Genomic DNA, 72,089 nt, shown 5'->3' on the forward strand with positions numbered 1-72,089 from the left:
CAGAGTCACATCACGTATCTTGCTAAACAAGTGGCAGAGGGAACAAGAGAAGGAATACTGTAAGAAGCAATGGTTTATGGAAGAATGCCGAAGGTATGAAGAAGAAGTATACCGAAGGGAACAAGAAGAATACATGACAGAACAGGAGCAGTCTCATTGGGGTTGTTCGTTCTTTAGACATTGTTGGAATGAAGGTTTGAGGTTGCCTGCAAGAAATAATTGTCCGGAGTGTAGTGCTCAGTACTCCGAGTATAGGCAATCTCGAGTCAACCGCCGTACCGTCTATGAAAGACTTGGAACGAAGGTTCCTGAAGATGATCGGCGCTTAAAAATAGGTGGCTTTGAGAATCAGCAAAGGAAAAGAGTTGCAGGTTCAGGTTGGATGCATGATAGAGTGCATGATGAAGAAGCTGACTTCTATAAATACGTATGGCAAAAAGGACAGTGGTGTCCTCCAGGCCTGAGGAAAAGTCAGAAAAGAAGAGTGCAACGGTTGAGGAATAGGGAGTTGGAACTGGAAGTTACCGAAACAAAGCAGATATGGCGTCCTAAAAAGAAGCCTGATGGATGTGGTCCTTCGGCTAATACTTGCATGGCTTTCTTCCTCCCATCAGAGTTTATAGCTCCCGAAAGCCAAGATGTCCAAGAGGAGGTGTACTCCGATTTTGATGAAAGTGAATGTCAGGATTTGATGGCTCAGCTTGTATTAACACAGCAGGCTGTTTTTGATAAACCAATCAAGAATCGTCACTTGAGGCCACTCTATTTAAAGGGATATGTCGATGGCAAGCCTTTAACTAAGATGTTTGTCGATGGAGGGGCTGCTATCAATATCATGCCTTATACTACCTTCAGGAAACTTGGGATGACTAATGAAGAATTATTGAAAACTGACATGGTGCTTAGGGACTTTGCTGGCAATCCTTCCGATACCCGAGGTGCTATCCATGTCGAGCTGACTATTGGGTCAAAAACTTTGATTACTACCTTTTTTGTCATTGATGGCAAGGGGGCATATAGTCTACTCTTGGGCAGAGATTGGATCCATGCTAATTGTTGCATTCCTTCAACTATGCATCAAATTCTCATTCAATGGATTGGAGATGATGTTGAAGTTGTACATGCTGATAATTCGGTAAGTGTTGCTGCCACAGAATCTACCTATTGGGAATATGAGGGCGTCGATTGTTTCTCTGGAAAAGTGTGGAAAGAAGGTCCTGTAAATGTTTTCAGCGAAGGCCAACAGCCGATCCAAGCAGTCGGCTCTCATAGCAATTTTTAATGGGAAATCCCGTCGATGGCAACAAAGGAAAGTTGGGGCGTGGTTTTATGTCGGCTGATAAGTTGGAAGAAATCAATGTTGGTGATGATTCTAAGCCAAGGCCGATGTATATTAGTGCAAAGTTAGACCCAGAATATAAGTCAAAGTTGATAGATTTGTTGAAAGAGTTTAAAGACTGTTTTGCTTGGGATTACACGGAAATGCCTGGATTGGATCGTTCCATTGTTGAGCATCGATTACCCATTAAACCTGGATTTCGTCCTTACAAACAACCTCCACGGAAGATATACAAAGAGGAGGTATTGGCCGATGTAAAGAAGGAAGTTGAAAGATTAATAGAAGCAAACTTTATTCGGCCATGCAAATATGCAGAATGGATTTCAAATATAGTACCGGTATACAAGAAAAATGGAAAAATGAGAGTTTGTATAGATTTCAGAAATCTTAATAAGGCAACTCCCATGGATGGGTACCCAATGCCAGTTGCCGATTTACTAGTAGATGCATCGGCAGGATATGAAGTCATTAGTTTTATGGATGGTAATGCTGGCTATAATCAAATTTTTATGGCAATAGAGGATATTTCTAAAACAGCTTTCAGATGTCCTGGTCATATTGGTTTGTTTGAATGGATAGTCATGACGTTTGGATTAAAGAATGCCGGTGCAACTTATCAAAGAGCTATGAATTATATTTTTCATGAGCTGATCGGCAAGATTGTAGAAATATACATCGATGATGTAGTAATCAAGTCTAAAGATCATGAAAGACATTTAGCCGATTTAAGAAAAACTCTGGAGTGCACAAGAAAGCATGGTTTGAAGATGAATCCAAACAAATGTGCCTTTGGAGTTTCGGCTGGTGAGTTTTTGGGATTTTTAGTTCATAAAGGGGGAATTGAAGTTGGAAAAAAGAGCATGGACGCAATAGACAAAGTTGTGCCGCCAACGAATCTCACAGAATTACAATCATTGTTAGGTAAAATCAACTTTGTAAGAAGATTCATATCCAATCTATCAGAGAGAGTTTTACCCTTTTCTCCGCTATTAAAGCTCAAGAAAGATCAAAAATTTGTATGGGGCGACATGCAACAAAAGGCTTTTGATGAGATCAAGCAATATATGAAGGCACCACCTGTGCTGGTACCTCCACAACTTAACAAGCCTTTTAAGTTGTATGTGGCGGCCGACAGCCTAACAATAGGATCGGCCCTTATGCAAGAGTTTGAAGGAAAAGAAAGAGTCATAGCTTATCTTAGCCGAAAACTGCTAGACCCGGAAACCAGGTATTCGGCTATAGAAAAACTTTGCTTGTGCGTGTATTATTCATGTATCAAATCTCGGCACTATCTGTTGAATGCCGAATGCGTGGTAGTTTCTGGTTTTGATGTGATCAAACATATGCTATCAATGCCAATTTTGAATGGAAGAATTGGCAAATGGATTTTAGCACTGTCAGAATTTAACTTGAGATACGAATCGGCTAAGGCGGTAAAGGGTCAAATTATTGCCGATTTTATTACCCAACATCGGGATCTTTCTGTTGAGGCGATAAGCATCGTGCCTTGGGCCTTGTTCTTCGATGGATCATCTTGTAACAAAGGTGGTGGTGCTGGTATTCTCTTGATTTCCCCACAAGGAAAGACTTTTGAGTATGCGGTTCCTATTGACTTTCATGTTACTAATAATCAGGCAGAGTATGAAGCGTTGCTTAGAGGGCTTCGGCTTCTTATAGAAGTAAAGGCCGATGCTGTTGAAATCTTTGGAGATTCTGAGTTGGTGATTAATCAACTGAATGGTCAGTATGAATGCAAGAACAATGTATTAAGAGAATATTATGAGGAGTGTAGAGAACTTTTGAAGAATTTTCTGGTAGTGACCTTGCATCATATCCCTAGAGAGTGCAATGAAGAAGCAAATAAGTTAGCTCAAGCTGCTTCTGGATATCGAGAGAGTCGGGAAATTTTTGCTATAGAAGAAGGTGTTTTAAGTACTGATCAAGTAGATAGTGATTGGAGATACGAAGTTACCAATTATCTGAAAGATCCATCTCAAAAGGTTTCCCGAAAACTCAGGTATAAAGCTCTCAAATTTGTGTTTCTTGATGATCAGTTATATTACAAGTCCATCGATGGAGTATTGCTCAAATGTTTAAGTCAAGAAGAGGCCAAGAAAGTGATGTATGAGGTTCATGAAGGATTGTGTGGTGCACATCAGTCGGCTTATCGGATGAAGTGGATAATTAGGAGAACTGGTTATTTTTGGCCAACTATGCTGGAAGATTGTTTTGAATATTACAAAGGGTGTCACAATTGTCAAAAATTCGGCAATATTCAAAAAGTTCCAGCGTCTGCTATGAATCCTATAATCAAGCCTTGGCCGTTCAGAGGATGGGGTATGGATTTAATTGGTCAGATCAATCCTCCTTCTAGTAAGGGACACAAATTTGTACTCTTGGCCACAGATTATTTCACCAAGTGGGTTGAAGCTATCCCTTTGAAGAAGGTAACGTCAGAGAATATGATCAGTTTTGTTAAGGAACATATAGTTCACAGATTCGGGATTCCTCAGACTATAACAACTGATCAAGGAACTCAGTTTACTTCTTCAGAATTCTGTGACTTTGCCAAAAGTATGGGGGTTAAGTTATATAATTCTTCTCCTTATTATGCACAAGCTAATGGTCAGGCAGAAGCATCAAATAAGATTATGATTAAAATTATCCAGAAGAAGATTGATGAAAAACCAAGGAAATGGCACTTGATTCTTAATGAAGCATTGTGGGCTTACCGAATGGCTTGTCATGGGTCCACTCAAACATCTCCCTATGAACTGGTTTATGGACATCATGCTGTGTTACCATGGGAACTACGGTCAGGATCAAGGCGAGTTATTTTACAGAAAGAATTGGCAGAAGAAGACTATAAAAATCTGATGATGGATGAATTGGAAGATTTACATTTGATTCGTCTTAAGGCATTAGAAAATATTGAGAAAAATAAATTACGCGTCGCCAAGTATTATAACAAAAGAGTTAGGCTGAAGCAATTCGCAGAAGGAGATTTGGTTTGGAAAACTGTATTGCCGGTTGGAACAAAGGATAGAGCGTTCGGCAAATGGTCTCCAAATTGGGAAGGTCCTTTCCGAATAGTAGAATGTGTACCTGGCAATGCATATATATTGAAGACTTTATTTGGGGAGGAGTTTACCAGAGCTATTAATGGAAGATTTCTTAAGAAATACTACCCCAGTGTTGAGGTTGGTTCGTGAATGTAGATCAGAAAAACCGACAGAAAGAAAATCGCCTTTGGCCTAAAAGATCGGATACAAGACTGAAAAATAGCCGATATTGTTCATATCGCCTTTAGCCTAAAAAATCAGATGCGAGATTGGAAATAGCCGATATCGTTTATATCGCCTTCAGCGCAAAATAGCCGATGCAGTTTGCATCGCCTCTAGCACAAGAATGTTTATCCGAAACTGGGTTGTTTTCGGCATTTTTCTGACAATCGCAAGTGGGATTTTACCGAAAAGAATCAAAGAAGTAAATGTCATTCCAAAGGATGAGATTATTTATAAAAGTTCATCCTAATACAAACTACTCCTCAAATAACTTATTGAGGACGGATTGGGGGTTTGTGATTTCGGCAAGGGCAGCAGCATGATCGTCGTAGGCCTCCAGACGCTCATCGATGTCGTCGACTTCGTCCGGGCGTCCTCCAACAAAGCCAACTGGCTGGGAGGAGTAGTCCTCGTTGGTTTGGGAGGTCATTGCCGCCAGCCCGAGAGAAGCGCCGAGGTGCACACCTTGGATGACGGCCTGATCAATGCGGCCGTCCACAGCACCAAGGCGTGCCTCGGATGTCTCCCCCTGAGCATTCACCTTATCGGCAATCTTGTTCGCCGCCGTCTTCAAGCGGTCATTCTCCGCTGAAAGAGCTGGGCATGAAAGAAGAAATGGGTCGGCAAGCAAAGGAAGTCAGGATGATAAAATTAAATGAAGATATCAAACCGGTGATGGCGTCGCAGAATTGTTTCCGCTGATCCTCCCATTCGGCTTGATCGATGCCGAACTTCTTGGAGACGTCGCCTAGCTCCTCCCGGGCTTCGTCCCTCTCCTGGCGAAACTTAAGCGCCTCCTCGTGGGAGTATGGATGGTGTGCATCTACTGGCTCTGCCGAACCCCAAGGGTTGGAATGGTAAGAGCTTGAGGAGCTGGAAGACCCGGAGGAGCCGGATGATGGAGTTCCCGGTTGAGCTGCCGACACCGGAGGGAGGAGATGGTATTGGCTGGAGCTGATGACTCTTATCCTGATGAATGGGGAAGGAGAAATCGGAATTAAGAGATGAACGAGGGAAATTACAAAGGGGGCAAAGAACCGAATCATACCCACGACGCCGGCAGCGCGATGCTCTGCTTCCTTCAGCCTCTCCGTCGGCAGGACGCTTGCCACGGTTGCCGCTGTTCGTCATTTGCTTTGACGGAGGTTAGGGTTTCTTTCTAGAATGAATCGAACGAAGGAAGTGGAAGAGACGGATGTGAGAACGCTGAGGCAAAGATAGTGATGAAGGCCAATGGAAGGGGCTATTTATAAGCCGAAGCGAAAGATCGTGGCGAATTCCACGGGGTTGTGGGACGAGAATCCCGAACGGCGGAGTAGGTTTGTTCCCTTTCGGATGGGCCGTTACTGGATTGGGCCAGGCCTGAGTTAAGTCGAACGTCGCTTGAATATCTCCATGATTTATTGGAGCCAACATTGTTCGGCTATACCCTCACAGTATTTGGATTGGATTCGTTCGGCTATCGGAAGAATGGAGACAATCGGTTACATTCTAATCGAGTAATTTAAGGGAAAATGGCCGATTGCTTTTTTCCGAACGAATGAAAATAAGTGAACATAAAGTTGTTTAATCAAGGGAAAAGGGTATCACACTTAAAGTTTATTACAAGCCTAATGTCTACTGGTTCAGAAGATGATTGATTGCTTCTATGGCCTCGGTCCTGATTCGGACTAACATTATCTAGCACTTTTTGATCTTCATCTTCAGAACTCTGGATGCTGGATAACTTGTTTTTGATCTGCTGGTCTTCTTTGATGGTCGAAGCTATCTTTAGTGAAGTTGCTTCTATGTTCTTCGGCAGATGGGTTATATGGGCCCTGTGAGACTGAATTTTGGCATTCAGTTCGGCTAGTTGAGCTTCTAGTCTGATTTTTTCATCCTCCATGGATCTCAGTTCAGGCTCCAAGGTTGCCAAAGAATTTCTCGTAGTCTGGATATGAGAGTGAAGATCTTTAATCTCCAGTTTTTTCAAAGATCTATCCTTCTGCAGAGCGGCCCTCGAAGATACGTTCTTGGTTGCCCTTCTCACCATAGCAAAGTGATCATCAAGATGGGCTGCAGATTCTAGGGGAGCTTTGAGAGCAGAAGGGATATCTTGATCAATGAGTTCAAGGAGGTCTTTTATCTGGTCTGCATCCTGAACCAGACTAATGGTATCCTTATTCAGTAGAATAATCACTTCTTTTAGCCGAGCCTGATTCTCCAGTGACAAAGTTTGATGAGAAGTGATCTCTTCACCTTTCTCAATAATGTAGTCCTCAATAGAGAAGGAGTAACTGGTGGTCAGTTTAGTGATGTTCTTCTGGACAAAGAGAAAGAAAGAAGGTGTTAGCCGATTGGGTAATTTTGCTAAAATATAGTATGAGACAAGGCATTACCTGTTGGGCTGATTGGTCATCAGGATGGGTTATACCCTGGCTTGCTGGAGGACTTGATTGAAGGTTCAGAGGAGACAGATCTGGAGATTGATCAGGAGAAGTTTCCCTTGCCAGTTCATCTAAGATCTCATCTATTCTCAGTAAAGTAAATGATAATGTGCATAAGGGATAGATGTTGTTAAAAAGAAAGGAAAAGAGAATTGGTTGAACAATGTTACCTATAGTCTCATCAGGTTTATGAGCCTTTAAATCTTCAGCCTCATGAGTCTCTGAAATTTCTCTATCATGAATTTCTTCATCTTCAGTAGAGACTTCAGGGGTTGGTTCAGCAGGTGCTGAGGTATTGCCCAGTGTGGGAATTTCAACTTGTGGCTGCAATGGAAGTAATGGATATAAAGGTAGTCAGGCTTACTGCTAAGTGAAATTGTTGACCTGATAAGAAAAATAAAAAATTCATACCTTAGGAGGTAATCTGGCTTTCTTGGTCCTTGGTTTCTTGGGTAAGAGGAAACTTTCAGGTATTTTCCTTTTGCTTTTTCCTCTTGAAGATGCAGTAGCTGAAGTAGTGGGAGTTTTCATGAATGCCTTTAAAGGTGCTGAATCCAAAGTTACAGGAGTTTTCATGAATTCCTTTAAGTCTGGAGCATCAAACCCCAGAGCAGGTTTGGGACCAGCCGGATAGTACTGAATTGCTTTGGCAGGGGGAGTAAACTCGAGATCCTATGCATGACCAGATGTTAAAATAAGAAGTGGATTCAAGAGCAAGAAATGATGAGCATAATAAAATTACCTCATTGTCAGAGGCAAAATCGGGTTGCAAGTTTTTGCATAAAGAATGAACTGATATATTGAAGATATGAGCATGCCATTCTTGCCACCAAGAGACAAAGAAGGGATGAGCAGCATCTATTAGCCCAAATGGAGATGGTTCATATATTGGTAATTCCCATCCTAATTCAAAGACCTTCTTGGCTTCCATTCCTTCTGTTATTATTTCCCTTAATTTTATGATTGTTGAGAAGAGGAATTTTGGAGGCAGTTGGCCGCATCCTAATTGTCTGGCCACCATGTTTGGATAATAGAATTCATAGGTGGACTGTACTAATCTCCCATGATGAAATTCAGCTGGCAAAGTGCAAGGTTTGATAAAAGAGTTGAAAATCTCTGTGGATTCTTGGCCTGAGCAACCAATTTCATAGCTAAACTTGCAGGGTAGAGTCAGATCTTCATTTTCTCTGTAAGGAAACCAGAGCACATTGCCGAATCCTTTGAAAAATAGCTTGAAGAGATGACCAATGTCTATATCAATGCTTATAGATGCTGCTGCTTCCCCATAAGTCTGGCAAGCCTTAACCTTTGCTGTGCTGCCTTCAGCATAGTTAACTGAGGGGAAACTTAGGTTGAGGAGGCTCACAGGGGTTATCTGATGCATATATAGTTGGAGCCACATTTGAATTAGCCACCAGGGACCATTCACACAAGAAATTTCTCCACTTTGGCGCATCTGAAGGGTGATCTGATGCATCATATGATAAGCCGACCCTAAAAGATATTTGCCTAATGGGATCTGGGTGCCTACAGCTAAGTCTTCAGCCATTACCATGTGATTCAGGGTTGGTTCATTGGATTTTCCACAGAAGATGAATCTGCATAACCACATATTCATGAAAGCTTTCAACTCTTTGTCAGAAACGGTGCCGGATGCATTCATATAGTTCTGGATATGTTTGACCCATCCACATCCAGAACTGACGGCTCTTTGATTACTCTTGCTCTTGTACTTATGAGGATATACTGGCAATGACACATTCAAACCAGTCATCATGAATACGTCAGCTAGAGTGATGGTCATAATACCATGACCAAAGATAAAGGCATTGGTAGCGTCAGACCAAAAATAAGAAGCTGCTATCAGAAGGGAATCATTCCTGGGTGTCTCAGCTAAAGATAACTCCAGACAATGACTGATGTCTTGACTTTCCCAGTGGCTGCTGCTCTTCTCCAACATTCTCCTGTACCAGTTGCGCCATCCGGTAATTGGGGGAAATGGCCAATTCTTGAATGTGTTTGGCCATCGGTTTGGTGAAGTAATCCCAGACTTGAAAAGAATTCTTTGGGTTTCCTTCTCAATGATTTCAGAAGGGTCAGGATTTCCCATTGGGCCGAGGAAATAGGAATCGGGGTTGGCAGCATGAGGGATCAAAATTTGGCTCTTGTACTCCTTTAGAAGATGATTGAGATCAAAGGGGAGTAAATCGAGAGAGAAGCGGAAGAATGAAATGAAAGTTGCCGAATATAAATAAAGTTTACCTCTGGGATTTCATCCTGGGTCGCCATTGAAGATTTGAAGGAGGTCCGAGGTTGCGCTGAAAGCTTTTCTTGGGCAGCGGCTGCGGTTTTGAACGGTGATGACCTAGGAGGATGAAAGAGCTTGTGGTCAATTTTAGAATAAAACAACTTTTATCCCGAAATTGAGGGGGCATGTGTTAACACTGGATTTTGGTCAATTCTGGAAGATGACAGGTAGGCCCACATGCGGGAAGAAGGGTGTTCGGCAAACAACGCAAGCGGTCGGCTAAATGCTTGTGCGGTCGGTTATTCTGGAAGGCGGTAACTCTATTCGGGAAAAACAGAAGATGGCAGGCAAGACCGATCGGAAAGATGAGAGTTGTATTAATAAAGGAATCTATAAGTTTAGGATAAGGAATCGTAAGTTTCCAAGTTTGTTTAGAAGTTCCTTTGTAAATCGTAGTCCTCTGGGACTCACATTTTGTCTAGGGTATAAATATTGACCCTCGACCATTGTAATAAGGGTTCACAACCAAATCAATACAACCGGCCCCGTGCCAACTTTCGAGTCCTTTTTGTCATGTCGTCGAGTTCTTCGAGAGGAGTCATCGATCCGTCGACCTCCGTAAGTTCCGACAACCTTGTTATCATGTTTAGTATCATGCGGTGGATTTAGACATGGTGCAAATAGTCTTGTTTGTTTTCAATGGTCGTGCGGCGGATCTTTGCTTGACAATCAAGAAGTCTTTGCTTATGCTTCGTTTATGAGTAGATACCGTGCGGCAGGCGTTTACTCATATGCTTAGTGAAAGCGAGATAGTTACCGGCTCTATATTAGATATGGCAAATCTAAATAGATTCATTAAGTTATCCAGTGTTGCATGTTTTAAACTTCTTATATATTTGTAACATACTTCTGCCCAATCTAGATTGATATTGTTCAGCCTTATTTCTCTTGTGGTTTTATTCGTGCTTCAACGATCATTGTTTATTTTTACATTACCCTTGCAAAATAGATAACATGCTCATAGTGGCTGAATTGTCTTAATCTAGATTGTCACATGTTGCGGGTTCATGCATGTTAATCACGTTTAAGCTTTAACGAAACTAGGTGTCGTGCGGCAGATGCAGGTTTTAGTTTAGTTTAATCGCTTTTATTTGTATGTTCCTTCTTCATGGATCCCAATTCGGCTGGATTGCCGAGCTTAGTTATGCATTAACTCATAATTAATTTCACTTGTTCAAACATGTCCTCCCATGCACATGCATTTGGCAATTAGGTCTTTACGTGCATTTACCCTACAATTAGCTGAATGTTTTATGAACTTGTTGGCAGACGGCTCTCTATAGCCGTATGTCGTTGTAAGTGGCTTCAGGGCCGTATATGTGGAACTATCCGGTATTACCTGACATGTTCCCGGTTTGATATTTAATTGTTTTATCCCTTGTTAGTTTTCAGGTCAAACTGACTGGCACGCTTCCGGATCACGAAACACCCGGGAACCCGATTGAAGCTACGCTTTTCGGCTTGCTGTGTGTGAGGCACAGTGCGTCACATTTTGTGTCAACACCCTCAGCGTGCACCCAACATTCTGAAACACATCCTCACTGACATGGAGAAGTCTATATGCCTATGAGGTGCCAATGCTAGCCTTATGACAACTAAACAAAGTACTCTTTGCTCTCTCACTAATATTACGGTTGGATCTTAGCAAATGCCTCTTATCTGATGACACAAAACCATGGCTGTGCTCCTCAACCATTGAAGCTATCTGATACTTCTTGCCACTACCAAGCTTGACAACAATATGTGCCTCAACCACATCTGGTTTCCATCACATTATGTATCTTTTTCTTTTTTCTAGATTAGTCGATAACATTTTTTATGTTCTCCTTTTTGCACCCTTTCCTTGAACAATAATACTGCTCAAATAATATTTCATCATTTTGCTTCTTATGCTGACCAACACAACCAGAGAAACCAGCATCATGTGCATATGATTTGTAAAATTTCTCCACATCTGTGAGTGTATCAAACATCATTCCAACCACAAGATTCAAATGGTCCATGGCGGCAACCTCAAAACTTCTTCCTGTAAGTTCGGCGACGGCTTTAGAGAGGGTGCCGTTCCCTATCCATGGTTGCTGCAGCTATTTAACACCATCGGTGTTACACCATAAATTATTTACTAAAATATGTCATGAGCATCATGTTTATGTGTTAATTCATGTGATAAAGTGTATAGATCAATTTTTGTATCTCGAAATGATCAACTAAAATGTGAAATAAAAGTTGATTCGATAGTCATGTTATATCACTTAGGGTTTAAAACCAATTTTTATTAAGCAAAAATGCTATAGAACATGTGTGTGATACTTAAATAAAGTTTGAAGTACAAACTTTATAGATGACAATGAAATACTTGCGGATGAAAAATGATATTACTAGCTAATACTTTCACTAGCTTAGAAATCACAAATGGAAAACAAATTTAGCTCAAAAACTTAGAAATTTTCAAGTCAAAAATAGTTAGACACTGCTATGTTTAGCAATTTATTGTGAGAGATTGGGTTAAAGAGTGGTATAGTGTTACAGCTTGATTTGGTAGTGTCATGTGCCATCTTGAGTATGGTGAAGACAGTTTAGGTTTAGGAGCAACCGTTTGGTCGTGTTGAGCGCTTTAAAATTCATGCGTGTCACGGTTTTGGGCTGGTTGGCCGTGTGGCCGCGATCACCGCGCTCGGGCGCTCGGCGTCGCCGTGTTGGTTGCGTGTGTGCGTGCGCGCGCTGCCGCACATGGCCGGCCATGGCTGCCTCTGGCCTAGCCAGGTCTTGGCTGCCGCTAGCCCCACCGCGTGAAGCTACTGCTGCTGCTATGGACAGCCCGCACACGTCGCGACAAAGCTGTTGACGGCGCCATCAACTCTTCGTTGCGTCCGCACTGCTGACCCACCTCACGTCATGACACTGCCGCTATTGACGCCACTGCGACGCTGTGCTACTGCCGCTTGCCTTGTCCTAGTTCTCACATGGGTTGCCCCACGCCGTCATCTCGCCTTAATGACATTGCGACCACGCCTGCCATGCCCCCACCTGCCTCCTTGTGCATGCATGTGGTTTGGCCGTAGTGTTGTGTAGCGGGTGCACAGCCGAACCCACTGCCGCGCCTGTCTCTCTCACTCTTCTTGTGCTTTCCGCCGCCATCGGGTTGCGTCACGGTAAAGCCAGAGAGCAAGCACCTCTCATCAATTCCTCGTGCTCGCATCTTCGCCTTCACGCTCCCTCTCTAGCCGACCCCACGCTATCTTAACTCGTGTCATGCCGAGCTCCAATTTTGGAGTTTTTCCTCCACCGTGCCATTAAGGCCAGACTCGGCCATGGACAAGGGCAGTCACCCACCACACATCTAGTGTAGGCGCTAGGACTGTAGGTGCAGGTCGGCCCGCTACCAGGGCCGCTACGGGCCTTAGTTGGCCGATGTGACCGTCCATTTGCCGCGCCCGCCGCGCCGGCGCGCGTAGGGATGGCTGAGGACCTTGCCGTTGTAAAGAGGAGAAAGATCCGAGGGTTTCGTTGCAAAGTCACTGTCGGTAGAAATAGTATCGTGGACTATGGGTTGTTTTGCTCATAGTCCAGGGGCGTTTTTGCAAGAATACTAGCACGCACGGGCTTCCTCTCTGTGGGCCGCCTCCACGCGTGGGCCACGCCGCGCCTGTGGGCCACCATGCACTCACGCATGCGCGCGTTGCGTCGCGTGGGCCGAAATCAGTTTAGTTTTTTCGAGGAGAATAGAAATAACTTTTCATTTGTATTTCTGAGCTGAATTTGGTAATTAATATAAAATCATGTTGGTATCCAAAAATTGTGAAACTAATTTTGTTAAGTTTCTAAAATTGTGCTCTATCTGTTAGTGTATTTAGTTCATATATATACTTGCTGATACTAGAAGCTATTAAATCATTTGAGAGTGCTTAATATTATTAGTTTAAATATTGTAGGAATTTTTGTGGCAATATGGTGATAGATGTAGCTTTGAAAATTTTATAATAGCTTCATGGTATTATTATGTGCTCACTGTGATTTTTGTAGCTTTAGAATAGACTAAACATAAGGGTGGTTAAATGCTCTTTGTTTCAAATATATATTAAATCATTAGTAGAAATAAAGATGTATCCTTCATTTGTAAAGCTAGGTGTTTGTTAGTTGAACTCAACACTTTACTTGATAAAGATGATAGTTAGCTTAGTGTCTTAGTCATTAGAGCTAGCTTAGTAGTTTACCATGTGTATTCTTAATTTAGGAGTTGTTGTTGCTAAAGTATTAAGTGTTGCATCATCATCGCCTGCATGTAGAAAACGAGTTGGTAGAGATCGTGACCATTAGAGATCATGAATTTGAGGAGGTGATTGAGGAGTATGAGGAGGAGATCCTTGTACAGGAGGAGGTCCCAGAGCCGCCATTGACTGACTGAGCTGACACCGTGCCTATCCAAGGCAAGCCTCGGTGCATAACCCTTATTTTAAATGATCACTGGATATATATATGTATATATATATGTGTGTGTGTGCGTGATGTGTATTTACGTTATAGGATTTATATTGAAACTGCATGCATAGATAACCTACCTATGAGTCCTACTAACATAGGTCGAGTAGCTGCTATGCTTAGGCTATCGGTAGTGTGAGTAACCTGCCGTTACTCACAATAGATGATTATTATTATCACTCTCATGATAAAATGGTGAAAAGAAATAGAGACCGAGGAGGGATATGGTACGGGTATTGGTGGGTGTAAGAGGTTGTGTCCCGCGGCCAACGGGGCATGACTTGGTTACACTGTTTTCTCTGTCCGTGTTGGTTAAAGACTGGCCGTCGCATTGGATTCTAGTCAGGTCACAAACTTATTATCCTGAGCACATACTTGTTTATGGGAGCAAGAAAGGCTCGTTGCTCTCTTATCTTGGGTTTTGGCTATTTCCGGACCGACTAATTTGAGACGGAGATGGTGGAGGTCTAAGCATCACACTGAGTCCGGAACTCAGGTGTGGGGGCATGGAGTCCAAGTTTAGATGGGGACCTAGACCCCTTGACAGGAGAGTGTTGGGTTGGTCCTGCTTGTGCCTGGGGTACAAGCAGGGCATGTGTTTCGGGGTACCCAGCTGGGCTACATTGATTCACGAATCGCTGTGTAATACGGTATGACTTGTCTACAATCTAGCACCACAGTAAGAACTGGAAGATAAAAGATGTGAAATGTGTCTGATTGCTCAACTCTTGCTTGAAAGTGGAACATGTGCTTACATAGAATGGTTAGCTAACCAACTAATCATGACTGCTAATAAAATACATACATAAGGATTCACTACTAGTAATACTTTTTGCAAAAGGAAACCCAGCAAACCATAAAGCTTATCATATCCTTGGAGTTGGGAAATTATTCTCACTAGCCGGATAAGTCTTACGAGTATATTATATACTCAGAGTTTATTTACCCCTGTTGCAAGTGTAGCTTGAGGAGTAGCTGTTGTATGGAGGATTCTTCTAGTGGACACAGATGGATCATTGCATCTTATCGTTAGATGTTTATTTTAATTCTGCTATTTAAATTCCGCACTCTAAAGTTGGTATTGTAATAATGTATTTCAGAGAACTCTTGTTGTATGAAATGGACTAAGTATTATAAACTTGTTCTCATTATTGGACCCTGGAGGAAAAACGTGGATTATTTGAGTTTTCCCTTGGGGTGTGTTCGACGGAACCGTCCGATGTAGCTAGCTTTTGGGGTGCTTAGTGTCTGGTGGAAGACGAGTGTCTCTAAAAGCGTGCTATTTTGGAGGGTTCTGCCACAAGCTATTGCTGCTGTCCACCATCCAAGCCCATTCGCTATCCATGACTTGACGTGTCGTTCCCTGTAAATGTCTTGCCCAAGTCGGTGTCCATGTCGTGGGTGGAGCCGCACACGGCCATGCCGCTGTCACCGTCGTTCCACATCGTCGCACCGTCCGGGTACGTTCTCCCGCAAGACAGCAAGGCAAACATAAGGTCACGAGATGGATTAGCAACGAAAAGGAAATCGGGCACACTGGTGGAACATTACAAAAAGGAAAAAGTCTACTTCACCCCCCACTACGAAACCGTCTGTTTTACCCCCCTGAACTTTTCAAAACCGTCTATTTTACCCCCTGGGCGGTTTTTAACAGCGGGTTGCTACAGTAACATCGGTCTGCTACAGTAACGGTGGCTTGCTGCAGTGCCGGTGGTTTTGAATTTTCTTTTTTTTTATTTTCGATGAATTTTTGAAAAATCATAATAAATCATAGAAAAATCATAAAATGAAAAATCTAATTTTATTGGACTCCACATGAGTAGATCTACACAATGAATATATAATACGGTATGCTTTAGTATAATTTTTTGTAGCTTTAGATTAATTGGAAAATCTAATTTTGTCTGTAATTAATTGGAATAATTCATAGCTACACCTTCTATGGTCCAATTGTGCTGAAATTTTTATGGTACACTAATTATTGTATGCTTGAACTATAGTAAAAATTTCGTATTCATTGGACTATGTATAACTTAGTTATAGATAAATTCTAATTAATTACAGACAAAATTGGATTTTCCAATTAATCTAAAGCTACAAAAAAAATTTATACTAAAGCATACCGTATTATATATTCACTGTATAGATCTACTCATGTGGAGTCCAATAAAATTAGATTTTTCATTTTGTGATTTTTCTATGATTTTTCAAAAATTCACCGAAAATAAATAAAAAAAGAAAATTCAAAACCACCGGCACGGTAGCAAACCCACCGTTACTGCAGCAGACCCGCTGTTACTGTAGCAAAACCGCTGTCAAAAACCACCCATGGGGTAAAATAGACGGTTTTGAAAAGTTCAGGGGGTAAAACAGACGGTTTCATAGTTGGGGGGTGAAGTAGACCAAGTATGAAAGGTGGGGGGTTAAGTAGACTTTTTCCATTACAAAAACCAGGTGAGTTCCTTATGTGCTGCTTTCCGGAACATATCAACGTTGGCAAAGGGGCGGTGGTGGGACACAGGCAGTGGGACACGGGCGGCGGGCGGTGGTGAGACACGGGTACCCGATGGCGATCGAGGAGGCAAAACTGGCAGTCAGCGGCGGAGACTCGTGATGGGATCGCACGTCGCGATGAAACAGAAGCAGGAATGGACACGAATCGTGTAACACCTCTGGTGTTACAAGCTCGCTTAGCACCTTAACTAAGGCCTAAAAGAAATTAATTGACCAAGCTCTCGTGTTTTAAAGTTTTAAAACTCACATAAAATGATAAAACAAATTATCCATGTTTTTGTATAGCTTGATGGTTCTCGGCGAGTACCTTGGTTTGGTGTAGTTCGTAGGTTGGTTTGACGATGCGATGTTATCTCAAAAATATCCTAAAGTCCCTTCGTAACGTATTGGAACTCGTCCTTGCTACTCGACCCGTCTACCTCGCCTGTTCTCGACGTCGTCGCATTGCCGGCCGCGTCGCTGTTGCAGTTGACCGCGTGCTGGCACACCTCTTTGGAGCTGTCCGTGCCAACCGACATGCTCTGTCGGCCACCTTGGGCCAGGCCAAATCCTCCCCATCCTTCTCTGCTCTGTCTATCTCCATCTCTGATCGATTTTCCAAGCCGTGGCCAGCTGGCGCTGTTGCCTCGTACGCTCGTGTCCTCTTGCTCTTCTCTCTCTCTCTCTCTCTCTCTCTCTTTCTTTTTCTTTGCCCCGTGTGTCCTAATCCGCTCATTCTTCAGCTCACCCTCACCACGGCGCTCCTACCATGGCTACGCCGTCGGTGCCCGTCTCTCCCCATGCGAGCGCATGCACCACCCTGCTCCTCCCTCCCTTTTCCCTAGCCCGCTGTCATTTCCTTTTTCCCACCTTGCGCGAGCGCGCGCAAGTTCTCTGTGCTGCACCTTCTTTCCGCTACTGTGCCCTAGTCCGCTTCGAACCATACCTGTCATCACTGCGCTCTCTCTCACGCCTAAAAGGTCCTAATGGCTAGAGGAGGGTGAATAGCCTAATAAAATTTCTACAACAACACTTAACAAAATGGTTAGACAATTATGAGGCAAAGCAAGTGTTGCGCTAGCCTACTCAAAATGCAAGCCACCTACCACAATTTTAGTTTAGATATTGTATATCCACATAAAAGCTATGACAATACCCTATGTTAGTGTGTCCTCAAAGGCTAACTAAAGAGCCACACCAACCAAGCAAGCAAGCTCTCACAACTGGCTACACTAAAGAGCTTGTCAACTAGTTTGCGGTAAAGTAAAGAGAGTGATCAAGAAAGTTATACCGTCGTGTTGATGAAGAAACCAATCAATCACAAGGATGAATAACAATGAAGACCAATCACCTCGGAATCAATGATGAACACAATAATTTTTTACCGAGGTTCACTTGCTTGCCAGCAAGCTACTCCTCGTTGTGGCGATTCACTCACTTGGAGGTTCACGTGCTAATTGGCTTCACACGCCAAACCCTCAATAGGGTGCCACACAACCAATATAAGATGAGGATCACATAAGCCACGAGCAATCCACTAGAGTACCTTTTGGTGCTCCATCTAGAAAAGGTCAAGAACCCCTCACAATCACCATGATCGGAGCCGGAGATAATCACCACCCTCCACTCAACGATCCTCGTTGCTCCAAGTCATCTAGGTGGCGGCAACCACCAAGAGTAACAAGCGAAATCTACAGCAAAACATAAACACCAAGTGCATCTAGATGCAACCACTCAAGCAATGCACTTGGATCACTCCCAATCTCACTATGATGATGAATCAATGATGGAGATGAGTGGGACGACTTTGGCTAGGCTCACAAGGTTGCTATGTCAATGAAAATGGCTAGAGATGTGAGCCATAGCTGGCCATGGGACTTAAATAGAAGCCCCTACGAAATAGAGTCATTATACTCCTTCACTAGGCATGACACGGGCTGACCGGACACTGCTCCTCAGCGTCCAGTTGCCCGATGGCGGCCACGTGTCTCTTGCGTTCAACTGTGAACGTTTGATCTCAACGGTTGAGAAGTTGATCGGACGCTCCGACAAAGCTGACCGGATGCTAGACCCTCAATGTCCGGTCATTTACAGTAAGGGTCCAAAACATGTTTTTTGCCGACCGGACACAGCCTAGCATCCGGTGCTTAACCCTAATTACTGTGCCGACCGACCACTCGACTGGACGCAGCCCTTCAGCGTTCGATCGCAAAGCGACCCAGCATCCGGTCAGTTGACCAACGCCATCATCATTGCGACCAACTCCATTTCACTTCTAACTTCTCCACCCTTGCTCAAATGTGCCAACCACCAAGTGTATCACCTTGTGCACATGTGTTAGCATATTTTCACAAATATTTTCAAGGGTGTTAGTTCTTCACTAGATCCTAAATGCATATGCAATGAGTTAGAGCATCTAGTGACATTTTGATAACCGCATTCTAATACAAGTTTTACTCCTCTTAATAGTATGGCTATCAATCCTAAATATGGTCACACTCTCTAAGTGTCTTGATCACCAAAATAAAATAGCTCCTACAAATTATACCTTTGCCTTGAGCTTTTTGTTTTTCTCTTTCTTCTTTTCAAGTTTAAGCCCTTGATCATCGCCATGCCATCACCATTGTCATGTTATGATCTTCATTAGCTTCTCCACTTGAAGTGTGCTACCTATCTCATAATCACTTGATAAACTAGATTAGCACTTAGGGTTTTATCAATTCACCAAAACCAAACTAGAGCTTTCAATCTTCCCCTTTTTGATAATTGATGACAACCCTTATACAAAGATATGAATTGAAATTCAATTGAATCCATGTTGCTTGACCAAGCATATTTACCATGTGTAAAAGGATATGGACAAGTTTCATGAACCCCAAATGATAGCAATTGCTCCCCCTACATATGTGCTAAGAGTTTGGATTGAAGCTTGCACATATGCTTAGATAGGAAATATAGGAGTCAATGTCTACCAAATAATGCTAAGGTATAAAAGATGGACCTTTGAAGCGTGATACCAATCGGAGTGCACCAATATACCATCCTTAGCACCATGGTTAGCTCAATATCACTTGGAAACATACTTTGAAAAGATACCACTTGTAAAGACTTACTTGGGAATGAAAGTTATCTAGTGATTCCATTTCATCATTTAATCTTACAACTAACATTCATCACACAAGCATGGATGTTTAAATTTAATACTTGTGCCATGCAAGCAAACATATGAAATGATGGATGTTTAAATTTAATACTTGTGCCATGCAAGCAAACATATCAAATGATGGATGTTTAAATTTAATACTTGTGCCATGTAAGCAAACATATGAAATACACATTCAAATGCACCATACAAGTTCATGAGCTTGCTCCCCCTACTTGTGTGCTCAAAATTTTAATTGATCCCTTTCCTTTGTCATATCTCTCCCCCTATGTCATATATCAAGATATCTTTATGTTTCACTCTCTTTATGATATTTCTTCCCCTTTTTCACTATCTTTGCTACTATCTTTGTTTCTGTCCTCCTTTGTCATCAATGACCACAAAGGTTCTAAATATAGATAGTATTACTTGTAGGGTCGAGATTATCAATGTCAATCAATGGGGTGAGGATTATTTTCCCAAATTTGGTCTAGTCTAGATCATTTACCAAAGATATTTAACTCGGTTTGATCCAAGGACAAGCTTCTTCACACCTCCAAATAAGGGTTATCTTGTAACATGTTGAGTTAAACACTTATAGCTCATTTTCTAGATTAAATACTAGGTTTATAAGCCCATAAACATGTCATATGCCATCACTAGATCAAGTCAAGTATAGAAGCAATAGTGATACCATATGGACATCAAAATCATTTGATTTTCATGAATGAGCCTAATAAAATAGAACCACTTGAAAGGTCCTAATAAGATTGAAAATGTGACTAGATGCACTAAACATGTCCTTAGCAAGGATGTATGCCATGCCAATCAACTTTTACCTTGGATTGCTCGAAGGAGAGGCATGTCATATGAGTGGAGGTGCATCAACACATATTTGAGAAATCCAATATGTTCAACTCATTCCTTAGCTTGCAAAACCTTTTCTCATCCAATGGTATGGTGAATATATCAGTAAGTTGATCTTCGGTGCCTACACTCTCAATGCAAATGTCCCCTTTTTGTTGGTGATCTCTTATGAAATGGTGGTGTACATCAATGTGCTTTGTTCTTGCATGTTGAACCAGATTGTTTGTCAACTTGATTGCACTCTTATTGTCACATAGCAATGGCACTTTCTTGAACTTGATTCTAAAGTCACTCAAAGTGGCCTTCATCCAAAGTACTTGTGCACAACAACTATCGGCGGATATGTATTCGGCTTCGGCGGTTGATAATGCAACACTATTTTGCTTCTTTGATGACCATGAAACAAGTGATCTTCCCAACAATTGACATGTGCCTGAGGTGCTCTTCCTTTCAACCTTGCATCCTGCATAATCCGAGTCGGAGTAACCAACTAGCTCAAACTTTGCTCCTTTGGGATACCACAAACCAACAATTGGTGTAAGCTTCAAGTACCTCAATATTCTCTTTGTAGCCTTCAAATGACTTTCCCTTGGTGAGGCTTGAAATCTTGCACACATGCATACACTAAACATGACATCTGGCCTTGATGCGGTCACATAGAGTAGGTTTCCAATCATAGGCCGATACAACTTTTGATCCACCATATTTCTACTTGCATCACTATCCAAGTTGTCATTGGTTCCCATTGGTGTGCTAATGACTTTGCTATCAATCATGACAAACTTCTTGATCATGTCATTGATGTACTTGCCTTGACTCACAAATGTACCATTCTTTAATTGCTTGATTTGAAGACTAAGGAAGTAACTCAATTATCCAATCATGGACATCTCAAACTCATTAGCCATCATCTTTCTAAATTCATCACAAAAATCTTGATTTGTTGATCCAAATATGATGTCATCTACATAGATTTGCAATACAAATAGATCTTTTCCAATCTTCTTGATGAAAAGAGTGGTGTCAACCTTACCCATTGTGAACCCTTTAGAGAGGAGGAAGTCCCTCAATCTCTCATACCATGCTCTAGGTGCTTGCTTCAAGCCATACAATGCCTTTTTCAACTTGTATACATGGTTGGGCTTCTTATCATCTTCAAAATCAGGAGGTTGCTCAACATATACTTCTTCATTGATGTAGCCATTTAGAAATGCACTCTTAACATCTATTTGATAGAGCTTGATGTTGTGGGCACAAGCATAGGCTAGCAAGATTCTAATTGCTTCCAATCTAGCAACCGGGGCATATGTTTCTCCAAAGTCAAGACCTTCAACTTGTATATAGCCTTGTGCTACTAATCTTGCTTTGTTCCTTACTACTATCCCATCTTGATCTTGCTTGTTTCTAAAGACCCATTTGGTTCCAATCACATTATGTCCCTTTGGTCTCTCTACTAATTCTCATACTTGATTTCTTATGAAGTTATTCAATTCTTCATGCATAGCGTTCACCCAATTAACTTCCTTCAAAGCTTCATCTATCTTCTTTGGTTCAATGGATGACACAAATGAGAAATGCTCACAAAATAATACCAATCTTGATCTTGTTTGTACACCTCTAGAAATATCACCAATTATAGTGTCCAAAGGATGACCTCTTGCAATATTTGTTGGTTGGAGGATTGGAACTTGATTGCTTGCACTTGCTTGATCATTTGGTTGAGATGATGTACTAGCCACTTGATCTTGTTCATTATCATGAGAGCCACTAGAACTAACTTGATTTATATCATATTGCATATTTGAGTTAGAGAGCACTTACACTTGATCATCTTCATCATCATTCACTTGCCTAGGCCTCAATTCACCAATATCCATGTTTTTCATAGCATTTGAAAATTGAATGCCTCTAACATCTTCTAAGTTCTCATTCTCTACTTGTGAACCCTTGGTTTCATCAAATTCAACATCATGAACTTCCTCAAGAGTATCACTATCTAAATTCCAAACTCTATATGCTTTGCTTACAGTGGAATAACCAAGTAGGAATCGTTCATCACATTTCTTGTCAAACTTGCCTAATCCTGTGCCTTTCTTTAAGATATAGCATTTGCAACCAAAAACCCAAAAATATACAATGTTGGGTTTTCTACCATTCAATAGCTCATATGGTGTCTTCTCTTTCAATCAGTGACAATAGAGGCGGTTGCTACAATAGCAAGCCGTGTTGATAGCTTTGGCCCAAAAGGATTGACTCACATTGTACTCACTAAGCATAGACCTTGTCATATCAATAAGTGTTCTATTCTTTCTCTCAACAAGGCCATTTGATTGAGGTGCGTACTTGGCCAAGAATTGATGTCTAATTCCAAATTCATCATATAACTCATCAATTCTAGTATTCTTGAACTCACTATCATTGTCACTTCTAACTCTCTTGATGGTTGTTTCAAACTCATTGTGAATGCCTTTGACAAATGATTTGAATGTTGCAAACACATCACTTTTGTCCACTAGAAAGAATACCCATGTGTATCTAGTGTAGTCATCCACTATCACAAATCCATATTTGTTTCCACCGATACTAGTGTATTGTGTTGGCCGAAATAAATCCATGTGTAATAACTCAAATGCTTTACTAGTGCTCATCATGCTTTTCTTAGGATGGGTGTTTCCAACTTGTTTGCTGGCTTGACAAGAGCTACAAAGCTTATCCTTTTCAAACACAACATCTTTCAAGCCTTTAACTAAGTCATGTTTAACCAATCTATTCAATTGTTTTATTCTAACATGACCAAGCCTTCTATGCCATAACCAACCTATGCTAGACTTAGTGAACAAGCATGTAGATAATTTAGCTTCACTAGCATTGAAATCAACCAAGTATAGATTCTCATATCTAAAACCTTTGAAGATCAAGTTAGAGCCATCTACACTTATGATCTCTACATCATCTACTCCAAATATGCATTTGAATCCAAGATCACACAATTGAGCCACGGATAGCAAATTGAAATTCAAGCTCTCAACTAGCAATACATTGGATATGCTCATGTCATTAGATATTGCAATCTTACCAAGCCATTTGACCTTGCCTTTGCCATTGTTACCAAATGTGATACTATCATAATCATCACTGCCATTGGTGTTGATTGAGTTAAACATTATTGCATCACCGATCATATGTTGAGTGCACCCACTATCAAGAACCCAATGCCTTCCTCCGGCTTTATAATTGACCTACAAAAGAAGATCAATTCTTTTTAGGTATCCAAACTTGCTTGGGTCCTTGAAGGTTAGTCACTAGGCTCCTTGGTATCCAAATGACTTTCTTCTTTGAGCCCATTCATGGTTTACCAATGAACTTAGCCTTCACACCATTTGTACCCTTAGTAAGCATATAGCATGAATCAAGCTTTATGAAGGATACATTAGCATTTTTGCTCTTATTTTTGCATTCTTGCTCTTTATGACCCACTTGCTTACAATTAGTGCAAAACCGACTATTGTTCTTCACAAAACTAGTCTTGTGAGGAGCAAAGACCGCCTTGCCTTTCTTGGGGGTATAGCCCAATCCCTCTTTATAGAGAGAAGCTCTTTGGCTATCTAAGCATATAAGCAAGCGGTCCTCACCACCATAAGCCTTAGCTAAGGTGTGAGTGAGCTTAGTGACCTCCTTCTTGAGGTTCTCATTCTCAACTACTAGTGAGGTATCACAAGTGAGACCATCACTACTAGATGAGGTAGAATTGGAAGTGCTACAAGAAGGGTTAGTAGGAGCAATAATGATAGGCATAGATAGTGATGTATCAATTATATCATAAGTTAAACCTACATTGCAAGTTTCAACATGCTTCTTTTTATTTTGCTCATCAAGCAAAGAGGAATGTGCCTTTTCAAGCTTTTTGTGAGCTTTGCCAAGCTTCTCATTGGCTTCCTCTAGCCTCTCATGAGATGCATTGAGCTCATCAAAGGCTTGCTTAAGGGCTATAAGTTCCTTACGCAAGTTTTTGCATTCCCTTCTTTTGATGTTGAAGTGTTCTTTAGCATCTTCTAGCATGTCAATTAATTCATCCTTAGTAGGTTCATCATCATCACTATCACTATCATTTTCATTTTTATGTTCATTATCATCAACAAGTTCTTCATCACTTTCATCATCACAAGATTGTACCTTAGCGGCCTTAGCCATGAAGCATGATGAAGATTCAAAGAGAGAAGGCTTCTCATTAATGGCAATGCTTGCAAGAGCCTTCTTCTTGGTGGTATTGTGATCATCACTATCATCATCATCATCACTTGAGGAAGCATCACTATCCCAAGTGACTACATAAGAACCACCCTTCTTCTTCTTGAAGGCCATCTTGTCCTTCTTCTCTTTCTTTTCCTTCTTGTCCTTCTTCTTGTTCTTCTTGTTGTCATCATCATTGCCACTATTGTATGGGCATTGAGTAACAAGATAATCTTTGCTTCCACACTTGATGCATCTTCTTGATTCTTCTTTGTTCTTGGATGAAGACTTCTTTATTCTAGCACGGTAGCCCTTCTTCACCATGAACTTGCCAAATCTCTTGACAAATAGAGCCATCTTCTCATCATCATCATCATCCCAAGATTCATCTTCTTCACTTGAAGTTTCTTGCTTTGCTTTGCCCTTGGATGATGTGGCTTTGAATGCCACGCTCTTCTTCTTCTCATCTTTCTTTTCCTTCTTTTCTTCCTTCTCATCATCATCTCTATATGTATCATCGATTATTATATCTCCCAACACTTGGTTTGGTGTCATGGTGTCCAAACCGCTTCTCACTAGAATGGTGACCAATGTACCAAATCTTGAAGGCAAGCATCTCAAGAATTTGTGGGAGAAGTCCTTATCCTTCACCTCTTCTTCAAGTGCTTTCAGATCACTGACAAGCACTTAAAGCCTATGGAAAATCTCCGGCACACTCTCATCATCCTTCATCTTTAAGCTTGCAAACTTTTCTTTAAGAATGTAAGCCTTTGCACCCTTGAGTGCCCTCAAATGATTCTTCCAACTTCTTCCATGCCTCATGAGCCATCTCAATATTTTTGACTTGCTCAAATGTTCTTTCATCAATTGCATCATGAATAGCACTTAGAGCAATGTCATTGTTTTGGAGAAGTACTTCTTTGGCCATGGTGGAATTCTCCAGATCTTCAATCTTAATTTTTGTTTCTACCACCTTCCAAACCTTCCTATTGATTGACTTAATATAAGTTCTCATCTTGGCCTTCCAATAGGGATAGTTGGAGCCATTAAATTAGGGTAACTTCTTGGTGTTGTTGATTTGAGCTATTTTAACACCGAAGGTTGTTAAGCCTCAAATAACAGTGACCTCAGCTCCGATACCACTTGAAAGGTCCTAATGGCTAGAGGGGGGTGAATAGCCTAATAAAATTTCTACAACAACACTTAACAAAATGGTTAGACAATTATGAGGCGAAGCAAGTGTTGCGCTAGCCTACTCAAAATGCAAGCCACCTACCATAATTCTAGTTTAGATAGTGTATATTCACACAAAAGCTATGACATTACCCTATGTTAGTATGCTCTCAAAGGCTAACTAAAGAGCCACACCAACCAAGCAAGCAAGCTCTCACAACTGGCTACACTAAAGAGCTTATCAACTAGTTTGTGGTAAAGTAAAGAGAGTGATCAAGAAGGTTATACTGTCGTGTTGATGAAGAAACCAATCAATCACAAGGATGAATAACAATGAAGACAAATCACCTTAGAATCAATGATGGACACAATGATTTTTTACCGAGGTTCACTTGCTTGCCGTCAAGCTACTCCTCGTTGTAGCGATTCACTCACTTAGAGGTTCACGTGCTAATTGGCTTCACACGCCAAACCCTCAATAGGGTGCCATACAACCAACACAAGATGAGGATCACACAAGCCACGAGCAATCCACTAGAGTACATTTTGATGCTTCACCGAAGAAAGGTCAAGAACCCCTCACAATCACCATGATCAGAGCCGAAGATAATCACCACCCTCCGCTCAACGATCGTCGCTACTCCAAGCCGTCTAGGTGGCGGCAACTACCAAGAGTAACAAGCGAAATCCACAGTGAAACACGAACACCAAGTGCCTCTAGATGCAATCACTTAAGCAATGCACTTGGATCACTCCCAATCTCACTATGATGATGAATCAATGATGGAGATGAGTGGGAGAACTTTGGCTAGGCTTACAAGGTTGCTATGTCAACGAAAATAGCTAAAGATGTGAGCCATAGCTGACCATGGGACTTAAATAGAAGCCCCCATGAAATAGAGCCGTTATACTCCTTCACTGGGCATGACACGGGCTGACCAGACGCTCTGGTCCAACTGACCGGACGCTGCTCCTCAGTGTCCGGTCGCCCGATGGCGGCCACGTGTCTCTTGCGTTCAACTATGAACGTTTGATCTCAACGGTCGAGAAGTTGACCGGACGCTCCGACAAAGCTGACCGGACGCTGGACCCTCAGCGTCCAGTCGTTTACAGTAAAGGTCCAAAACGTGTTTTTGCCGACCGGACACGTCCGGTCATGCTTGACCGGACACAGCCCAGCGTCCAGTGCTTAACCCTAATTACTGTGCCGACCGACCACTCGACCGGACGCAACCCTTCAGCGTCCGGTCGCAGAGCGACTCAGCATCCGGTCAGTTGACCGACGCCAGCATCATTGCGACCAACTCCATTTCACTTCTAACTTCTCCACCCTTGCTCAAATGTGCCAACCACCAAGTGTATCACCTTGTGCACATGTGTTAGCATATTTTCACAAACATTTTCAAGGGTGTTAGTTCTCCACTAGATCCTAAATGCATATGCAATGAGTTAGAGCATCTAGTGGCACTTTGATAACCGCATTCCGATATGAGTTTCACTGCTCTTAATAGTATGGCTATCAATCCTAAATGTGATCACACTCTCTAAGTGTCTTGATCACCAAAACAAAATAGCTCCTACAAATTATACCTTTGCCTTGAGCTTTTTGTTTTTCTCTTTCTTCTTTTCAAGTTTAAGCCCTTGATCATCGCCATGCCATCACCATTGTCATGTTATGATCTTCATTAGCTTCTCCACTTGAAGTGTGCTACCTATCTCATGATCACTTGATAAACTAGGTTAGCACTTAGGATTTCATCAATTCACCAAAACCAAACTAGAGCTTTCAGCGCCCTCCTTTTTCCTCCCCTCCTCGCGCGCGTAGGCGCACCGCGCCACCGGCGCCCCTCCTCTCTCCTCCGTGCCGCGTCCATGCTAGGGCTGTCTGCGCCGATGTCGGCCTCTCCCGTGCACCCATAGCCGCCCAAGCTCAGATGCTCTACCGGTCTACGTACTTCCCCAGGCCACCATCGCTGCGTGTCTCGGCCTACGTCGGTCCGCTGTCCCGCTACTCGTGCCTGTGGCCGCCCCCACCACTGTCCCGACCGTGCTGCCCCACCTCCTAGGAACCTCCTACGCATGCCACAGCTACTGCCTAGGCCAAGCCCGTTGCCACCTAGAGGTGCTTGGGGCCACGCCGTGTAGGTGCCTTGCCGCAGTGCTGCTCTTCCTTGCCTTCGTGACTTTCCCCCACAGCTCGCCGTCACTCGGTCGTCGCGCGTGTGCACAAGTGTAGCAGGTTCCCTTCGGCCGTGCTAGACAGTTGTCCATGTCGTTGCCCCTCCCGAGCTCGGTGCTACACCCCTCCACGCCACCTCGGTGCCAGCCGCACCACCGGTCCCGCCATGTCCTCCTCCTTCTTTTCTTCGCCCCCACGTGTGCGTGCACACCGTGCCATGCCGTCACCGCCCATGCCCTGCATCGCTGCCGCACCCTCCGTGCCCGCATGCCCGAGCCTCTAGGACCACCGCACGCACATTGCCGTAGCACCGCGCGTCGTCCTGCCGCACTCACCTGGCCGGCGTAACCGCTGCCGGTGTGCCTGGCCTCCTCGGTTCTCATGGGCAGGCTGCCTGGGGTCCACTCGGGCCTTGCCACGGCCTAGCGTGGTCGCACAGGCTCCTCGGGTAGCTCGCCGGTGGGTGGTTCATTGCCGTCGTGCCTTCCCCAGACCTAATGCACCATTGCCGCCGCCGCCGGTCGATGCCCTGTGTCGTGCTCTGCTTTGTGAAGATAGAAGAGGGTAAGAATCCAAGACAGAAATTTATATAGGGCCCTTACTGCAAATACGTGACTCGTTTGAATAGTGCTCGTGGATCTCGGTGTGATTAGGGAAAGTGCAAGGGGCCGTTTTGCAAAATTGCCATCGTCACTGCTGTCTGGGTCGCGCATGTGCGAGTTGGGCCATGTCGTGCTAGGCCGCTCGCGCCCATTCCCGCGATGGGCCACGTGCGCCCCCGTCTGGGCCGCTGCTCACGCCGGTCGTGCGCCTGCCTAGGCCACCGCTCGCTCGCCGCTGGGCCTGGCCGAATGGGCTATTGGGCCGGCTGATGGCCGTTGTCCTTTTTTATTTCTAAAACGATTAGCTAATTTAGCTCAGGAACAAATTTGTAAAAATCAATATAAAATTATGTAGCTGTCCAAAAAAATAGTGAAACCAGTTTTGTTGAGTTCCAAAAATCATGATCTATCTAATAGTGTATTTTGTTCACATAGTTTGATAATATTTTTGGGAGCTATATAATTAATTTAAGGTACTTACCATTATAAAAATATGAACTTGTAGGAATTGTTATGGTAAATTGGTAATATTGTTGGATCTAAAATCTTTACAGTAGGCTCCTAGCATTATTAGGTACTCACTGAACTTTTTGTAGCTCAATAATAGTTAGTTTGTCAGGTAGATAATGATGCTCTAATTTGAATAATGATTAAATCGATAGCGTTGAATAAAGCAACAACTTGGGTTTATGTAACGAAAATAATTATTGGGGAAATAGCGTCTTATCCGACAACGTGTATATGTAGCCAAGTATGGTCATCGTTAGAACTAGCTCGTTAGTTTGAGAGGCATAAATCGCATTTTACAAGTCATCGTTGCAATCGATTAATTATGTCTTTGCATTGCATCGCATTGCATATCATATACGTACGACGATGGATCAACAGGTCAATTGAAGGATGATTGGGAATCCGAAGATGGTGTAATGGTATTCTCTTCAGGAGAGGATGCAATGGGCTTTCTATTCAGATGGTGGATGATCTAAAGATGCAGATACTAACTTTTAATATATATCTTACCTAGGCAAGCCCCGATGCATAACCCTACTTTTCTGTAGTTTAAATTATATTTGTGCATTAAGTTTTAAGGAGTTGATTGAAACCCACTGGCATATATATATCTTTATCCTAGGAGTCTTACTAGTATGACAGGATCGTGTAGAATGCTATACTACAGGACTCCGGTAGAAGTCGAATGATTGCCTGTCACTCGCGAGAGATAGGAAATATATTACTGGATTATTATCACTTGAAAGATATAAATGGTGGAAAGGAAAAATGGTGACCAGGTAGGGATATGGTTTGGATATTGGTGGGTGTAAGAGGTTGTGTCACCGTAGACGCGGGGCATGGCTTGGTTACACTGCTTTTCCTGTCTGATCGGTTAAGGACCGATCGGTGTATAAGCCATCAAGGCAAGTCACAGACATATTATCCCGAGCACATACTTGGGTATGGGCGCTTGGAAGACTTGTTGCTCTCTTGTCGCGGATCTGGCTCTTTCCAGACCGACTGATTGGAGGCAAGGATGGTGGAGGTCCTTGCACCACATGGAGTTCGGGACTCAGGATGTGGGGGCTTGGAGTCCAAGTTTGGACGGGGACCTAGACACCCAGGATAGGAGAGTGATGGGTTGGTCCTGCTTGTGCCTTGGGTACAAGCGGGGCGTGTATTTTCGGGGTACCTAGCTGGGGGCATTGATTCACGAATCGTCAGGCAATCTGGTATGGCTTGTTTTATGCCTAGCATCGTAGTAAGAATTGAAAGATGAAAGATGAAAAGAAAATGGAAATTTGATTGCTTACCACCTGCTTGAAAGTAGTATATGTGCTTACTTGGTTAGTTAATGAACCATTGCGGCTATTAAGAAAAACCAAATATAAGGACGCACATTTAGTAATGCTTCCTGTAGATGCAATGAACCCACAAGCCAGATAGCCTTGTATATTCTTGGAGTCTTTTCTTTCCTCCTGTCGGGTAAGTCTTGCTGAGTATAATTGAGTACTCAAGGTTTTATTCCCCCTGTTGCAGGTGGCGGGTGAATGCTAGAGCTGACCCTTGTGTGTGGATACCTCCAGGTGGGCTCAGCGAGGATTCCTTACGCTGCGATCGTAGTTGTTACTATAACTCTCACCAAATACTTTTATAAATGAAAGTTCCATAATCTGTTGCCGTAGTTTATTTATTAATACTTCATCATGTCATGATTAGATATTTATTTCTGCTGTAATTCTGATCACATGTTTATATTCCGCTGTTCAATTAAATTATTTATAACTCTGATAGTATGATTTCATTCTGGTGTTATATTAATAAATATTATACTCTGATGTTGTATTAAAAGTGATGTAAAAAATGGTTGAGAATGATGTAAGCTTTATTCTCTCATTTGTGATCCTGATGGTGAAAATGTAGATTTTCGGGTTCTCCCCTAGGGTGTGCTCGACAGAACCGAGTGATTTAGTGATCTCCTTCGAGTACTTAGTGTCTAATGGAAGACAAGCACTCCTGGAAGGCATTAGATTAGGCGGTTTTGCCACAAATTGCTAGGGGTTTTTTGAAAAAAAGACTGACTGGTGAGGGGTTTAAGCGCAAAATAGTCCCACCGGTCGCCCCATCCATTGGATCAGCATCTAGTGGCTCTGATTCATAGTTTTCAAGCTTACACAGGTTGATTGGTTTGCACCTGATATGTTGCCTCTGTTTAGTCCCACCTAGGCAGCTTTGAGCGAGCTCAGCCGAAGCAAGGGTACAAAATGAGACCCACTGCCTCTTCGCATCTCATGCCTTTCTCGACCTTTTAGCTAAGATCAAGTGTAGTACCTGTTCTTATCAGTTTAATATATGATATGTGGATCATGTGTCTTCCTCGATATTAATAAATTTACTAGGTAGCGTGCCTGTGCGTTGCTACGGGACAACTAAATCTTTTGTACTAAAAACACACGGATCGTACGATAAGATAACAATACTATTAAATTAAATACCGACGTCAAAGTGACATTTAATTTAAAAAGCAAAGTTTGTGAAATTAACACAGTCACAGAGAGCGCGATGTCGTAGGCTCACAAACTCTACTGTATAGACTTTATCGTGATACGGCTAAGATAATATTTTATATCGGCAAAAAGAATTCTACGATATCTATTTCTTTCATACGTCAATAATTCCATGAATAAATTTTGTTGCATCTCCATATAAGCATGTACACACAGGTTTGAGTATATATGCAAATAGGTTCATGCCCGTGCGTTGCTATGGGACAACTAAACTTTTATACTAAAAACACACGAATCACACGATAAGATAACAATACTGTAAAAGTATATGACCGACGTTAAAGTAACATTTAATCCAAAAAGCTAAGTTCGTGAAATTTACATAGTCACAGAGAGCGTAGCGTCGCAGGCTCACAAACTCTACTGCGTAGATCTTTCCGTGATACGGCTAAGATTATTTTTTATACCGGCAGGAAGAGATATTTATATCCATTTCTTTCGTGCGCCAACAAATCCATGAATAAGTTCCATCATAACTTCATACCATCCTGTACACGGCGCTGGCAAGCGAATTAGCCACAACTTATGTAATTAGTTTTATAATTAGCTCATGTTTAGTCCTCCTAATTAATATCTAAAAATTTAATGTAACAGGGACTAAAGTTTAGTTCTGGGATCCAAACACCCCCTAACTCTTGACTTCTGCTGGCTGCTTACTTGCACCACCATGCCTATGTGCCTGCACGTATATACTATAATGTCAGAACATCTAAGATGGTCTTTATTGTCCACCCTTTGAAAATATCATAACTTTAAGGTTGTCATTTATGTATGCTATAGGATTAGGATCCTTTGCACTGATTCATGAGGGTGTCCATGAGAGTCGAATTTTTTATACCATTATGATGTCTAAGCTTATTAATCAGACAGAGACGAACTTGATTGTTAAAATATTTTCAACACTGCTTTTATATACTCCCTCTGTCTCAAAATAGAATTCATTCTCGCTTTCCGAGAAATCAACTTTTTTTTAACTTCGACAAATTATATATAAAAGAGTATTAATATTTATAATACATAATTAGTATCATTACATAGACCATTGAATATATTTTCATAATAAACTTATTTGGAGATATAAATGTTGCACGTATTTTTTACAAACCTAGTTAAAGTTGAGAAAGTTTAACCTGCACGCATCCTATAACGACTTATATTTTAGGGCAGAGGAAGTATATGCTAATGAAAATAGTCAACTGAAAGTCATGATGAACACAACAATACTTTCATTTTATATGCTAACAGGGGCACGAAGAAACGCAGGGGAATGGACCTATATACTAATGGTGGGAATATTCGTTTAGGAAATTGCAGAAGGTTCACCAGTCTCACCATGTATAACCTACACATCTTTTATTTGGCACCACTGATGTTCTCAAAGAGCAATCACTTTTTAATTTCAGGTTTGCATGCTGGAAACACTAAAATTAAGGACCAACCTTATTGAGTCATCTTGCTTAATCTTTGCCAATTGTCATGCTTGAGCTTTGCGAACAAATTATACCATTGGCAAAGACTAACACATAAAGAGGTAGAAGTTGCAAGAATAAAGTTAGGTGGCCTACTATGCACCCAACCTAAATTTAAAACCCTCCAAATTATGGACAATGCCATATGATCCGGTTTACGTGGAGATGAAAGATATCTGACCGAGCGAGAGAGGGGCACCGCATGATTATTTCCTTCCATGCGTGATTATTGTTTTCTTCCATGCATGTGGCCTCAGGTGATCGATTTATTTTCTTCAAAACAGGCGGGGATCGCAGGGATGACAGTTTCTTTTTTTATCGCGCGGTGCATGATTATTGTTTTCTTCCATGCATGTGGCCTCAGATGATCGATTTATTTCCTTCAAAGCAGACGGGGATCGTAGGTGGGGACAGACGGACGAACCAAAATAAATATCGCACAAAAAATATCCATATTTTGTTCTTTTTAGTTATAGGAGATTCTTTTTGTGGGGAGGGCTTACTATAGTGGCTTGCCACTTTAGTCCTCAAGTATCGTTTGGGCGTTGCATTATTGCCCGAGCTAGCACACCCTAACCAAATAGCAAATAAAATTTTGTTTTTTATAACACAAAAAAATAATAATTTTGTGCTTAGATAAATAAAAGGAAGCCTCAACCTACAAGGCTACATTAGGATCGGGCTTTCTGCCAACGACGGAGTTGCCCTAGGGGCGGGTTGGGGCGGCCGCCCCAGCTACCGGCGCCGTAGCATCAGACCCCCGGACCCCCTCTTCTGTGTTTTCTCCATCTTCGGCGTCCAGCGACCGGCTGTTGAGGACGCGACCATGCGAGGCAGAGCGGCGACGTACGACGCAAGGAGAGCGGTGATGAACGACGACGCAGAGCTCCGGCTCCTTGCTGGGCCTTTTTTGGCAGTGTAGTTAAGTAGTTTAGCCCAATAAGGGCCCAAATTTAGTCCCCAATTCCCCAATCCCAATCTCAGTCACATCCTTTGGCCCCAGACGCGGCAGCTCCCATTCGCCCGCCGCCAGGTGCCCAGGTGCGCCCGCTGCCCGCCGAGGTGCCGAGCAGGAGCAGGCTGCTGGCTGCGCCCGGCGATGGAGGAAGGAGGAGAGGAGGAGTAGGAGTTGGCGCATGTCCGGATGCTCGTCCATTCTTTGTTATTTGTAATTTGCAATATATGGATCAACTAATCAAGAACTAGTTTATTCTTCAAATTTGAGGTAACATCTTGTATTTCTCGTCTATTTTTCGTCATCATGTGTGATTGCAGCGTTTTTCTATGATTTGTGTGATTATAGTATGTGAGTGCGGTGCGTTGTGAATACGATGCCTTTTTAGTTTATTTTCTCATTGAAATTTACCCCACCTATCATTTTTTTTCTGGCTCCGTCATTCCTGCCTGCCCCTTAGCCGAATCACAATAGACGCCTTAGCCGAATCACAATAGAATATTTGTTGGGCCTGTGACATGGAAACCAGGCTAAGCATTTTTATGGGCTTTTGTACCTAAGCTTTGGCCCCGGTAACATCGCGTTCTTCTACGGACTAGATTAGTTGTATTTGGTGCCTACCGCACCTGCACGTAGGGATGAAAATGGTATGGATATTTTCTGATCGTATTCGAAACCAAATCCGTTTAGAGGGGTTGAGATCTGTCCGTATCCGAGTTAGGATGAAATTATACTACAAGAACGCCCCGCGCGTTGCTGTAGAAATCATTGATGAAATTATACTACTTATATTTACTAATATAATTGAATAAATATCATTAATCCATGTTAGTGAATGATTTTTAGCATTTTGATGTGGACAATTAAATATTTGTTAGTAAATGATGTGGTTTGCTAATGTTGAATAACTTGAATGAAGACATAATGGCATGTATTAGCTGGATGTGTTAATGGATGCTGATGTGGACACTCTGCATTGCGAGATAGTTTGAATGTGCTAGTGAGATGTTCTAGTGGATGCTGACATGGACACTTTGCATGGGAAGATAAATTGCTAGTGGGGTTTTTCTTTATAAAAGATATAAATATAGATATAGATATATATGTATGTATGCACTTGGAAAATTAGTCAACTTAGTCCTGTAGAGAAACTTCCGGCTGCATGCATGACTGAAGTTTCTGTGGTGGTGGTGTGATTTTATTTTATTTTATTAAAGAGAAGTTTCTATTGTGCTTGGTTGCATGTTTGAGCAATAGCTGTGTAGGAGTGGTATAATTTGTCACATTGTGACTATTATTCCTTCAGAGTCTCTGAATAAATCAATTTCTAGAGTTTTCTTAAGTCACACTTTTAAGTTTGACCAAATTGAGTGCAAATATTTACATACCAAATCAGCATCATTAGATACACTATAAAATATATTTTGTTAATATGCTCAACATTTGTATCTTTTTTTAGCTATAAATTTAGTCAAACATAAAAAATGACTCAGAGAGGGAATACAAAGAATAAATGTTTGATGAACGATCTGACACACGGAAGGTATGCTTCTCTTTGTTGGTTGTTTCGTGCTTGGTGGGAACCAAACCCTGGTGGGCTGGTGTCGTCGTTGTTCCTGCACGTGGCAATGGCATGGATGAGAGGGACCAATACCTCCTCCTGCCTCCGTCGCACCGCGACGTTGGCCTCCCACCGGCTGCGGAAGAGGCGCTTGGTGAGCATAGGGAAAAAGGCCATGATGAGGAAGTTGGTGAGGGACAGGAGCTGGTGCTGGAGCGATGTAGTTTTTTTCCCTCGAGGGCATGTGCCCCCTTTATATTCATTAGATGTGTACGGAGACGTGTGCACTGCAGGACAGAGACAATGTACTATTATCTCTCCTGCAGTGCACCCACCCATGCACATCCAACAACAATGGAGACGGGTCTCAAGGGCGATATTTAATTTTTTCGGTGTCATAACCTCTCGATTTCGTCAAGCGTGTCCTAGTCTAGCCGCTCGCCGACTGAAGCACATGTACACCAAAGCCGGATGAATGGTATAATTCGAGACCTAATGCCTCGTTTCAACTCATACCTTTCTCGACCTTTTGGCTAAGATGTATAGTATCTGTTCTTATCAGTTTAATATCTCGTCCACCTTGATATTAAATTTTTTTTTTTTTTTGTGGGAGAGGGCTCACCATAGTGGCTTGCCACTAGAGCCTTTGAGTGTGGCTCAGGCGTTGCATTATTGCTCGAGCTGGTGCACCCAACCAAATTGCAAATAAAATTTGGTTGATTTTTGTGCGGCTACATTTGGATCGGCTTTGTGCTTGAGCCCTAGTCAGATCACAGCAAAATATTAGTTGGGCCTGTGACATGAAAACCACGCTAAGCTGTTGTATGGGCTTTGTACCTGAAAAAATGTGTTGGGCCACGCTAAGCTGTTGTATGGGCTTTGTACCTGAAAAAAAATGTGTTGGGCCTATGACATGTCCTACATTTTGGATATTTAGATTAGAGGTCACGTACACTACTAAATTGTTGAAACCTCACTACTCACTAGTCTGCACATTTTGTAGAGCACTGGCTGATTTTTTTGCTGCTTATGTGCCAGCCTGCCAGGGCAATGTCCAACAATGGAACTCTTTCAGCTACTGTTAAAGATAGTATTCTCCTCTCTTTTTTTGTCTTTTGATTAGGATTAACGGGGAAGGCATATACCTTTCAGTTATGTGCCAGGGCAATGTCCACCTGAATTCATTGAAAGGGCTTCTTGAAAGCCAAAGCATAGTTATATGGGGCTTGATTGGTTGGCTACTAAATTTTGCTCAACCAAAATCATGCTAAGCCAAAACTTAGGCTTGCCAATATTAAGGCTTGTCAAAGTTAGAGAAAAAATATAAGGCTTGTCAAAGTTAGAGCAAAAAAACATAGGTGTGCATTTGGTTGACTGCCATAGCAATAATAGGTAGCGTCATATCAATAATAGGAAGCACTTTTTCTTCTTTATGCAGTTTAAGAATTTTCTAGAAACTTGCCAAAACTTTAGCCATAAACATTGGTGTGCCAATTCTTTGGCAATGAACCAATTGATGGCTAAAAATTTTGGCATGTCATGATTTTGGTTGGGCAATAATTGAAAACCAACCAATTATGCCCACGATCTTTGAGCAGTTTAGATTAAAAAAAAAGGCTAATACAAAGATGAGAGATATGCTGCATTGTGTTAACTGCATTGCACCTTGGCCTGGTAGCATCACGTTCTTCTAGTAGGGACTATATATTAGCTGTATTTGGTGTCCACGGCATCAGCACAAAGCACGGCATGCATTGACTTATATAGACTATAAAATGGTAGTATATCTATAGACCGGACTGCTATCTTCCTTTGTGTTACAGCTTTGACGGTGTTGTTGGATGGTTTTGCAGCCAGTCAAGCGTTTCTAGGGAACAATTAAGCACGAGCTCGTATGTAACGTAAGAGCAGAGCAGGCGTAGCGTGCAAGCATCGGAGCGCATCTCTAGAACGACAGCTCATGCATGCCCTTGCTTCATTTTTTGAGATTGGCTAGCTGCAGCAGAGTGGAGGTATATATCGATGGTGGAGGCAGGCTACTACACAAATTAGAAACCGATAAACAGAGTGTATTTGCAAGCCATCGCGTGTCAGTGTGTGTCTAGCCTTGCTCAGCACAGAACGGAGCTCTAGAGAAGATATAGATGCCCAAACGGGCCGCCTGACCCGAGCACGGTGAAAGCATGGGCCGATGAGACTGGGCCAGACACGACACGTTGGGCCATCGGGCCGTGGCAAAGAGGGCTCCGTGCCTTGCCGTCAGCCCAGGCGGCCCTGTCGGTCCAATAAGCACGACCTGTTGATTAGCTCAGGAAAACCGAGGTGTGTCTCCACTAGGGTTTGAAATTTCAGTGGCGGCCGAAATAAAATTTCAAAATTTCGTATTACACTAATACGTGTGCTATACAACTATAGACTTATATTTTCTATTGTTTATGTTGCATATTCTTCCATGTATAGTCATAAATCATGCTAATATTTTATTTCTATAGATCTAAAAAATTTAGAAAAAACATACTTTATGTTTAAATATAAAAAAAATTGGACCGAAATTCTTGGAATTCGGTGGTGACTGAAATATTTCTAAAACCAAAATTGAAAACCCTAGTCTTCGACGCCGCCGTTTCCATGGCCACGTGGGAGAGCTGCCGTGCCACGACAAGTGCAAGGGAGGGAGGGCCGCGTCGACGTCCACATCCATGGCGCCGCCGCGAGGGGGAGGAGCGAAGGCCTTGTCGGGGACAAGCCATGGCCACATTTGATTTGCAGTTCTATGAACTTATGAATCATATATTATCCTACAAGTATAACTCTTTGCATTTTTAGAATGATGATTACGAGTAAAATTAGAGAGAGAAAATATATGATACCTAGTGTAGACTGGTAGCGGAATACTCTGTTCCAAATGGAAAAAAAAAATAGAGTGGGTCCTAGAACTATGTTTACAAGTATAACGGGTATCCCTCTCCTCCCAACTAAGGGCTTGTTTGGACGTTCCATCCACCTCAATCCCCTCTCCTCCCAACTACTAGTAAGGTCTAATTGATTTTATTTATTATACCTTGCGTTAGTTGGATTGGATCCCAGATCAAGCAGCTACTACGCTGTCCGTTTCACCACCAAACCCACTATTAAAATTTAAACAAAAGATGATTGAATTGGAGCCCAAACCAATAGCCAATAAACAGCCACATGTAACACACTCTTAAGAAAGAAGAAAATTGGGTGGGCACATGTATGGAAACAAAATAAAAAGATCTATCTCTTGTTGAGCAGTGAGAAAGGAAGCAAGCAAGAAAGAAATTAGCAGCTAGGTGGGCAGTCCAGGTTGCAGTCCCAGATCGTCAAAGCCGGGAGCTGTTGCCTTGCCTACCCTCCATCACCAAACACCACCTCGAATCCATCCTCGATCCATCCAGTAAGCTCCAGCACACCATCAATCGCACTCCCTCCCCCTTCCCACCAGCCTCTTACTTCCTTTTCCTGCCCACATACAAATGCTTGGGCATTAGCGATCCCATCTTGCTCTTCCTCCGCGCGGTCTCGGTCTCGCTCCCCTTCCTCTTCCTCTGGGTGCGCCCCCTGCTCCAGTCCTCCGGTGCTGAGCTGTGCGGCCGCAGCCCGCAGCGCAGGGCCCGCCCGCCATGACGTCCACAGGCGTACTCGCGGTCGTCCAAGCTGCCGGGCGGCGGCCCCGAGCGGCGGCTGCCCCCGCGCCTCATGCGGAGCCTCACGTCCAAGATCGAGCCCAAGAAGCTGGGCGTCGGCCTCGTCGCCGGCTGCTGCCTCGCGCTCCTCACCTACGTCCTCCCTCGCCAAGCTCTTCGCAATCTACTCCCCCGTCTTCGGTGCGTGCGCGTTTCACTAGCTTCGATTCGATTCCTCTGTTCCCCCTCCCCTCCTCCTCACGAATCTAACCCGAGCTTCCTTCCTCCTCTCTTCTCAGCCAGCACGGCCAACACGTCCGCACTGATGCAGAACGCGCCGCCGACCTCGTCCAAGCCGTCCGTGCTGGAGACCGAGACCATCCCGCCGCAAGAGACGCTCGGCGGCGGCGACAGCGCGGATCCCGTCGATCCGCGCGAGGTGCCGGCGGGCTCCGAGGAGCCCGGCTTGCCGGAAGCTGCCGTCACGAGGAAGGACATGGCGGGGTCCGACGAGCCCGGCTTGCCCGCCAGGAAGGACGACGGCGACAATGCGGCGGCCGAGCCCACCAACAAACCAAGTATGCTATTCTCCCTACTGTTTTTTTTTCCTTCGATTGAAAAAAAGGAAATCTTTTTCTTTCTCGCACAACTTTAAATGGAAAGAAAAAAAGCAGAGCCAGCCAACGAACCAGAAATTTGATATAAGTTCTGTACTTGACCAAAACCTTGTTGGCGATACAAAATTTGGGCGTTGGAAATTAATACCAGGTTTTTGGTACGATACGAGTAGATGGAGACGTAGATCTAACGCGTTCTCTCCTTCAATGGTGTTCAATTACTAGCTGCTGCTGCTGCTGAGGATAAGAAAGAAGGGGACGATGGCAATGGCGGCCAAGGCAAGATGACGTGCGACGAGAACGGCGTGGACGAGGGGTTCCCGTACGCGCGGCCGACCGTGTGCGAGCTATCCGGCGACGTCCGCGTGAGCCCGAAGCAGAAGACGGTGTACCTGGTGAACCCGTCCGGCGCCGGCGGGTTCGACGAGAGCGGCGAGAAGCGGCTCCGCCCCTACGCCCGCAAGGACGACTTTTTAATGCCCGGCGTGACGGAGGTGACGGTGAAGTCGGTCCTCTCCGCCGCAGGTGGCGCCCAAGTGCACGAAGCACCACGCCGTGCCGGCGGTGGTGTTCTCGATCGCCGGGTACACGGACAACTTCTTCCACGACATGGTGGACGCGATGGTCCCGCTGTTCCTGACGACGGCGCATCTCAAGGGCGAGGTGCAGCTGCTCATCACCAACTACAAGCCGTGGTGGGTGCAGAAGTACACGCCGCTGCTGCGGAAGATGTCGCTCCACGACGTGATCAACTTCGACGCCGAGGACGCCGACGACGTGCACTGCTTCCCGGCGGGCGCGTTCGTGGGGCTGTACCGCGACCGGGACCTGATCCTGTCGCCGCACCCGACCCGGAACCCGCGCAACCTGACGATGGTGGACTTCAACCGGTTCATGCGCGGCGCAGCTGGCGCTGCCACGCGACCGGCCCGCGGTGCTCGGCGAGGCGCCCGGCATGCGTCCCCGGATGCTGATCATCTCGCGCGCGGGGACGCGGCGGCTGCTGAACCTGGACGAGGTGGCGGCGGCGGCGGACAAGCTGGGGTTCAACGTGACATCGGCGGAGGCCGGCGCGGACGTGCCGGCGTTCGCGGCTCAGGTGAACGCGGCGGACGTGCTGGTGGGCGTGCACGGGGCCGGGCTGGCGAACGTGGTGTTCCTGCCGACGGAGGCGGTGGTGGTGCAGATCGTGCCGTGGGGCAAGATGGACTGGATGGCCACCAACTTCTACGCGCGGCCGGCCGCCGGGATGGAGCTCCGGTACCTGGAGTACTACGTCGGGGAGGAGGAGACGAGCCTGAAGGACAAGTACCCGAGGGAGCACGCGGTGTTCAGGGACCCCATGTCGCTCCACACGCAGGGGTGGCAGGCGCTCGCTCAGACCATCATGAAGCAGGACGTCGCCGTCAACCTCACCAGGTTCCGGCCGGTCCTGCTGCAGGCGCTCGACAAGCTGCAGCAGTGACTGGCCCTGATTCCTGTTGCTATTGGGCTGTTCCTGTTCCTCTTCTTCCTAGGAATGATCGAATGAATGAATTCGCCATTGCCGACCGCCAGGATCAGCTAGGAGGCTTGGTGCTGCTGCTGCTGCTCCTACCAAGTACAGTACTATTGCTAGAAAAAAGAGAGGAAATCAGGGAGGCTTCAACTTTCAATCAAATTGGTAATTTGGTTGGTCTTCGGCCGGTTTGTCTTTTTTGGTTTGTAACTGTAGTAGTAACAAGAGAACAGCTTGGATAAGTGCACTGCATACACTACACACGAACAAGGATTATGTTCATTCTTTCTTCCTTCCTTCACTTGAGTTCACCTCACTTGGCATTATTTATTCTTCTACTGAACACTCATCTTTTCTTGACATACATGGAATGTGATCATGTTGTCAATAAGTCAACCGAAAAGCCTTACGACCAAATCTTGCTAGGCATTTTGCTCCCATTTCTGAATTGAGGATCTCCAGCATGGAGTAGAGTTGTTGGAGCATGTGCTACAGCTGTGCATTATTCCATCTGCCCGTGGCCTGTGCTGTGCAATGTGCATCCGAGCCGAGACTGCTTTGCGCCTTTGACTCCAAAGTCCAGTGTTCGGCTGTGCAATGCAAACCACATCAGAATGATAGGTTATTCAGCTTTTTTTTTTTTTTGACATCCATCACTATACACAGTAAGTACATGCATACGTACTCCTCCGACTGTTAGTCTGTTACAGTAACCATCCGTGTTTACCTTGTCCAACCGAAATCATGAGACAGATAGGCACTCACTGATTGAGAAATGAGAATGAATGGATGAATTCCTGGAGGAGAAGCAGGCAAGCAGCAGCAGCTTCCGGGATGTTGACGTGACGGGTCCCGGGTCCCGTGTCCGTCCGGTCAATTGCTCGTTGGTCCTCCGTGAACATGGATGGCTCCAAATGCAAGTGCAATTCAGATTTCAGGGACGTGTTGTCCAAAGCTGCCTGCCCCCACTGGCCGAGTGATGATAAACGGGAGAAGCCACAGCCCACAGGGGACAGGGCAGCTAACCGGACGGATGCGTGCGCAAGAAAGAAAGCTGCGTCGGAAAGCAAGGTGGGTGGCCGTGGCCCGTGGAGCTAGCAACTGTTACATTAAGACCTCTACTTTTGATTTAAATGTTTTTTTTACCTTTTAAGAGTATTTTTTTATCTACTCTCGTAGCCCTCAAATTCATTTCAACCGACACGGACAAAGGGACCCACTCGTCATTCTTTATTCTTCTCTCGCTCATCCTCACTCTCACCGACTGAGCGTAGGAGAGTACGAGACTTTCAGGAAGCCGAAAGGAAATAGGGCCGCCAGTCAGGGCGAAGGCAGATCGAGGGGAGGATGCCCACGCCGACAGAGTCGCATTTGGGTGGCGACGCGTTGGGCTTGGGCAACGACAGTTCCAGCTTAGTTCGGTTGAGCTGAATTTTCACTGTTTATATTGGAAACACTGTTCATACTAGAATATTTTGAGAGAAAAATACGGCTCCGGCTGAAAAAAAAAAAAAGGCAAACAAGCCAAAGTCAGGGGCGGGAGATAAACCGCTAAAAATAAAAGTTAGGAAACCTCCTCCATGGTCCCTAGAAATGAGGTCCTGGGAGGAGAACTCGACATTCTTTTACTTTTAGGGGCTGAGTTGAGGAGAAGCCTGGTGAATCTGTGTTTTTCAGGTAAGCCTTTATAATATGTTCGTTTTGTCGTATTTGACTTATAAGTCATAAATTATCAGCCAATGAATAGTATTTTTCTCTCGTACCAAACTAGCCAACAGTACTTTTAGCCATGGCTTATAAGCTAAATAAGTCCAAACAAGCTGTTTTTTTAAGGACATGTTAAGGGCTCTGTTCAGAATTGAATTGCTCTGACCGCACCGCACCTCACCTCACCTGTAAAACAAGTCTCTTGTCTCTGTTTTTCCCTTCTTCTTCTTGGGGGCTACGGGAGCATTCGCTAGTCTTCTTCTCGTGTGCTTTTGCACGTGCGCACACACACTACTACACAAACTTTACTGGAGGCGGGCGTTTTCGGTTTTCCGCGGCGGACAAAGCCGTCCACCGCGGCCTAGAGGCCACGGTAAATCGTGGCTTAACCGCGGCGGGCGGCCTTGCCCGCCGCGGTTAACCGATTTACCGCGGCGGGCGGTGCAACGTGCCAGCCGCGGTAAATATACTTTTACCACGGCGGGCACGTTAGGATGCCCGCTGCGGTTAATCATTTAAAAAAACAAAAAAAAACCAGGAGCCCGCCGGCGAGCCCGTTCTCGAGCCCACTGGCGACGGATCCGGGCTTCCCACGGCTGCAGATCCGTGCCGCTCGGGGAGGGAGAAGAGGAGGAGCCGGGCGGGCCCCAGCGTCTATGGAGAAGCCGGCTGGACACGCCGACGCCACTGCAGGGCCACCACCACCTCGCCAGTCGCTCGCAAGGGACCACGCCGACGCCTCCTCGCGAATCCCCGTGCCTCCTTGCGGATCCCGCCGCGCCGTGGTGGAGGGAGGCCGCCGCGCCGCCGCGTCCTCACCCGCGGTGGTGGAGGTCCCAGCGTCGTGGCCGTGGTGGGTCCTGGCGTCGTGGCCGTGGTGGAGATCCCGCCGTGGTGGAGGGAGGCCGTCGCGCCGACGCGTCCTCGCCCGCCGTGGTGGAGGTCCCGGCGTCGTGGCCGTGGTGGATCCCGGCGTCGTGGCCATGGTGGAGATCCCGCCGTGGTGGAGGGAGGCCACCGCGCCGAACCATCCTCGCCCGCCGGATCCGGCCACCGCGCACCGCCACCGACCGGATCCGCCTCGGGACGCCGTCACCGGCCGGATCCGGTCACCGCGCGCCGCCACCGGCCAGATCCGCCTCAGGACGGGCTCGTCGTTGCCGTCCCACGAGCCACCGCGCTCATCGCCGCGCGCCCCGTGCTAGAGGATCGGAAGAGAGAGAGGAAGGAGAGGGAGGGATCTATGGGAGAGAAGAGAGGGAGGGAGAGCGTCGTGCTGGTGGATATGCAGTGGAAGGAGATGGTGACGGGAGGAGAGAGGCTCGCGATAGGAGAGGAGTGACTGCGGCGCTATCGGTGGAGAGGAGTGAGTGAACTGAAACCCTAAACTCCTAAAGTGCTCATTTTATATGGAGACCAGTTATTGGGCCTCGCCCTGGGCCTGTTGGGCCTCGGCCATTTACCGTGGCGGGCGTCTTAACACGTCCGCCATGGAAAATACATATTTTCCGTGGCGGGCATCTTAAGACGTCCGCTACGGCAAATCGATTTACCGTGACGGGCAAACGTGCCCACCACGGTAAATAAAAAATGCCCGCCGCGGTAAATCGTGGTATTTACCGCAGCAGGCGAAAATAGATGATCGCCACGGAGTGTAAAAATGCAACGCTGCGCATAATCTTTTGTGCAGTAGTGACAATGACACAAGGCACGTACCGTGCGTGCGTGCATGATTTGCACGTCGGTCTCGTTGCAGACGCGCGCAGAGGCATTCCGTGCGACGCATGCCATGCCATACATATCCATCCATACCCCGCTGCTGTGCTGCCGCCAACCAAACCAACGACGCTTCTCACTCATGACTCATGTGACCCAGCAACAACCTCATGTTACCATAACATCACCCTCATCATCGCATCATGCATGGGCCTGGGATACGCACGGCATGGGCATGCATGGGTTCGGTCACCACTTACCAGTTACCACCAAGCACGAAGCAACAAAGGATGCAACTACCATATGCGCACCCGTTAGAGTATTTTATGTTTGATCAAGGTTTTAGTAAATAGTATTCACGTTTATGACTCTAAATCAATTTATTATGATAATACATTTCGTAATTAACCAATGGTATTTATTTGATATTATAAATATTTATATTTTTTTATCTATAATTGGTTAAACTTGGCATACTAAAACATGATACTGTTCGAGAGTTGTATTCTTTCAGAGACGGAGGGAGTAAAATTTATATCTCCAAATAAGTTTATTATAAGATGATCAATCTACTGACATTTATAAAGCATCATAAATATTAATATTTTTTATTACATATTTAGTTAAAGCAAAAGAAAATTAACTCCTCAAAAAACGATACATGTAGGTTTTTTTTTTAACCGAGGAGGCTAGGAAGTATGTAGTACATGTGGCCCCTTAGTGGCCAGCTTCCAACCCCATCAAAAAGCGGTTTTTCCCTTTTGCTTCCTTCGTCATCTGGTAGCTTATAATTCAACACTACACTACTTGTGTTGGTGTTTTAAGGAATAATAACAATATATATGATGGCGATGTCGCTCCATGTCCACATGTTCCTGCAGGTTTGTTCCTTTGCAATACACAAACGCATGGTCCCTCCCGTCATTTTCAGTCCTGTTCCTTCCAAGGAGAAAGATTGTGCATACATGCGGTCCACTCATGAATTATCTATCACAAAATAAAATAACTGACAGAGAAGGAAAATAACATTTTAGTGCAAGCGTTTGGAAGCAAGGTTCTTCTGATCCTCTCTATTATTGAATGAAGGAAAACAAGGGAGGGAGATGTGCAGTGCAGGTGACAGAGAAATGGAGCAAGGGATGGCCGACCTGACAAACATTCTTGCTCAAGCCAAGACGTCGTTCATTCATTCACAGATAGATATAGACATGCAGTGCATTTTAGCAATGCAACCACTGCAGGTGCAGGGCAGGCCGGTTGTGTAAAGCAACCTAACAACTTCTTTGCTTCCGATTCCAGCTTAGACTGTCCCCGACAGCTGTATCCAAACTCAAAATGAATAGTATGAGATCAAAAATCAGCCTCTAACAGAGTACATATACGAAAGACTCATTTTGGGTTGTCTGAGAGGCACAACCTAAATATGAGTATCTCTCTCCTAAAAACCTATTTGCAGAAAGGATTCTCTTTTAGGTCCCGTTGTTGGAGAGGATGTCGAATGAGTATTGAACCATTTGACTATAGCGCTACCCAAATATTGAATGGGCCTTGTATTTTGAATGTTGTTGTTGGAGATAGTCTTCCGTGCTGTCTCTCTGTGCAAAAGGCAAGTGATCAGCCTGCCTCACTTTTTTTTTATATACGCATGCACAGTAACTATTTGTTGGCTTATTTTTAGCGCTTATTAGTTACTTGACGGCTGCGGAAGCAAAATGAGCACTATAAAAGTTTAATACGTACTACTCTCTCCATTTCACATTGTTTAGTAATTCTGGCCTTTTAAGATATATAGTTTTAATCATATATATCTAGACATAACGGATATCTAGATATACAGTAAAATCTATGTACCTAACAACACCTGACCGACTTACAATTTAGAGCGGGGGAGCATATGAGCAACGCCATCGCATACTAATACATTAGTGACGTGGCCAGAGCAAAAACCATTTCTGGCTACTGATTTAATTAAAATAGTATTTCACACACTGTACCATGAATTAACTATATATGTTAATTTCTGGATGGGCCAGTAGCAACAAACTAAAGCTTGTTCGTTCCGGTTTCGCTGTCTGGGAAATCTGAACAGCTCTCAACTTCAACCCCATGAAAAATCAAAAGGCACGCTTGCTTGCTTGTGTTCAGGTTGGGTGCAACAAAAAGCGACAACGTCGGTTGCTGTTTCTTTGTCGCCAATCCATACATCACACATGTCAGCCAGTTTGGTAGACCTAAAAATGTTAATGCATATATTTGACCTTGCTACGGTAGCTCAACACTGCTACTAGTCGTTGAAAACAGAAGGGCCCGTTTGTTTCGGCTCCCGCGGCTCCGGCTTCGACTGACACCGACTGTTCATAGAGCCGGGTTTTCTCTCCTACACTATATTGTAGCAGTACTGTTCATTAAAGTCGTTTTTCTCTTCCTTACTTTTGTGTCACTGTTTATGGAGCGTTGTTCACGAAGCCGGCGGAGCTCGGTTTTTCGGCTCGTGCGGCTCCGGCTATGGTGCGTGAACAACTCAAACATGGAAACAAATGGTAGCTAGCAGGCTTGCTGATGACAGGACAGGCAGGCTCCTCTGGGATAAGTATTTATTTGAGGTTTTTATTATTTTTAAAAATCGTGTTCATCTCCTACCACATCTGAGATGGCGCGAGCATTCGTCCTTGGTGGCCACCGAATTTGGCCGCCATTTTGCATGGTACGTGCCTCCCTCCTCTGCTTTTGCTGGCACAATGTCGGTTTGGGGCCTTTGAAAGCATGCTTAATTCCTAATTTTCTTCGCAAATACATGAATACAACAAATATTTTTAAGAGGTAATAAAAACATTACTACCGCGTAGAGTTTGTTTTTTGTGATTTTGTGAGGGCAAGAACCACCTAAATCGGAGGTACCGATTTAAAATATTTTGATTTTAAAAGTTTAAGCTTTATTAAAATAGAAGTTGTTGTTTTTAATAATTATTAAACTACTTTGGAAAATGCTGTTGTATTAAAAAAACTTGGTTCATGATGTCACCAAAAACATATGACACCAACAGCCATTTTTCATTAAGCGTTAACATTTGCCACAGGATTATTACTGCCTCTCTCGGTAGTAGCCGCACCGTGCTACTTGGACAATACTACCAAGTAAATCGATAATGCAGAATATTTGAAGTATCTATTACATAGATGTAGTCAGTGAGAAACTCAGCAAAGCTTGTTTTTTCATTTTACGATTTTGCTTTGATTTTATATAGATTTTAGAACTTTCAGCCGATTAAAACGTAATAAAAGAAAAAGAGAAACGTAATAGGACAAACGCTTTGCACCTAGGTCCCTATACTTTCCCTCAATCAAATCACGCTTTGATGTACTGTAAAGAACTGTTCATAAGAGTCACGACATTTGCATTGGGAACCCTGAAAAAGCTTCTATTCTTCTTTACTTACCCATGAACGCTTAGAAAATCAACACAAACTTGGTAACCTGTTCGTCAATCTGTCGCGTCTTTTTTTTTTCTTCCTACTCTACCCAAACCCAGGTATGATATACTGCAGTGCTTTAGCTGCTTCAGATAATTAAGCCCAACAGATAGAGCATTCTAAAAGAACAAAGGAGAACACAATGAAGCCAGCACCGACGATCAATCACCATTCACCATGAGGAAACAAAACTCAAAATACAGATAATACCAGAATTCCACAATACCTAAACATGAACAGGTGGAATAGTTTGAGTAACCAGAATGCATCAATTACACAAATCTGAGTCATGAACTCATGATTACAAGCCAAATATTTGCTCTTGTTATTCCAGACATACAATACACCCACGGTCATAGCAAAGTGGCTAGGGCACGCGCTGGAATATATGTAGTATATAACAAGAAAATGTATTGCAAACAAGCCTCCTAACTCCTAGGTCCTAAGTGCAATCTTTACCATTTTGTACTATAACAAAGTCAGCTGGCAATCTCAGAACATGCAAGTTCATAGCTTCAAAACATCTTTCAGCAAACCATGTAGCCATGCAACAGAACAAAACAGATCCAGATACAGATGTAACTAATGGGACCAAAACTTAAACTCTCAAAATAATGGAAAGCACAGAGCGACTCCTTCATTAGTCTCATGCCAAAACTGAACGTTTAGGAACAGTCATTGGTACAACCACTAAAAAGCTTACGCAGTACAGTATGTTAAGAGTAATTAATGCATAATTTTGCAACTAATTCATGACAAGAAGTATGTTAATAGTAATTAATGCATAACTTTGCAACTAAATTCATGACAAGAGATACATCTTTGCCTATTATTGCGTACATTTCTTCTCACTAAGATGAACAAATCAAGGATTCTCCAAGCAGAAAGTAAATGCACCTGCTTCTAGTTTGATAGGATGAAAATCCCTACTTGACAAATAGCTCAAGAAGCATCTATGAAAAGAAAGAAATCACATCTTTCTTCTAGTCAAAAAGAAAAATAGATGGTTTCGAAAAGCTGACAAAGTTCACTAAGCACCCATGGCAACCCTTTTGCCCCTCTTGGACATTGACTGTGCATTCTCTGCCAAGATCCTAGACAAAATATCTGCTTGCTTTGAGTATCCCTCAGATTTTAAGCTCTCCATCAAAGCATCGCAACCTTTCTGGTCGACAACACCTCCTTTGTTCTTGATCTTGCAAAGCATGGAGTACGCAGGCAATGTCTTTTCTTCAGCATACAGGGCCTCCAGAACTCTGTCATAGGTCGAGAAGCTAACATCGAAGTCCCTGTCCAACGCAAAATCAGCCAGCTTCTGTGCTTCCATCACTCTATCATTGTCACAGAGGCCAATCAGCAACTTATCTAGATCAGGCATACAGCCATTTTCCACCATCAGATTGACACGGCCAATTGCCTCCTCCACATGGCCCCTCGTGAAGAGAGCTTCCAGTATCTTGTGTGCCACATCCATGTTCTCAGTAACCCCCTTCTCAATCATAATCTTCATGACCCTGCTTGCGGTCTGAACCCGACCATCATTGAACAGTGCCTCCATGACAGACTTGAACAGAGCTGGGCTTGGCAGATGACCATGTTGCATCATGCTGTCCAATGCCATCTTTGCATCAGCGGGCTCATTCTTCTTCAGGAAGCTATCAACTAGGAGCACATGTGACTCAGGGTCAGTTGGGACCTCACGCCGTGTCATAATGGCAAGAATCTCCTGTGCCGCCTCCGGCACGCCTTCTTTTGCATGTCCACGGATAAGACTGTTGAACGCAGCCTTGTCATCCACACCTTTCTTCATCAGCTGCCTGAAGAACGTCTCAGCCTTGGCGGTGCTGCCATTGCTGCACAGGTACTCGATCACTGGGTTATAAGCCGATGCTTCAAGCACAGGACTCTTTGGGCTCAGCAAGGTGCCCTTCTCCATAAGCTCATCTAGCACCTCAATAGCCATTTCGAACTTGCCACCTGCGCAAAGGCCTTCCATCAGCACTCCATACTGTTTTGGATCCACCAGCACATGCTTGAACTGCCCACTCTTCCGGTGCACCTCCAGCGCCCCATCCAAGTCCCCAGCCTTGCACAGTGTTGTCACAAGCCTCAGAAACACCGACTTGTCCTTAGGTGTGAGCCTCCGCTCCGCCATTTCATCCACTGCCTTCTGGGCCTCCGCCGCCCTGCTCTGGTCATCGCAAAGCCCTGGCATCAACGCAGCAAACGTCTTCTCACTCAGCCTCAAACCCTTCTCGCCCATCTCAGCAAACAACGCCACTGCCTCTTCCACCCTATCGCCTTCCACATACCCCTTGATCATGACATTGTACGAGACCGAGTTCCGCTCGATCCCCTCCCCAGTCATTTCATCAAACACCTTGCGCGCACTCTCCAGATCACCGGCGTGCACCCACGCATTCAGCAGGGCGTTGTAGGTGGTGACATCAGGCGTCACCCCATGGCCCTTCATCTCTCCAAACACCCTGACTGCGGTCTCCATCTTCTTGCACAGGCCGAACCCCCAGATGAGCGTGTTGTAGGTGGACACGTCCGGAGCGACCCCGTCCGCGATCATGGCGTTGTAGATCCGCCTGGCCATTGCCTCGCGTCCGCGGCAGAGTATGGCCTTGAGGACGGCGTTGTAGGAGAGCGCGGTGCGGGGGACGCCGACGTTGGGCATCATCCGGAACAGCCTGACGGCCTCCTGCGGGATGGCGGCCCTGCCGTAGGCGGCGATGAGCGCGGCGAGCGTGGGCTCGTCGGGCGCGACGGAGAAGGACGGCATGGTGTCGAGGACGAGGCACCGCGCGTGGTTGAGCATGCGGCGGGACGCGAGCGCCGGCACGAGGAGCGCGAACGTGCCGCCCTCCGGGCGGAACCCGCCCCGGCGGTACGCGAAGCGGAAGAACTGGAGGGCCAGGTCGGCGCGCCCCGCGGACGCCGCCCCGGAGATGACGCCGTGGACCAGCGGCGCGTCGAGCGTGGGCGAGAGCAGGCGGATCGAGTTCTCCAGCCGCGTCGTCCACGGCCGCCGCCGGATCATGTGCAGGATCGTCTCGTGGAGCGGCTCCTCGCGCCGGGGTGGGTTGGTGGGCGCCGACGGCGAGGGTGCCGCCGCCGCCTCCGCCTCCGCCTCCGCCGGGGCCTCGACGGCTCGGGGTGGGACCTCGTGGCTGGATGAGGAGGCGCATAGCGCGCGGGTGGGAGCTCCGGGGTTCCGGGAGAGGAGCGGGAGGTGGAGGGGGTAGGCGAGGTGGCGGCGCGCCATGGCTGATGCGGCGAGTGGTGGGAGGGAGAGGTTGGCGGCGGTGGAATCAGTGAGCGACGAGGGTTTAGTCGGAGTCGAGCCTGAGCGACGCTAGAGTGCACTCGGAGACGGATTGCCGTCCGCTGAGGATCGTACGTCCCTGCTTCGGCTCGCACTCGATGCTCTAAGGATCGTACGTCCCTGCTTCGGTTTGCACTCGATGCTCTAAGGGCGTGATTTTGTCGGTGGATTTTGTTTGAAATGTCAAGAAATCAGGTTTTATTTTGTTTGACATTCTCATATATGTACGATGCTATATCTGATTTATCTATTTCTAGTTTAGATCTGTATATGATGCTTCGTATTTGGTTTATACCTTATATTTTGTGTAGATCTTGTACATACTGATGTCTATTTTATTGTACACGTCGAGTAAGGTGCCTAGAGGTCAATGATGTTGATTGTGTAACAGTATATGCTGGAGGAGCACTCTTTGTTGTGGCAGCCGCGTCTTTCATAGTTTATTTTGTCTGATTTTTTGCTTGCTAAGCAGTACACATCCATATTCCATGCTCTCTTTCTAATGTTGCCCTCCATCATGTTGGTAGACATGGCATTTGAAGCTAGGCAAAAGGCTGCCGTTGATGTGGTTGTTGCAGTGGCTGCTTGTTTTTTCATATGGTTTAGGAGGAGAGTTGAAGATTCGCGCTCAGTCACCTATGGTTTCTTGGCTGAGAGGGATAAATAGAGGATGAACAACCTTAGATACATCTATGAATCTGATGATATGCACTGTGTCAACTTTCTTAGAATAAAGATGGTCCCTTTTTCCAACTTTGTGACATTTTCCATAATAGAGAGCTTGTCACTAATAGCATGCATGCATCTGCTGAAGAACAAGTAGCCATGTTCTTGCATGTTGTTGGTCACAATGAGAGGTTTAGGGTGGTTGACCTCACCTTCTGGAGGTCCGCAGAGACAATTAGTAGGTTCTTCCAGAAGGTGTTATATGTGGTAGGAGAACTGAGAAATGAATTGATTGTCCCTCCTGCTACCAATGTCTATCCTAGGATTCTTGGGAGCAGAAGGTGGTACCCCTATTTCAAGGTTAGTTCTATAACTTGTCATACATAGGTTCATGCATTATTAGTTTAATGTCAATGTTCACTTGCACTTATGTTTTGTTCAATTAGGACTGTATAGGAGCAATTGATAGTACTCATGTATTAGCTAGAGTGCCTGTGAAGATGTAAGCTATCTTTAGAGGCAGGAAGCACACCATCACACAAAATGTGTTGGTAGCCGTGGACTTTGACCTTAGATTCATCTATGTGCTTGCTAGTTCGGAGGGATCTGCACATGATGCTCTTATCTTGTCTGATGCTTTTGAAAGAGCTGATGGCCTTAGAGTGCCACCAGGTATCATCCAAACCAAAAAATATATCTGACACTTTGCTTAATCCTAAATAAAACTACTAAAACATATTCCTATGTGCTAATTTTTTAGGCAAATTCTATCTTGTCGATGCTGGCTATGCAGTGAGGCCTGGTTTCTTGTCACCATTTCGTACTATAAGGTATTATTTGAGGGAGTTTGGTTCAAACCGACCTCAAAATCAAAAAGAGCTTTTTAATCTAAGGCATTCGTCTCTTAGAGTAATAGTTGAGAGGGCTTTTGAGACTCTAAAGAATAGATTTAGGATATTGGACAATAAACCTTTCCACCCATACAAGACCTAAGTTAAGCTTGTTCTTGCTTGTGGTATTCTTCACAATTGGATCCTCAGGCGTGGGCAAGACGAGCATGTGCCTACTGAATCCACATGGACACCTAAAATCAATTACAATGCCTCACAACTAGATCATGTCTCTAACAATGGTACTTGAGCACAACAGAGGGAGGCATGGGCTGCACATATGTGGCAAAACAGGGGGAATTCTAGGGTGTAGTGGCATGGTGTGTGTACTGTTTAGTAGCATTGGAGAAACTTGTATTTTAACTGAGACCTATGGCACTTCGCAATGATGTAGTACCTATTCCTTTTCTGCCTATTTGATCTGTTGAACTTGTATTGCATATGATGCAATTTGTTTTCCTTACATACTGGTTGTTCAATGTTATGGTGGTTGTGCATAGGAAATGGACAATATGCCTGACTAGGTTGTTAATGAAGGAGATCGTGACGCCTAAGAGGGGGGTGAATTAGGTAACTTAAAATTCTAACTCTAAACTATGACATCTTTTTCTAACTTTAGCAAAACATATACAAAAGATAAACTATCTAAATGTACAACTATGGTTTTGCTAATGTGTTGCTATTTCTACCGTAAAAAAAGTAATGCAATCAATGTAAATGCGGAAGCTAAAGAGTAAGGTAGAGATATGTAAACTCCCATCGATGACTCTAGTATTTTTATCAAGGTATCGAGAAGCGCGTAAGCTTCCCCCTAGTCCTCTTTGGAGCCCCTCGCAAGGAATCCCTCGCATGGGCCAAGCTCCCAGTCGGATAACTCCGTGGATAGCCTCGGGCCTTTCCCACGCGCAAGTGGGTCTCCAACATGCCTTCTGGCAAGCCTCTCCCGGATGCTTCCCGCCGTCTTCACTATCAAGCTTCAGGCTGAAACGCCGCGGGCCTTGTTCCCTCCGGTACACGGTGGCGGCCACACCACAAACGCGGTTGGTGTGATCTCGCAAGACTACAAGCCCCCTAGATGTACAACAATGGTGCGCGCAAGCACCGAATGGTAAGAGGTATGTAAACCTCACTAAACACTAGGCCAAAACCTAGAGCAAGCGCATAAGCGGTGGTATAATCAATCTAAGCACTTCGTAAAGTACCTACGCTAATCACCAAATAAAATACTAAGCACTATGCAAGTGGAGATCACTAAAATGGTGTATTAACACCCTTGGTATGTTTTCTCAGCTCCACACCTGTCATTTGATCGATTGGGGTTGTATTTATAAGCCCTACTGAAAAAGTAGCCATTGGGGACAAAATCCCGCTTTTCTGCTACTGACCAGACGCTGGAACCATCTAGATCGGACGCGTTCGGTCGTCCCGTCCATTGGAGCCACGAACAACTGATCGGACGCTGCTAGCGTCTGGTCACTTGCCACCGGACGCGTCCGGTCGCAAGTTCGTCGCTCTAGAACCTCTCTGTACTCGATCGGACGCCATTGTCCTACGTCTGGTCAGTTTGCCGCCACCATCTGGTCACTTGTTGAGTGTGTTGCCGAACTGATGACCCGTGCTATTGGTGCGTCCGGTCGATTCACTTGTTCAGCATCCGGTCGCTGCTGCTGACGTCTGCTGTTGCTGAGCCACTGATTGGAGCGTCCGGTTATTTTCTTCCAGCGTCTGGTCTAGCGTCCGGTCTTTTCTATGAGCTCGTTTCTTCGCGATCTTACGTACGGCTTAGTTCCTATCTTCATGCTTGGACTTTGGTTGATATCTTGGGTCTTCTCTTGTGCTCCTATGATCTTGTTTGAGGTGTTGATCATCGAATCATCACGTCGCCTTTGTCCAAATCATGTCTTGCATCCTATTGAAGTACAAAACAATCACTTACAAATTCATTAATCTAATTTGGTTGTGTTGGTCATCAAACACCAAAATTCAAAGTACATGGGCTTAGGGTCCATTTTCCTTATAATCTCTCCCTTTTTTGTGATTGATGACAACACGACCAAAGCAAGCAAATAATATAATGTTGAATTTTTTAAAAACTACTTACTTGTTAGGATACAATGCAAGGGGCAGGATTATATGATGCTAAAAGATACTACTTGTAAGATTATATAAAAACTCATCTTGCTCTTACAAATGTCCCCATGTGGTATTATGGATTTAAGCCTTGCTTCCTATAAATTCTCCCCATTACATAGGCTAATCCATAATCCACTATCCTCCCTTTCTTAGACTATTACTATAAATTAATGTTTACTTTTGGTTCTCTAAATTCTCCCCCTTTAGAATCAAACACCAAAAAGAAAGACATTAGTGGCACAAGGGAGGGTCAAACTTTGTGATCCTTTGTGTGTAGAGTGGAATAGGTCACAAAATTTGACTCTCACATTATATAGATTAAGCTCCCCCTAAATATATACATACATATGATAGAAAGCAATGCATATGCATATTTGGCAAATTATTGCTTAAGGGAATTTAGTCTATATAATGCATGGAGAAAGCTTATAAATATCAAAATAAAATTAACATGAGAATATCGGTTTAGAAATACCACATGTGAAAATCAATTTGATTTCTACCACTTGCAATGGGTGGTGGATGTTTGAAGTATGATGCTTAACTCTAGGGACTCTATTTTCCTTGCAATGAGACTACTACACACATGATAAGCTTGAAAAGGTGTTAGTCTCAAAGCATCCAACTTGTAGATTAACCTCTCCCTAAATTTATGCACACAAGTGTGGGATACTTGTAGAAGTCATGCACATTGATTTGAGAATCAATAATACTACTTGAAAGATGACTTCTCATGAATGTGAGAATCATTTTTGAAGATAATTTTTGGGAGAAATTATCTACAATTTGGTCTTTGACACATATTAGATGTACAATCAAAAGACAAGCTATGTGTCATGCTGCTAAACAATTTTAAACCATATTGGTTTGCTCTAAGGGTTAAGAATGAAACCGAGCAAATCTACCATAAGATATGCCTAGTGTATGCATGACAAAAGATATAAGCATGCAAATACAAACATAGGCATAAAAAGTGACTAGATGCTATAAGATGCCAATTTATAAGAAATAACACTTGAAGAAAGTACCAATTGAAAGTAATAACATCTAGTTACCTAATATGAGAAGGGAAATTTGGGTCCATAGTATTCACTAACCCACTTGGTAATGATTTTGTCCATCATGATACACCCCATGAAATGCACTCATACTTTGCCAAGTCTCCAAATTTCTCGAAGTCCATTGGACTTCTCACTTTCCTTTCGGGATCCAAACCTTCTTGGTGCTCTTCATGTTAGAAATAATTTCCTTTGGCACCCAAAAGTGTTTGACACCATTGTTGGCTTGCTTGTTCACCTTGATGGCCACCACCTTGCCATTTTTCTTCTTCTTCAAAAGATAAGGTGTGGAGGCCTTCTTGTCCACCTTATTGGTGTAGGTGTTGGAGAGCTTGTTTGTTTGTTTCTTCTCTTTCTTCTTTGCTCCTCCCCCATTCTTCACCTTGCACTCATAGGATTTGTGACCTTCCTTGTGGCACACGTAGCAAACCACGGTTTGTCCTTCATCAAGCTTCTTCACTCCCTTGATGGTGTTATCTTGATAAAGTTAGGCTTGCTTCGCCTTGCCTTTCACTTGAGTCAAGTCTTTGGTGAGGCGAGCTACTTATTGCTTAAGTTGCTCATTCTCCTTTGCAACCTCTTATGTGCATGTATCTACAACAACTTTCTCAACACAAACTTGGTTGCACAAAGATAAGTCTAAACATAAATTATTACAAGAAGTAGAGGCATCCTTTTTAGACATGTTAAAGATAGAGCTTTTCTTTTTAGATGCCTTGGTGGGTGTTGTACTAACGGCTTTGAGCTTAGCAACTTTATTAGTTAGCTCATCACAATGTTTGCACATGGTTTCCATTTTAGCAAGCAAACTTTTATAAGCATCTTGTGAGCTAGCTAACTTTTCTTTTAATTTTTCATTTTTCTTTATAAGTTTCTCATCATTGATTGTGCATGCATTTGTTGTTGCACTAGCCTTAAGTTGCTCAATTTTAGTAGATAGTTCAACATTGAGATTAGCAAAGTTCTTATATTGTTCAAGCAAAGTTTTGTATGCTTCTTATGAACTATCTAGCTTCCCTTTTTAATTTTTTATGCTTCTTTTATTGATTAGTGCAAACTTTAGCATAATTAAAATTTTGTTGCACAATCTCATCATAAGAAGGCATTTCATCATCACTATCACTCTCACTAGAAGATGAGCTTTTGTTACCTCGTATCATAAGGCACATACAAGAAGAGCTTGATGATGAGTGTTTGTGGCCTCGCCTCTTGTGATGGTGTTCTTCTTCACTTGAAGAATCATTCTATGACTTTATTGATATAAGGACTTGGTTCTTGCATGTCTTCTTCTTTATCTTGGGTGTGGGCTTGTTTAGAAAAACTTTCACAAAACGCCCCAACTCGCCGCATCCATATCATCCTCTCTTTCTTTGCTCATTTCTTTGATTGGTGAAAATGAGATCTTGAATTTGGATGAACACACCCTTGACATTGAGCCTTTAGATCATCTTCTCTACCTTGTTGATAAGTTTGATTGATACTTCATCAAGGTCGGAGGTCGAGGAGGAAGATTGATCATCATCACTTGAATCTTCATCATCATCATCTTCTTCTTCATCTTCACTTGAGAAGTTTGAGCTTGAGCTTGTCTCAACTTGCTTGCCCTTCATCTTCTTTTTCTCGCTACATGCGAGAGCTTTGCCTTTGCTTGATGAAGAGGCTTCTTCTTGACCTATATTGCGTGATATTTCAAATGCCACTATCTTGCCAATGACTATTCCTAGGGTCATGGTGCTCAAGTCCTCCATGTTGTGAAGGATGGTGATGATGCTTGCATAGTTCTTTTGTGGTGACATGGAGATGATCTTCCTCACGATGTCCGCATCATCTAGCTTTATTAATCCTATTGAATGGAGCTCATTGATAATTAGATTCAAACGAGAATACATATCACGAACAAGCTTATTATCAATTATTGTAAAGGAATCATAAGTTTGTTTAGCTAGACAATGTTTTTGCTCACGGACATTAGATGTGCCGTCATAGAGCTCTTGAAATTTTAATCAAATTTCATGTGCCATATTTAAAATGAATACTTGGTTAAACACATCCATGCTAAATGATTAAAACAAGCAATTCTTAGCTCTAGCATTAAAATGCATTTCTTTTTTATCACTCTTTGTGGGTATTTTGGGATTCTTAATGGGTTTCATCCTGTTACGAGTGACTCTCCAAACTCTCAAATCAACCGCCTCAAGATAGCAAGCCATTCTAGCTTTATAATAGGGAAAGTTAGTGCCATCAAAGTACGGTGGCCAAGAGGTATCCATTCCAACCACTCTAAATAGCATCGGCTCAACGGCGGTTAAGCCAAAGGTACAATTTGAGTCAACCTTGCTCTAATATCAATTGAAGGGGATCATGACGCCTAAGAGGGGGGGGTGAATTAGGCAACTTAAAATTGTAACTCTAAACTATGACATCTTTTTCTAACCTTAGCAAAACCTAGGCAAAAGACAAACTATCTAAATATGCAACTACGGTTTTGCTAATGTGTTGCTATCTCTTCCGCAAAAGGAGTAATACAATCAATGTAAATGCGAAAGCTAAAGAGCAAGGTAGAGATATGCAAACTCCCATCGATGACTCTGGTATTTTTACCAAGGTATCGAGAAGCATGCAAGCTTCCCCCTAGTCCTCGTTGGATCCCCTCGCAAGCTCCTGGTCGGGTAACTCCGTGGATAGCCTTGGGCCTTCCCCACGCGCAAGTGGGTTTCTGATGTGCCTTCCGGCAAGCCTCTCCTGGATGCTTCCTGTCGTCTTCACTATCAAGCTTCCGACCAAAACACGGCGGGCCTTGTTCCCTCCGGTACACGGTGGTGGCCACACCACAAACGCCGAAACGCGGTTGGTGTGATCTCGCAAGACTACAAGCCCCTCCAATATACAACAATGGTGAGTGTAAGCACTGAGTGGTAAGAGGTATGCAAACCTCACTAAACACTAGGCCTAAACCTAGAGCAAGCGCATAAGCGGCGGTCTAATCAACCTAAGCACTTCGCAAAGCACCTACGCTAATCATCTAATAAAACACTAAGCACTATGCAAGTGGAGATCACTAAAATGATGTATCAACACCCTTGGTATGTTTCCTCATCTCCACACATGCCATTTGGCTGGTTAGGGTTGTATTTATAAGCCCCACTGAGAAAGTAACCGTTAGGGATGAAATCCCGCTTTTCTGCTACTGACCGGACGCTGGAGTCATCCTGATCGGACGTGTTCGGTCGTCTCGACCATTAGAGCCACAAACAACTGATCAGATCCTGCCAGCATCCGATCACTTGCCACCAGACGCGTCCGGTCGCAAGTTCGCCGCTCTAGAACCTCTCTGTACTTGATCGAACGCTGATGTCCTACGTTCGGTCGGTTTGCCGTCAGCATCTGGTCACTTGCTGAGTGTGTTGCCGGACTATTGAATAGTGCCATCAGTGCGTCCAATAGATTCACTTGTTTAGCATCTGGTTGCTACTACTGACGCCTGCTATTGTTGAGCCACTGATTAGAGTGTCCTGTCACTTTCTTCTAGTGTCTGGTCTCTTCTGTGAGCTCGTTTCTTCGTGATCTTGCGTGCAGCTTAGTTTCTATCTTTATGCTTGAACTTTGCTTGATATCTTGGGTCTTCTCTTGTGCTCTTAAGGTCTTCCTTGAGGTGTTGATCATCGGATCATCACGTCACCTTTGTCCAAGTCATGTCTTGCATCCTATTGAACTATAAAACAATCACTTACAAATTTATTAGTCCAATTTGGTTGTGTTGGTCATCAAACACCAAAATTCAAAGTAAATGGGCCTAGGGTACATTTTTCTTACAGTTAACATTGGTGGTGAGAACAATGTGGTGGAACAGGGTGGGGTAGTTGCTGCTGATGATGGCAACCAAGCAGCCCCTCAGCCCAATGGCCCTATGCACTGGTGTCCTATCTAGTCTGGGTTCATGCTTAGGAGGTTCCATGATTTGGTGGGGTAGGGGGTCAAAACTGAGAAAGGGTTCAAGGAGGTACATGTTAGGTAGGTTGCACTTATGGTCTCTGAGTTTGCTAGGGTCAATGTAACCACCCAGTAGATTTACAATCACCTGAGAAAGTGGAGGCAAATGTGGGTTTAGGTTGTTAGGCTCAAGGTTTTAAGTGGTGCTCTGTGGGATGAGGACCACCATATGATAGTACTTGATGATGAATACCTGCTTGGCCACACTAAGGTTAGAAACTATTTGGATAACACCCCAGCTATCCCTTTTCTTTTCTTTTGCTCCTCTGTCTAATAGTTACATCTGTTTCACTAACTAGGACCATCCTACTGATGCTAAGTTCTTGAACACATCAATAGAGAACTATGTTCAGATAGAGGCCATCTTTGGTGGTAACCAGGCCATAGGCAGGTATGCAATGGGCTCAAATGAGCCTCTAGGTACTCCAACAGACATTGGCCAAGACGATATTGATACCGTTGAGGATATCACTGACTTAGGTGTAACACCTCGGGTGTTTAAATATTAAAATCTGACATGTCATCATATGCATTGCAAAGCATTTGGCATTTGGTGAAAACCTTGATATGCATTTACTAAAATAAGTTTACATTTGTGTAGTGAGTGTTGAATTGTATTGTTTGACTCCAGTTGAAAGTTTGTTTGGGTTTTGAATTTTTCGAGAAAACCCCGCTTTTCAACATTTAAATCCTACCCTGAAAATCCATTTCAAAATCTAAGCATATTTTGGGGTTGGGCCCAAAAGCAAAAGTGTAGAGCTTGACAAGTTGAGCAAAGTTTATTTTTGGAGTTTTTCAAGTTGTTTAGAAAATTTTTGAGTAATTTAAAAAGACGTCATTCATTAATTTTCCCCATTTAAATTCAAAAGTTCATTTCAAAATCTAGACCGAATTAGGAGATGGTTATAGAAGCAAAGTTGTAGAACTTTTGATTTTGAATAACTTTTGTTTTTGGAGATTTTTGAGTTGTTATGAAAATTTGAGAGTAATTTGTGAATTTTGACGAATGGCAAACTTGTAATTACTGTGAACAGTGTCCACCGCCGAGACTACACCACCGGCGACCTTCTTCGGTGTTCCAGGCGTGTCGTGGCCATCCTTGGCGTCGTGCTGGCGTGGAAACAGCTCTGTCGTGGCTTCCTTGAGCTTCTGAGTCGCGTTATAAGAACTGAGACGCCGTTGTCGTCGTTTTTCTTCCTTCTCTGTTTTTCCAGTCACCACCGCCGCAGCTCTGTCGAGCTCTCGCCGTCGACCTAGCACTGTTGCCATCTCGACAAAGCATGCTCTAGCTCTGCCATATCCTTGCGTAGCCAGCCAACCCACCAATTCAGCTAGTCTAAGTCGGGAACTCGAGTTGCGTCGTCTTCTTCCTCGCGGCCGGCAACTCCTCCGCCGAGCACGATTCATCGCGGCCAGAGCTCCACGGTGCATCTCCGTCCCTGGTTTTGGCTGATTCTATTTCGTCTCGATGATGTAGTACTTAATCCATAGCTGGTTGCTCATTTTAACCACTACAGTCGCCGGTACACCATCACCGACGACGTTTTGCTCCGTCGTGATCACCGTGATCGTTGTCACGCCTCTCCGTTGCTTCTCCGACCTCGCTCCTTGCTTCAACGTGTTCGGGGTGAGCCACTGATGCTTCCTAGATCCCTTGTTTGAGCTCTACCAGTCGCACACCACCGGCGTAGCACTGTCGTGCCACCGCGTCCGCCATGATCGGTGAAGTGCTCGGTTCGGTCCGTAATTGGTCGCGTTAGTGCCATAGATCGGTGCACTGCGACGTAGTGAACATGTTAGTACCCTTGCCGTCGTCGTTGGACTCACCGTTGATGAGAAATCGCCGGTCAGCGCCATCACTGTCGTGGTCAACGCGTGAGGTTAGGGATGACAGGTGGGACCCGTTGTTAGTGACTCAGCGTTCAAATGGATTTTTCTATTTTCATATTTGAATGAATAGTGTCTGTTTTTGTTATTTTTGTGTAGATTTAATTAGAGCTCCTAAAATTATGAACATTTTTGTATGACTTCTCTGTGATGTAAAGTATTTAAGAAAAATATGAAATAATGTTTTCAGTACTTTTTGAATGTGATAAAAATTACTCAATTTATTAATAAGTGGATTTCCATGATTTTTCTAGGCTTATTTACTTGTCTAAAAATTATGAAATTTGTTTTGCCACTTAGTTATCATGTAATGAACATGTAATAAAATTTTGAGTTCAATTAGAATAAGTTGATTTATTTCATAATTTCGAATTAAATAATTAATTCATAAAAGCAAATAGTAACCTTTGATGATTTAGGTTTTGTTTGAAATTTTGGATTGAGTGATGACCTTGGGTCATTAGTTGATAATGATCCTTGGCAATTGATGTATGTGTTACGAAAAAGAATTAATCTGTTTGACTTGCAACTGTACCGCGAAGGAAAGTTGTATTCAAATTATTAATTTTGCATCCATCATCAAGCATCATGTTTCGTATACCGCATCATATTAAACATGGCATTGTTATTACGTGTAGTGAACGAAGGTGAAAACATCGTAGTTAATCAAGTTGTTAAGGAGGTTAACCCGTCTGTTGAGGTCGGATCGAATACTTGTGAACCGTCGCAGGAACTGGACTTTTCCGTCAACGAAGGCAAGCCCCAGATGCATACAACCCTATCTTGTGTTTTATAAATTAATTTTGCTTTTGCTTTCCATTACTGCATTAAGTGATTAAGAGTTAAGTAAGAGCCTAATTGGTGCATTACCAACCTTGTTATTCTATATTTACCATATTACCAGTTTAAAATTTCGTATATGCTAAGTTTTGCTTAGCTATGCGTAGAACGATGAAAGTCGGGTGATTACCTACCACCTACAAGTTTTTAATGGAACATTGGTTAAATATGTTAGCATGTTATATGGGAATGTGGAGTAATAAATCTAGATCGAACGGACTCGGTGAGTGTGAGCCAACAGACATGCAGGTCTTGTGAGCGGGTTCTTTCCGCCTGTGTCGATTAAGGCACGTCCGTTGTTGAATTGCATGAGGTGAGAATTTGTAGTACTAACCACATACTCCGGTAAGCCTGAACTTGGCAATTCTATTACGAGAATGGCTACTCGTGCACTGGGAGTGGAGAGATGGCGGGAATAGCGTGTACCCACGTGGCCATGGGTTGGAATGGTGGAGTACTGTATTCTCGGGTGGTGTGGACCCATTCTTGTTTTAGAGGATCCGAGGGTAGGTTGGTATATGTAGGTCGGGGACCTACATATGTCGTGTGGTCTAGAATCCCCAGCTGGGTTTATAATCGGTTTGAATCATCGTTGCTCCTTGGTTATGGAGACTCAACTCACTATTCATCATCGTAGTATTAATACCTAGAACTTGAATAAGGCTTGTGAACGTGTTGGATATGAAGTTTCATGATCTCAGTGCAGATCGTGTCAGCTTTGTATATAATTCTTAAGAAGTTTTCTTTATAAAGAATGTTGTTAAAAGAGCTTTTATGCAAAAGAACTTTGATCATTGTTAAAGCTATACCTTGAATCCCTGAGCCTGCATTCTTAAATTATCAGTTAATATTTCGGTTAAGACTTGTTGAGTACTTTTGTACTCAGGGTTCGTTGACCCTTGCTGCAGGTGAGCCTCATGAGCAGATCTGTTTTGGATCGTGCTGCATGACTATCGTTCGTTCTGATAATGAGAAGTAAATGTGTGATCCTTGGGCAGGATGTTTATTTTGTGTGTTATGTATATGTTAATTATGCCACTCCACTACTACTATGGTTTGTAATAATTATCAAACTTAGTTTGTAAGGTTTAAAATAACTGGTTTGTAAACTATGTTATCGTAAGACTTCCGCTGTTTTTACTCTGGTGTCGATAATTGAATAAATGTTGTAATACTGTAATAACTCTGTAACGTGATCCTGCTCGGAAATCGTGGATGATTCGGGGTTCCCCGAGGACACCCGACAGACTTCTTAAGTTACCTGGAACATATGTATTGTTGTCAAAGGTCGTTGGACAGTGACAAGTACATGTGGGTCCTATAATTTAGGAGGTTCTGCCACAGAATGGTATCAGAGCGATCGTTACAAGGTTTTTGTTGTATTGTTTTACAAAAAACTTCAAAATGATTCGGGATGACTAAATCTAACTTGATAATTTGGTCCAAATTGCTTCTGACTTATCTTATTTCTTTCTCACAATTCCGTATTTGATTAAAAAGGTTTTGTGTAGTGGAGTAGTAATATTACTATGCCCTATATAAAAATAAATGTTATTTATGTGCATTATAAACTTTGATGTTTTTGTTCGTAAGAACGATTCATGCATCATGAATAATTCTCTTGTTACTTCCTTCACCTCTTAGTCTGGAGTTGAGTAGTGAGTCTAGTTTAAGGAATGTAATCCATCTTAGCTACTTTTTGGATTTTGATCAAATGGTCTCACTTGGATTAAATTGGCTTCCTACAGTATGGCTCATGCCAAGATGACACCCCGTAAGTCCACTGGACCCAAAGGAGTTCCTCGTCACCAACTTGCCCCTAGAAATGATGGTGCTAGCAGTAGCAGTGCTAGACCTGATCCCCAGGCAGAGATACTGAGGATTTCTATAGAGTTAGCGCAATCTACTAGAGATAGGGCTTTGGATGTTATACAAATAGGAGAATTACAGGGTCAATTGAGGCATCTTACCACCGCGCATAGGAACTGTGAACGTATGTTGGTTCGTACGGTGGAGGGAAGAAATGAAGCTTGGCAGAGGGAAAATGTAGCTAGAGCTAGAACTCATGAGCTAGAATTTTATGTAGAAGATTTAGAAGAACATAATACTTATCTACATGAGGAAGTTCATAGGCTTAGCAATCTACTAAATCCAAATCATGAGCCTCAAGCTAATGCCATGGACCCCAGTGTCATCCTTGCCGATGATGATGAATCGGGAGAGGAAGAGGAAGAAGATCCTAAAGAATTAGTAATGATCAATGAGAGTGATGATGAAGGCGGTAATATTTCCAGAATGGATACCGAGCCTGAAGTTTGAAGAAATTGAGGAAAAGAGTAGAGTTGTATAATAGTAGCTCTAGTTTAGTTATGTAGTTTTGTTTTTGTACTCGTAGGTTTGTTTGTACATTAGTAAACTCTATATAATGTGTCTAGAGTAAGCTTTGGTACAATTCAATAAAGACATGTGAATAAAGTTTGGTTTGTTATGAGCAGATGCGTCGTACGTGGGGTTCGTATGTTCCTAGAACTTCACAAGATGAGGATGGTATTCCAGATCCGCCACTAGTTCCAACAAATTTAGCTGATGCTATAACCGCACTTGTCAATGTGACGGCTGAAAATTCTCATCTACTTCATGAGATGGCTCAGAGTAATCAGAATCAGATGTACGAAAACCATGGACGCCACCATAACAGACAGGAGGCCACATATGTTGATTTCACAGACACAAGACCCCCAGTGTTCACCAAGGCAGATGAACCATTGGAGGCTAATGACTGGCTTCGAACCATGGAGCAGAAATTTGACCTTATTCCATGCACAGAGTATCAGAAACCTACGTTTGTCGCCTAGCAACTTAGAGGAGCAGCAAGTGCTTGGTGGGCAAACTTAGTGGCTATGCAACCAGTTGGCATTCCAATAACTTGGGCTGAGTTTCGTACAGCCTTAGAGCCCATTATATCCCTAAAGGAGTGATGGCTATGAAGCTAGATGAATTCCTTGCTTTGAAGCAAGGAGATCAAACCGTGATGCAGTATGTGGGAAGATTTAATCATTTGTCCCAATATGCATCCGAACATGTCAATACTGATGCTAAGAAGAAGAGGTGGTTTATGAGAGGCCTGAATACCAAGTTGCAGACTATGATGACCACTTGCACCAATGTTACTTACCATGAGGCCGTAAATATTGCAATTGCTTCAGAGTCAAAGTATCGGCAGCATAAGGAGCTCAAAAAGAAAAAGAGTATGCCGTCTGGATCTTTTAGGGGAAATCAGAAGAGGCAGAGGGAGATTTATCATCCAGTACATCATAATCGTCCTCCTTATCGTCTGCCGTAGTTCTAAGTTGGGCAACAGTCAAATATCCGTCCTGCTATAACCTATCCGAATTCATAGTCAACCAATGCTCCTGGTGGCAATGCTCCAACATCCCAGGGTCACAACTACCCATGCTACAATTATGGAAGGACTGGTCATTTCTCCAGGGAATGTCCATATCCTAGGTAGGCTAATCAAAATTATCAGAAGGCCCTAGCCAATCAACAACAGGGTCAGGCACCAAACAAGAACCACAATCAGAATGCTCAGAAGGGCAAAGATGAGAGGAAGACAGGACGGGTGTTCTATATTCAAGCTAGAGAAATTTTGGAAGGGGAGCCAGTGATGATGGGTATGTTTCCTATTGCCAATCATCCTACAGTTATTCTTTTTGATTCTGGCGCATCGCATTCATTCATCAATAGAACCTTTGTCGTGAAGCATGAAATTTCAATTGGGACAACAAAGGAAAGTTTTTTTATACAGTCGCCCAGGGGACGTTTGTGTACTAAGGAAATGGTATACCAGGTACCCGTAAACCTGGGTGGGTATATTTTTCTCACTACCATGATTATCCTTAAGGATCAGGATATAGATGTAATCTTGGGAATGAATTGGATGTATCAGCATAAGGCTGTTATAGATGCTTTGAATAGGACCTTAAGGGTGAGTTTGCCTGATAGTAATTCTCAACTTCTCATCCAACTTCCAACTCTAAGAAGATCAGTTGGCAAGATTTGTGCAACTGTTGTCAAAGAGATTAGAGATATTCTAGTAGTGTGTGAATTTCCAGATGTGTTTCCTGAGGATTTACCCGGTCTACCACCCGATAGGGATATACAGTTCAATATAGAGTTACAACCTGGAACAGCTTCGATTTCTTGGAGAGCTTATAGGATGCCACCTAAGGAATTGGCCGAGTTGAAGACTCAGTTATAAGAATTGATTGAGAAAGGGTTTATCCAACCTAGTTCCTCACCTTGGGGATGTCCGCTAATTTTTGTGAAAAAGAAAGATGAGACCCTGAGGTTATGTGTTGACTATCGTCCATTGAATGAAGTAACCATCAAGAATAAGTATCCATTACCTCAGATAGATTTGCTTTTTGATCAATTGGCCAGAGCCAAAGTTTTCTCTAAGATAGATTTGAGATTAGGATATCACCAAATCAAGATAAAGCCTGAAGATATTCCTAAAACAACATTTATCACAAGATATAGATTATATGAATACTTGGTAATGTCTTTTGGTTTGACAAATGCTCCAGCTCATTTCATGTATCTAATAAACTCAGTATTCATGCCTAAGCTAGACAAGTTTGTAGTAGTGTTTATTGATGACATTTTAGTATATTCCAAGACTAAGAAAGAACATGCGAAACATCTCAGAATTGTTCTGACCCGTTTGAGAGAACATCAACTATATGCCAAGTTTAGCAAGTGTGATTTTTGGCTTAAGGAAGTGCAATTTCTTGGACATGTCTTGTCAGCCGAAGGAGTTGCAGTTGATCCAAGCAAAGTGAAGAATGTGCTTGATTAGAAACCGCCAGCCACAGTTCATCAAGTTTAGAGTTTTCTAGACTTGACGGGGTATTACCGTCGGTTTATTCCAGATTTCTCAAAAATATCAAAGTCCATAACTGAATTGTTGAAGAACCAAGTTAAGTTTGTCTGGTTATCTGATTATGAGGAGGCTTTCCAGACTTTGAAGAGACTGTTAACCACTGCATCAGTATTAGCCCAACCTGATATCGAGAAGCCATTTGATGTTTATTGTGATGCTTCAGGTATTGGTATTGGATGTGTGTTGATGCAAGAAGGCCAAGTCATTGCCTATGCATCTAGGCAACTTAAGCAACATGAAGAACACTATCCGACCCATGACTTGGAGTTAGCAGCTGTGGTTCATGCTCTGAAGATTTGTTGGCATTACCTGCTTGGTAATACGTGCCATATGTATATAGACCACAAGAGCTTAAAGTATATCTTTACTCAGTCAAAGTTGGACATGCGACAAAGAAGATGGTTAGAACTGATTAAGGATTATGATTTGGAAGTACATTATCACCCTGGTAAAGCAAATGTAGTTGCAGATGCTCTCAGTCGCAAAAGCTATTGCAATTGTCTGACAGTGAGAACAATGGGTTTGAATTTATGTCAAGAAATGGAAAAGTTGAATGTAGAAGTAATTCAACAAGGAAGTTTGACCAACATAATAGTTGAAGCCACTATTTGAGATCAAGTTATTGCTGCTCAGAAGGAAAACAAGGGTATAGCCCATATCAAGGAAAGAGTCAAGAATGGAAAAGCGGAATGCTTTAGCATAAATGATGAAGATGTGTTGTGGTTCAAGGATCGCCTGGTGGTACCAAAAGTTCCTGAGTTGCGGCAGTCAATTCTAGATGAGGCACATGCTACTAGGTTATCTATCTATCCAGGAAGCAACAAGATGTACCATGACTTGAAGCAAAGATTCTGGTGGACTAAAATGAAAGTAGAGATTGCTAGGTATATAGCAAAGTGTGATACTTGTCAAAAGGTGAAAGCTATACATTTAAGGTCTGCTGGTGAATTACAACCATTACCTATTCCATCTTGGAAGTGGGAGGACATAAGTATGGACTTTATTGTTGGTTTACCTAGGACATCAAAGGGATTTGACTCAGTATGGGTTATTGTAGATCGACTCACTAAGTCAGCGCATTTTCTTCTAGTCAAGACAATATATCCTACGATCCAATATGCCAAAATGTACTTAGCAAGAATCATGAGTCTCCATGGAATACCCAAGACTATAGTGTCAGATAGGGGTACACAATTTGTCTCTAATTTTTGGAAACAATTGCATTCTTCATTGGGTACCAAACTTATATATAGTACAGCTTATCATCCGCAGACTGATGGACAGACTGAAAGAGTTAATCAAGTACTTGAAGATATGTTAAGGTGTTGTGTCCTTAACTATTCCAATAAGTGGGATGAATGCTTACCTTTGGCCGAGTTCTCATATAACAATAGTTATCAAGAAAGCATCAGAATGGCTCCATTTGAAGCGCTCTATGGTCGTAGATGCAGAACATCATTGAGTTGGTCTGAGCCTGGAGAAAAAAGATTCTTTGGAGTTGACCATGTGAAAGAAACAGAAGACAAAGTTAGGCAAATACAGAGTAATTTGAAGATAGCTCAATCCTGACAAAAGAGTTATGCAGATAGAAGACGGAGACCATGGGTATTTAACAAGGGAGATTTTGCATATCTAAAAGTATCACTAATGAAGGGAGTTACCCATTTTGGTGTTAAAGGAAAGTTGGCACCCCGATACAATGGACCGTATCAAATTTTGGAGAGGTATGAAAAAGTGGCATATCGCTTGAAGTTACCTAAACATCTTGCAGTTGTACATGATGTGTTCCATGTTTCTCAACTAAAGAAGTGTCTCCGAGTGCCTGAACAGAATGTTGAAGTTGAAGGAGTGGAACTAGAACCGGATTTAACTTATTCCGAATATCCCATCCGAGTGTTAGATCAGAAAGATCGTGTTACTCGAAGACGGACAATCAAGTTCTATAAAATACAATGGAACCAACATTTAGAAGAGGAAGCTACTTGGGAATCAGAAGATTACTTATTAGAAAAGTTTCCAGAGTTTCTAGCGTCAATATAGAATAGAGTACTATTAGTTATGCTCAGTTGCTACAAGTTGTGTTTTGTAAAGGAACCTCAGCTGTTTTATAGGCAAGTTTTGGATGTTTTTGGACTGACACATTTCCTTTTCCATTACTTACTCTATGGCTTTGAATCTCGGGGCGAGATTTCTTTTAGGGGGAAGGATTGTAACACCTCGGATGTTTAAATATTAAAATCTGACATGTCATCATATGCATTGCAAAGCATTTGACATTTGGTGAAAACCTTGATATGCATTTACTAAAACAAGTTTACATTTGTGTAGTGAGTGTTGAATTGTATTGTTTGACTCAAGTTGAAAGTTTGTTTGGGTTTTGAATTTTTCGAGAAAACCCCGCTTTTCAACATTTAAATCCTACCCTGAAAATCCATTTCAAAATCTAAGCATATTTTGGGGTTGGGCCCAAAAGCAAAAGTGTAGAGCTTGACAAGTTGAGGAAAGTTTATTTTTGGAGTTTTTCAAGTTGTTTAGAAAAATTTTGAGTGATTTGAAAAGGCGTAATTCGTTAATTTTCCCCATTTAAATTCAAAAGTTCATTTCAAAATCTAGACTGAATTAGAAGATGGTTATAGAAGCAAAGTTGTAGAACTTTTGATTTTGAACAACTTTTGTTTTTGGAGATTTTTGAGTTGTTATGAAAATTTGAGAGTAATTTGTGAATTTTGGCGAATGGCAAACTTGTAATTACTGTGAACAGTGTCCACCGCCGAGACTACACCACCGGCGACCTTCTTCGGCGTTCCAGGCACGTCGTGGCCATCCTTGGCGTCGCGCTGGCATGGAAATAGCTCCATCGTGGCTTCCTTGAGCTTCTGAGTCGCGTTATAAGAACTGAGACGCCGTCGTCGTCGTTTTTCTTCCTTCTCTGTTTTTCCAGTCACCACCGCCGCAGCTCCGTCGAGCTCTCGCCGTCGACCTAGCGCCGTTGCCGTCTTGGCAAAGCATGCTCTAGCTCCGTCGTATCCTTGCACAGCCAGCCAACCCACCAATTCAGCTAGTCTAAGTCGAGAACTCGAGTTGCGTCGTCTTCTTCCTCGTGGCCGGCAACTCCTTCGCCGAGCACGATTCGCCGCGGCCAAAGCTCCACGGTGCATCTCCGTCCCTGGTTTTGGCTAATTCTATTTCATCTCGATGATGTAGTACTTAATCCATAGCTATTTGCTCATTTTGACCACTGCAGTCGCCGGTACACCATCACCGACGACGTTTTGCTCCGCCGTGATCACCGTGATCGTCGTCACGCCTCTCCGTTGCTTCTCCGACCTCGCTCCTTGCTTCAACGTGTTCGGGGTGAGCCACTGATGCTTCCTGGATCCCTTGTTTGAGCTCTACTGGTCGCACACCACCGGCGTAGCACTGCCGTGCCACCGCGTCCGCCATGATCGGCGAAGTACTCGGTTCGGTCCGTAATTGGTCGCGTTAGTGCCATAGATCGGTGCGATGTGACGTAGTGAACATGTTAGTACCCTTGCCGTCGTCGTTGGACTCAGCGTTGATAAGAAATCGCCGGTCAGCGCCATCGCTGTCGTGGTCAGCGCGCGAGGTTAGGGATGACAGGTGGGACCCGTTGTCAGTGACTCAGCGTTCAAATGGATTTTTCTATTTTTAGATTTGAATGAATAGTGTCTGTTTTTGTTATTTTTGTGTAGATTTAATTAGAGCTCCTAAAATTATGAAAATTTTTGTGTGACTTATCTGTGATGTAAAGTATTTAAGAAAAATATGAAATAATGTTTTTCAGTACTTTTTGAATGTGATAAAAATTACTCAATTTATTAATAAATGGATTTCCATGATTTTTCTAGGCTTATTTACTTGTCCAAAAATTATGAGATTTGTTTTGCCACTTAGTTATCTTGTAATGAACATGTAATAAAATTTTGAGTTCAATTAGAATAAGTTGATTTATTTTATAATTTTGAATTAAATAATTAATTCATAAAAGCAAATAGTAACCTTTGATGATTTAGGTTTTGTTTGAAATTTTGGATTGAGTGATGACCTTGGGTCATTAGTTGATAATGATCCTTGGCAATTGATGTATGTGTTACAAAAAAGAATTAA

At 43.4% G+C, this 72,089-nt stretch overlaps 1 protein-coding gene, 1 non-coding gene and 2 pseudogenes across 2 annotated transcripts; 3 read left to right on the forward strand and 1 right to left on the reverse strand.

The window, feature by feature from the left end:
- The first annotated feature begins 31,305 nt into the window (after positions 1–31,305).
- Positions 31,306–31,494, forward strand: LOC136478901 (U2 spliceosomal RNA). Its single transcript, XR_010764561.1, has one exon. It is a non-coding gene; the product is annotated as a U2 spliceosomal RNA (small nuclear RNA).
- Positions 31,495–36,078: 4,584 nt separating this feature from the next.
- On the forward strand, positions 36,079–36,261 carry LOC136478807 (U2 spliceosomal RNA; annotated as a pseudogene).
- A 2,622-nt stretch (positions 36,262–38,883) lies between these two features.
- LOC136475521 (beta-1,2-xylosyltransferease XAX1-like) lies at positions 38,884–41,654 on the forward strand (annotated as a pseudogene).
- A 7,249-nt stretch (positions 41,655–48,903) lies between these two features.
- On the reverse strand, positions 48,904–51,758 carry LOC136470902 (large ribosomal subunit protein mL102 (rPPR5)-like). Its single transcript, XM_066468632.1, has one exon. It carries the CDS (start codon positions 51,490–51,492, stop codon positions 49,252–49,254), a length of 2,241 nt encoding a protein of 746 aa, XP_066324729.1. The 5' UTR covers positions 51,493–51,758; the 3' UTR covers positions 48,904–49,251.
- Between the last annotated feature and the right edge of the window lie 20,331 nt (positions 51,759–72,089).

The sequence above is a fragment of the Miscanthus floridulus genome, chromosome 8 (assembly GCF_019320115.1).
Source record: "Miscanthus floridulus cultivar M001 chromosome 8, ASM1932011v1, whole genome shotgun sequence".
Taxonomy (NCBI): domain Eukaryota; kingdom Viridiplantae; phylum Streptophyta; class Magnoliopsida; order Poales; family Poaceae; genus Miscanthus; species Miscanthus floridulus.

Excerpts from the sequence above, each read along its gene's own strand:
- LOC136470902 (XM_066468632.1), bottom strand. The coding sequence starts at position 51,492 with ATGGCGCGCCGCCACCTCGCCTACCCCCTCCACCTCCCGCTCCTCTCC.